This window comes from Heloderma suspectum, chromosome 1 (assembly GCF_057233095.1).
Source record: "Heloderma suspectum isolate Gila_16-S chromosome 1, 16-S_ref, whole genome shotgun sequence".
NCBI lineage: Eukaryota > Metazoa > Chordata > Lepidosauria > Squamata > Helodermatidae > Heloderma > Heloderma suspectum.
The window spans coordinates 173,171,617-173,243,705 of NC_139458.1; the positions used below are offsets into that span (position 1 = coordinate 173,171,617).

Below are 72,089 nucleotides of genomic sequence, written 5' to 3' on the forward strand. Positions count from 1 at the left end.
AGTTTTTCTAGAATGCTGTAATAACTGAAACTGAGACTTTTAAAGCATGCAGTTATACTACGTATTTTCCTTTCTTTTGATCCTCCCCCCCTTTTTTCCCTCCTTTTACTCTTTTTTGTTTGTTTTGGTTCTGTTGAAATTCACAATAAAAAAATAATTTTAAAAATGCACAGTGCATTACAGTAATCGAGACAGAAGGTTACTGGAGCACTGCAGTCAGATTATCCACTTCCAGATAGGGTTATAGCTGGAATACTGGCCTAAGATGGTAAAAGGCACTCAGCCACTTCAGCCTCTAACAAGAGTGACGGATCTGAAAGCCAGCCCCAGGCACCATACTTAAGGCCACTGAAGTCAATGGGGATGACAGTACTAAGTAGACATACATAGGAATGCAGGGTAAAGCTGCAATCCTGTGCTCATTTACCTGAGAGTAAGCCCTATTGCACAAAATTAATTTACTTCTGAGTAAACCTAGCTAGGATTGGGCTGCCCATGTGCTCAGGTTTGCCCACTTTAGAACTGGGGTTGAAAAGTTATGCCTTGGATATGTTAATACAATAGAAACCATCATCTATAGGACCTGTTTTTACACGTCACTTCTTAAGAATATCATTTGATGGTGTTTTTCTATTCCTGACTGAAATTAATTATACACTTTGCACAGTGGATGAGAGAAGGGGTGAAATAATCCAATGTGTCCACAGACAATTAAGCCTTAAGCCAGGAACTAAGACTGTCTCATACATCATTTCATCCTTTGAATATATCATAACATGCATTTCATATCCTCTTTCTTTTCTCCAGCCACCCATTGACTACTAATGGCTTGGAAGAATGCTGCATGACTAATGGAGGCCGGTGACTATGGGAAGCCGAATTAGGTGATAAATGAGGGGCACCTGATGGTGTGTGCTACTTATACCTCACACGGAGCCAGGAGACTAGAGCTGTTTCATATTTGTGCTGATAAAGTATGGAATTCATCCCCAGCATGGTCGGAATCATTGGATCATTTGTCTAGTATCCATCAAAAAGTAATCAACCCCCTGTTAGGAGGCAAGATCTCCATCAGTCTCCCACAGGTTAAACCTGGAAGAATTGCTCTACTGTAGGGGGAAAAAAAAAAAACTCCTATGGTATGAATTGTGTGTGTGTGTGCGCGTGTGTGTGTGTGTGTGTATATATATATATATATATATATATATATATATGACTTTCATGCCATTTAATGTATTTCATACTTTTTATTTTTATATATGTATATATCCAGATAGATAGGCGTTTCTTTATTGCATTCTCAGACATCAATACATTTTCGGACATATATGAAAATCCTTGACAGTGATTATTTTATTTATTTATTAATTAAATGTCTTAATTGCCTATCTGGCCGATCACCTGGCCACTCTGGGTGATGTTCAACAGTACAGTTTAAAACAGTAAAATTACACATTAAAACATCATCTAAAAATACCCTAACCCACCCCAAGTCAAGTGCCTGCCTGAACAACCAAGTTTTCAGTGTGTGGTGGAAGCTCATTAAAGATTAAACTCATGGCATGTGATACAGGTCGTAATCACCAGTGTCACTGGGTTCCAATGGGGACTTTTTTCTTCTTGTTACCTCCCCCCCCCCCCATGGGTGGTGGTGAAATTTTGGGTCCCGATCTGAACCGGGGCTTGTGCTTACACTCAACTAAGTAAGCCAATCACTTCTTGGTTACTTAGCGATTAGCAGAATGTTTCGTTTGGCCTTCACCAGTTTGCCTTCTGAGAAATGAGTGTGACATGATAGGAATTTTGTGACGTGACAGCCATGTAATGAATGAGCAGCCTCTTTCCCACACACGGCAGCCTTTTGTGAGAGACACACTCTCAACGCTGCAAATGTGCCCACCTATCCAACACTGGCAACTACTACTTGGATTATATGTCAGTGTCAGCAAACCCAGACTAGTCAGTGCTGGGCTTTTCTGAGGACCAAACTAGATGTGACATTAATGTAATGCATGAATGCAATTGATGTGCATTTTGTTGTTGTGTAGATAGCAGCCACAGGGCAATCTGAGCAGCCTTGTTACTGCAGGAGGTGGGGAGGGAGAGTTTAATCCTTCCCTGCCCCCCCCCACAGTGGTCTGAATGAAAATCACCCCCACTGCAGCTATTTGCATCAGGAAGGAATGTCCTCCCAATGCAAATAGCAGCTGTGGGTCAGGGGTGATATTCATCATGTCTACTTAACATCATGTCTAGTTTGGCCTTCAGCCCCTGTGTTTCAGCTTTCAGCATGTCCCTGTCTAATGCAAGTTTTAGACCAACTGGTGACCTGATTTGGAATGGCTAAACCAGGGATCCCCAATTTTAGGGGTTCTGTGGGCACATTTTGAATATTGAGAGTGTGTCTTCCACAAAATGGTTGCCATGTGGAGGGAGGCTTGCTCATTCATAAAATGGTTGCCTTGTTGGGCATGGTGGGTCACACAACACATTCATTTTCCAGAAAGCAAACTGGTGTGAATAAAAGAAAAAGTAACTTGCCCAAGAACCTAAGTGTACAAGGCAGACGTGGGGTCTGAGCTCCAAAACACAAACATGCTCTTTTGAACCCAAATAAAGATGGTACTGGAGGGTGGCACTTTGCTTTATAGCATGGCAACCTCCCAGTTAAATAATAATAAATTTTAAAAATCTTAAGAAATAAAATAAAACTCAAGGGCAGGGATTCTTGGGGGGGAGAGAGAGATTATGACCTGGTACATAACAACACTGTGATTTGGCCTGAAACCCCAAATATTCTTGCCAAAGACATAACAAATGAGAGAAGGGGTGGACCAGAGCATCTCAGCACTGCCTGAATCTAAAAGAATGCTTATTTAGCAACACAAAAGGAGATTATTTTCGGCCAAAGCTAGTGTATAAAAACCTTCCTGCACTACAGCTCCCATCATTTCTGCTGGCTGGGGTTGATGGGAGCTGTCATATAACACCATCTAGAGGGCCATAGGTTCCCACCCATGCTGTAACCAGTCAGTGAGGGGGAAAATGCACTTTCTACCTCCTTGGAATTGTTCATCTGTATTTTCATTATGTATTCTTCTAGAGAGCATTGGAACATTGGCATTGGAAAATTAAGTCCCACTCATGATACCTTGTCTGGTCTGATTTTGAAGCATGGGGTCAGTGCCAGCTCCATGTTTTTGATGGCCCTTGGGCAAAACACCCTCCCCCAGTGAGTCTACCTTCTCACCGTCATTGTCACCAGCTGTTCTTGTTCCTCCTCCTCTCTCTCTCATCATTGCTGCCACTTGCTTGCTTGACAGGCAGAGAGCCAATGAGCAAGTGGGCAGTTGCAATGGTGAAGAGGCGGAGCAACTCCAGGGGCCTCTCATCAATGGGCCCCTGTTGGGGTATGGACCTTTGGCAGGTGCCCAACCATGCCTATCCTTGACGCCAGCCCTGCATGGGGTTTTGACCCGCAGGGCTCCACGGCAACAGCAACAAGAGGCCTCAAGAGAGGCCCTAGTGCTGATTCTTCCTTTGTCTTGAGGCATGTGTGCTCTGCATGGGCTGGTAAGCAGCAATGGTGTAGCAAGGGCTCTGAAAGTTGTTTTGCCAGGACTAGGAGGGTGCAGAGTGTTGCATGGTTTCTTTCCATTGCTCCTGTGGCCCTTACTCCCCCATCCATTGAGCTTGCATGCTAGAATCTTTAAGCCTATTTTATAAATTACATAGTGGTCCACTTTTTTAAAAGACAAATTAATGCAGACAAATGCTGTAGTCCTATGTACTTACTGGAGCAAGTCCTCTTGAACGCAGTAGGACTTCCATCGCAGTAAACTTGCATAGATCACTGGCTACCACCTGTGATAGCCAAGGTGTGGATAATGTCATTATGTGCTTAGTCACTAGATGGCACTGGACTTAGTTGTATCAGGGTGGAGTCAGGAGTAGGGATGTACGAACCCCCAACTGTCCGGTCGGGAGGGGGTCTGTTGCAGGGCAATTCAGGCCACTTGGCACCCTGCAAAGTCCTCCAGAGCCCTGCTGTGTCCACCAGAGTTGGCAGAGCGGCTCTCCAGCTTCCTATAAAACGTGATACGCTAATGGTGGCTGCCATTCACCTAATGCGGGAAACTTACAGCCATAAATGGTGTATTTTATGTCAGTTGCGGCCATAAAACACTTACTTTTACCTAAGTTACAGCTTTTTACTGCTGTATTTAGGTAAAATTAAGTGCTTTACAGCCGCATATGGCATACAATACGCCATTTCTGGCTGTAACTTTCCTCCAATAAGCTTATGGCAGCCGCCATTAGCATATTGCGTTTTATAGGAAGCTGGAGAGCTGCCTCGCGGGAACTCCTCCAGACCCGGAGGTGAGTGCGGCCAGTCCACCACGGACTCCGGCGGTCGGATTCTTTGGAATCCAGCCTCAGTTGAGTCTGTGGCATCCCTAATCAGATTTCTCCAGCATCCCTAATCAGGAGTTTCCTGTTCTGTTGTTAGGGAGAGACAATAAAGTTCTTGTCTAAGCCTTCCATGGCAGCTAAATAGAAAATTAATGTACCTCTGTCCTCACTTGAGAGTACAGCCCCAACTAATTTTATGGGAGAGGTACTTAGAGGAAGGGGTTGGCAAGTCAAGTCTTCCTTCTCCTGAATCGTACCACCAGCTCCTGTTGCCTCAGGAAACACTCCCTCTTCTTGCCTCTGGATTGGCAATTGGAGGATTAGCAGGTGAGGAGTTGGATTAGGCCCTTTGTGAATGGGTACTATAGTTCCAGTTACCAGATAGGACACAAGGAACAAACACCAGGGGATGACTATCTACATCAGATGTGTTGGACTACAACTCCCATCATTCCACCAAGCATGCTGGTGGGGATGGTGGGAGTTGTAATCCAGAGGCTACCAGGTTGGGAAATGCTGCAATAAAGGAAAAATGATGGGTGGGTGTGAAAGGAGGAAGTGTTCTAAAGACAATTGTCTTCCCTAGCATTAGAAAATAAGAGTAGAAAAATAAAGTCTTTACAGTACCCTCAAGACTAAAGACTGCAGTGGGAATTCTGTCTGTCCAAACAATTTTCCAAGTTCTTACAAGGGCCTAAGCCATTTTCCTGGATTGCACAAGAATCCTGGAAGCAGCCAAGGTTCCCACTTTGAAAATAAAGATGTTCTGCCAAGGGTTTCTTTTCAGTCTTCTAAAAATAGATTTTTTGAGAAATAAGCCAGGCAGTCCAGCTGGAGGAAAAAAACAAACGTTTGCAACTTTAAATACAGAAAAAACTGCTACTATCATAGTTGCTAGATAAGCCTGGTAGTAGAGAACTCAAAAAATAGAGCCGAGATATACTGGCCTTTCTTCATTCGCCATCTGCATTTGTGTGATTCAAGAAATTCATGCAGGCCTCTGGTTTTTCAGCTATTAGTTACTGCCGTGAGCTTCAGACCAATCAGCAACATCAGAAAAGAGTTTGATTATTTCAGAAAGTTTAATTTTTTGTTTAATATTGTTATTATCATAATACTCTTTTTTTGTTTATAACCAGCATGTATCTTTCTGCAAAAAAATCAATAAAATAAGTTTTTAAAATAACTTGGACCAAAACATTTGAACAACGTGAGATTTACAGCCTGTTCCTACTATGCATGTTTACAATGTATAGATTCGATGGGACTATTATTGTTATCTTCATCTCCACATTAACAGATATCGGAATTGTGTACAATAAATTAAAACAAAATACAAAAAGTGACAGACAGTATAAACAAATAGGTCAATAAGACAGTGCCTGGAATTTGGTCATCAGTCAAGAAACGCTTTCCTGAAAAGTCTTCAGCAAACACTGAAAACAAAGTAGCGTAGATGCGTGTCTGATCTCAGTTGCAAGGGCATTCTATATAATCTAAAGCAAAAGGATTGCAAGTTTAAAACCTCTGTGCAAATTCTTCTGCTTCTCTACATACTTCCCTGCTGACATGATCCAACACCAGCCTTCAAGCCTTCTACATCCTCCTGTTAGTTTTCACATATGCCCTGTTTTTAAATCTCTTCCCCCTCCAGCACAATCTCACCCCTCATGACCTTCATTCTTCACCATTTGGCTTATGTCTTGTTTTCAGTGACTGAAACTGGCTCCTTACGTGGAAAGCAAGCTGGCTTTTTACAGGAGGGTAGTTCTTGTTTGTTATAAAGTATGCTGCTATACAGTGGCCTTTCTGCCCATCCCGGCTTTGGCCTGTGCCTGGGTGGAAATGTATTTATATTTATATATTTTATCTATTATTACATTTATATCCTACCTTTTTCCAAGAAAGCTAAGGTAGCTTACATGATCTTCCTCCTTCTCTCTATTTTATTCTCACAACAGCCCTGTGAGGTAAGTTAGGGTGAGAGTCAATGACTGGCCCAAAGTCATCCAGTGAGCTTCATGGCCTAGTGGGGACTAGAACCCAGACCTCCTGAGTCCCAAACCGACACTCCAACCACAACACCACACTGGCTATCAACTATCAATGTATTAATCTCAAATATCAATTTATTTTCAGCATCACAGAAGTATTATTTCACACAGTATTGTAATCCATTTTCCTGTAGGGCATCTTTCTAGTGGGAACTATACCTGTGCCTTAATAGGTGCTACTGTATATGCTTTAGGGCACTATCCTATGCATGTTTAGACAGAAAAGTCTTACAACTCCCAGCTTTCCCCAGCCAGCATGGCTGGCTGGGGAATGCTGGGAGCTGTAAGACTTTTCTGTCTAAACATGCATAGGATTGCGCCCTTAACATGCTTGGGAAGATGCCTTAATGTGCTACTTTAAATGACATGCTGTGCATGTTTACTCAGAAGTAAGTAAAGGTTACTTCTGAGTAAGTGGGTTTAGGATTGTAGCCAGAATGCCTCAAATGTGATTTATTTATTTTCAAAGAGGAAGGAGCTTATGTTTGGGAGAAAGTTGGCTAATAACTGGAAAGTGGCAATGTTTGGCTCCAAAGCCCAAAACAGGATTTGAGAGGAACGCTTTCCAAAACACTTTCCACCATTTGATCAAATAGATACTTCTAGGAGTGATGTGTTCTGTGCTGATTTAGCTAGAGGCATCCTATGATTAGTAAGTGAAGTAATGTCTGACCAGCTGTGATTACCTGTCAGCCGCAATCCCATTATAAATGGCTACTATTAATTTGGTACCATGCAGCTGCTCTACCTGATACTACATCTGGCAGTGGTGGCTGTTACTGTTGTAACAGTGCCAACCCACAATACCGTATTGGCATGACAGTCTGGCAAAGCACTACCTGTTATCCTAGGCTTTTGTTTGTTTGACAGGGCTGCACCCAGAGGAATTAGGTTGTAGAATTCTGATACCCTGGAAATAAATTTCACTGAAATCAATGGAAATTGATCCTAACAGTTAATTGCAAAATGCAAAGCCGTTGAATTAAAAGATGGAAGTTGGAAAGTCTTTTTTAAGGCTAGCTAAAGAAAAAAACAAATTAAGGGTGCAATCCTGTGCATGTTTAGACAGCAAAAGTCCTGCACCTCCCATGCTGGCTGGGGAATGCTGGGAGTTGTAGGACCTTTTCTGTCTAAACATGCATAGGATTGCGGCCTTACTTGCTGTGATTGGTAAAATAGTGTGTAAAGCAACCCAGCTGGTCATATACATGAGCAATCTTTTCTTTTCCAATGGAACGGCAAGATTGTGACAGGGGCATTTTTATTTCATAATTCAGAAATACTAAACAGAAGAATAGCACACTATTCACTCCATTAGCAATTTTAGCTTTTTAAAAAGTAAACGATGAGCATGGGGGAGGGGCAATCTAGAGCAGAACTGCAGCGGGACCAAAGGGTTAAAGCTCCACTACCCTCATGCCAAGCACCCAGTCTGGGTCATACCTCCCACACCTGCCACTTACTTCTTAAAGTCTTTCCCATGATGACTAATTGCATGAATGGTCTCATACCTCTAAGGTCAAGCTACATGTTATGGTAATTGCCTATTCTGTAGCTGAGCCTGTTCTTATCTTTGCTTTAGTGTAAGTGTGAGTGGTCCCAATTTGGATCAGGACCAGCACGCATTGGGAGGGGAGGAGTAAACCTCCCCCTACCCTGTTTCTTCGCCAAAATTCCATCCCATCACACAAAGATTTTTTTTTACAGGATGGCGGGGCGGGGGGAGCCTCCACTGACCCCAATTCACACTTCTTTTTTTAATTGCCATGTATGTCTGGAATTTGGGCAAGCAAATGGGTGGGAAGTTTAAGTTTCCCCTCCCAGTACATGCTGGTCCCAATCCAAATTGGAGCCACTCACACTTACACTAACCTAAATTAAAATAGAAGAATAGGCTCACGCTACCCAAGTAAGATGTAGCTTGAACCTGAGGCTCAACTCAAGGTCACCCTTTGAGCTAAGCAGACACGCTCAGTACATTTTAATTGCTAACAGGTCTTGGGAAGCTAGACACAAGGGAAAGGGAAGAGGAAATGGATAAGCAGCATGTCTGAATATATGGAGGTACCTTACAGAGAGTCAGGTCACTCCTCTATCTAGACTGGTATTGTCTCCTCTCAATGGCAGTGATTCACTAGGGTCACAACCTGGGATCTTTTACTCCTGTGCTACCTGCTCCATTCAACTGGAGACTGAGACTGGGGCTTTCTGCATGGAAAACATCTGCTCTACCACTGACCTATGGCCCCTCTCATGCAGCACCCTCATAATAGGATACAGAAGAAGCGGCTCAAATGAGAGATTAGCAGCTTTCTCCTCCACTCTGTTGAAGGAACCAGAGTGGACAAGCATATATACATGTTTCAGCTTCTGCCCTCATCAGTAGCTGTGATGTTAAATACATACCAAGAATGGCAGGCAGTTTGGAATGCTAGGAAGTCAAATTTCCTAAGAAGAAGAAAAAAGAGAGGTACAATTAGTATAAAGCTCATGAATTGTCCTCCAGATTAAGGCCACATGGACTAAGAGTTCTCAGTCTGTAGATCCAGAAGTTTTCCCTTTTGTCAAGCATGTCAGTGTCCATTGATTGTTCAGTTGGAAGTAATTGTAGATCTAAGACACTATGTGCAGGTGAGTTAAAATGACTTGCAACATGCTAGGGATGTACGGAATACTCACCCCATTCTGTCCAGGTGTCCGCGGGGGGCGGGAGGCGATCTGTCCCTCCCGCCGGAATCTTGCCTGATTGGCTCCGCTCCGTGGAGAGTCCGCAGAGCCGCCGGCCAGGGCTGCCTGCAGCCAGACTTCTGTCCCCTGCCGGGCTGCGGCCACAAATGGCATCCGGCGTAGGGGACGCCATTTGCGTCCCTGCCCTTGAACGTGATCGGCTACATAAATATTTAGGTAGCCTATCATGGCAAAGAGCAGTGACGCAAATGGTGTAGCAGACGCCATTTGCGTCCCTGCTCTTTTTGTGATTTGCTACGTAAATCTTTACGTAGCCAATCACAGCAAGGGGCAGGGACGCGAATGGCATCTGCTATGCCATTTGCGTCACTGCTCTTTGCCATGATAGGCTATGTAAAGATTTACGTAGCCAATCACGGCCAAGGGCAGGGACGCAAATGGCATCCCCTATGCCAGATACCATTTTGTTCCACATTCCAGCAGCAGATGGCTGCGGAATGAAGACGATGACCCGGACCAGACGCCGCCAGGTTGAGTCTGTCCTGGGAGGATTTCGGGGGGTGGCGGGGGGATAGTCCATTCCACCACGGACTCCGGGGGGGCGGATTCTAAAGAATCTGGCCTCATTTGAGTCCGTGGCAGATTTCTCCGCCATTCCTACAACATGCTGCTTTAGGTTTTTGGTAAGAATCACAGATTTCTGGTTATGGAATCTTGTTCTTCGATCCTAGGGATGTCGGAGAATTTCTCAACGAATCTCCGGGAGGCCGAATGCCAACGCATTCGGCCCCCCGAAATTGGTGGAGAAACGGTCCGCCCCCCCGCCCCCCCCAGGATGGGACTTACCTTTGTCGAATAAACTGGTGGCGGCGGCTCCCGGCGATGGTTTGGCGGCGGTTTGGCGGTGGCCGGTCTTCTGACCGGCTGCCGCCACCACCATTTCCAAGTAAAAAACCCCCAACAAACGTGATAGACTACGTAAAGATTTACATAGCCTATCATGGCTAGATTTTCAAAAAACACCGTGATAGGCTATGTAAATGTTTATGTAGCCTATCACGGCTGACTTTGGGGGGGAAAAAAAAAGCGCGTACGCAAATGGCGGCGCCCATGGGTGCCGCCATTTGCGTTCCTTATTTGGGCACGTTTAGTCTACATAAACATTTACGTAGACTACGGCGAAAATAAGGGCAACGCTACTTTTTTTCCCCCCAAAGTCAGCTATGATAGGCTACATAAACATTTTCATAGCCTATCACGGCTGACTGCAGGGACGCAAACGGCGGCGGCTATGGCCGCCGCCATTTGTGTCCCGGCTGGCAAGGAGGATTAGCAGCCGGAGGGACAGGGCACCTCCCCCCCGGCCAGAATTTCGGCGGGGAGGGATGGGGCGCCTCCCCCCGACCGTGAAGCAAGCTGCGGGACCAGGTAAGGGACTTTCGTCCATCCCTATATTGGTCCATTGTAGTTTTCCCTACCTATTGCATATGGCATCCACTTTTTCTGACATTTAAGGGAGGGAGGAATCCTATGGCTGCTAATCCGTGGCTAGACGGCCATAGGATATGTGGCTTTTGGGGAACCGACCTTGGAGCCCGTGCTCCGAGGTTGATTCTCGGGGAACTGACCTTCCCTCCCTCCCACGCTGCCTCGCAGGCAGCGGAGAACAGCCCCATGCTCCACACTCGGAAGGGGAGCACGGAGCAGCCAAAATGGGGCGTTCCGGGGGGGGAAGGCGAAAATTTGGGGTGGGTTAGGGTATTTTAGAAAATGTTTTTATTGTAGAATTTTATTGTTTTAAACTGTTTTATTATATGTTGTACATCGCCTAGAGTGGCTGGGTGACCAGCCAGATGGGCGATTAATAAATTTAATTAATAAATTAAAATCCCCTGCTCCGCCCTTCCATGGCTAGACAGCCGAAATCAGCTGTCTAGCCGCAAATGCGGAGCAGGAGAAGTGCCGAGGGAATGATCCCCTCCGTGCTTCTCCTGCCCTGCATTGGATAGGGGGTCGCCTCTGAGTTTGGAGGCAGCCGCCTATCACTATAGGATTGTGCCCTAAATCTCATTAGTGGAAGTACATGTTACTGATTGTCTAAAGCAGTAAGTTTTGTTAGTAACTGTGTTCCCGAAAGAAGTGGTTTCTTGGAGGTAAATGCAGGTAATACGACATGCAGATTTATACCGGTGTGATCCTAGGTTGAAAATATCTTGTTTAAGTGCTGCTTTAACTAACAATTTATGTAATGTTGCTTATATATTTTAACTTAAGACTGCATCCATAGTGGATCCAGAGCCTTCTTTTTGTTTTGCTGTTGTGCCGCTTTACACCAACCAGCCTCTCTCCCTCCCTCTATATATTTTATACACACACACACACACACACTTTGCAGGTAATCTGGCTGGCACTCATATGTTCAAGCCCTGTTGCTACAATCTCTCACCAATTCTTGGCTTCAGTGCCAGGTTTCGAGTACCCAGGCCAACATACGGGTAGCAGTGTCTCAGCTCCTCTTCCAGTGATGGGGAAGTGTCCTTTGTTTTTTTTTTATATATTCCAAACATTTAGAGTAGAATGGAAGATGGTAAAGGCAGGACAGGTACTAATCCCAGAACCATCTCTCCTACATCATAACTCCTAAAAGACTATTAACTTCCAATGGAGAATTGTAAAGTTCAGCTGTGGTTCACTGAAAAGATATCTGAGCCCATTCTTGAGTTTCCAGACTCATTGAAGCCAGAAGACTCAAAAGTTTTCCTCCAGGATGGAACCTTTTCAATGGCATCTATTTAAAATATCCTGCTGAAATGAAGGCAGGCACAAGTGCATGACATTTAAAATTTAAAATGCTTCTTACATCTTTCAGTTATGTAATAATCTACACCTTTGCACCTCCCAACAAACCATAACTTTTGGAAGTTCAACTTTGATAACTGACCCAAGCTATTTACTTATTTTCACAGAGAATGGATTGGGTCCAATTGTGACCTTTTGTTCATGGAGGACTTTGACCCTACTGGAAGCTCCTGTAAATGGAAGATGGGAATTTTTGCAAATTTCTCCCTTTTTCTTGTGACCTCATGACAGACATTTTCTGCGGCAGCGGGGAGTGGAGAAGGGAGCATCCATAACTGGATCTCCTCCTCCTTTGTGCTCATACTCTGATCCGCAGCTTCCTATAGTACCCCAGATGCTGTCTAGGGGCCATACAGAAAATCTCCAAGCAGCCAAAGGATTCACCCATCTTTTTGCCCATAAAGTAAAGGGGATGGGGAGGATTTTAAATGTATTACCCTCTGCCAACAACTAGACTTAAACTTGATGTAATTTTCTTTTGTTTGTTTTTGTCTTTGGAAAATTAAGAAAATCTTATTTTTAAAAAGTAGTAATGTGTGAAGCCATCACTACCTGGAGCTTGGGTGTGGATGTAAGCCAAAATACATCTAAGCTTACTCAGGATACCAATCCACAAGCATGTTTACTCAGATGTCCCGCTGTTTTCAATAGGGCTTGCAACCTGAGAAACACAATCAGTGGACAATGTAGAACAGCACACAAGTAGAGATTTAATCAACGACTAAACTTTTTTTATTTAAAAGAAAAAAAATAAATACTGCAGAAACAATAACCAAACATACAAAGTGACTGACATGTGTTAAAAAGTGATGGATGTTCTGTTGAAACAGTTAACTTATTTTTCTTTGTACAATACTTAAATACAGAAAGCACTTGCCAGCTATTTTTTTTAATAATACTGCCGTAAGCATACCATTGCATCAGTCAAAAAGCATATTATGGTGGCAATATATCTGGAATCTTTGTGGAAATAATACTTCAAAAATGAAGCATTTCAGAAAATGCTTGCATTCAAACAAGCTGGAGAGACACTCTCAAGGCAGAGTTCTGCTGTGTCCTCTAGAGCATAACAACATCTGCAAACTATTTTCAAGATTGGCTTAGTGGATGTAACAATAGTCATCAGTCAGTGAAAAGGAATTTGACAGAATCTGGGTCACATAAGTAATGTTTAATGATCACTGTCTGGATATGCTTGCATTAGACCTTTAGGATTAATGCAATATCCAGTTTCCACTTGGGACCCCTTAAAGGCTCCGCTGTTCTTCAGGCTCCTCCTCCCCCGTTTCCTCAGAGTGCTCATTACAAGTAAACAGAAATGTGTAACAGGAGATGGTCATCCATATGCAGCCATTACAGAGATGCATCATAATGGAGATAATTGGGTATGTTGGCTCATGTGCTAACTTTAAAAAAACAAAAAACCACCCAGTATAGAATCGTAGAAAAGTCACATAGCAGATCAGCACTTATTCCTTACACAGTGCTGAGGCTTAATTTCTTCCTTCTCTAGTCATCTCAACAAAATTATCTTTTAAAAACTCTTTACACAGCACTTTCGTCTGGATGGCCTCCTTCACACCAAAGGAGCCATTAAAGAGGGCAGTAAGACTAAAACTCTTTTCTAATTAAGGGCCTTTTATAACTAGAACCTAGCACCATTTGTTAGGCTTTGCAATTCAACCTAGGACGTCCATATAGTATACAATTTCCCTTTGAAGAAGCCATCAAAATAATTTAGCTTTCAGACCATTATCAATTTTTTCATTACAGTCGCAATGGTGAAGATGGAGATTCTGTGTTTGAGAACTACTCATAAACATGTATTTTTCAGCCCCTCCCCATCCTCTTCTGGGTTTATATAATGAGAAGCTTCTGGAGGCTTGTTTCATTACTGCCTGGTTTAATTTCTTCCTTCTCTAGTCATCTCTTTCCTATTTTAAGGATAAGCTGAAAGGAAATGCAATCATATTCTTTAGAAAAACCAAACTGTATCATAAGGGCAAGCTTCACAATGAAGAGAGTAAGAATAACTTGAATTTATTTTTTAAAGCAGTATTTCAGCATGTAATCAAAATCAAAGTCGGTATTCAAAAATAGATTTAAGAATAAGCATCCTCCAGGACATCATTTCTTCAGGTGCTACCAGTCCTTTCACTTCTTTCCCACATTCAAAGAGCTTCCTTTGTATTTGGTATTTCATCCAAGTAATATTGACATCCCTTCAGAATACATCTCTTCCCAATGCTTCCTCTACATACCGACTCCCCAGGTTCAGTTTCTTGCCTACTGAGTGTGAAGCACAGCCTTTAAGCATTGACACGCCCAAACAATAGACCATTTTCAGTGGGCACTTCTTGCTGAGTCTTCACCTATCCCACCCAAACACATTGTCCTTGTCATCTCCATTGAGGAAAAAGAAGCCTTCACATCACCGTACAGCTCTTAGCTTTGTCCTTCCGCAGATCTGTGGTGACTGTCGAAAGTTCTGGCCGGCCTGGCATGTGTGAAATTCGTTTTGTTGCCCTCTGCGACTTGTTCCGCTTAACATTTTTATTTGTTTTGTTCACGCAGGCCAGGGTAGCAACGTGAAAAATGTCTCTTACGCTGTTCTCCGACTGCAAAGCTGAGCATTCAATATAAGTGGCTGCTCCAATCTGTTTGGCCATATTTGCACCCTGTGGAAGGAGGGAGAGGAAATCCACAGGTAAGTCATTAACAAAAGCCCATACAAAGCTAAAGCAAGTCATGCAATGACTTTGGGGCACTGCTTTTATACATCATGCTTTGAAAAAATGCAACAGGAAAGCAAGACAAGCAACAAATGATAATTGTTTTTCCTCCACTGCCTCATAAATACCAATTGTAATTTAGAACCTAGGTTCATTACAACCCTTTTCTTCACACAATTTGGAGACTGGCATCTTTACGGTGAACGTTGTCCACATCTGCCTATAAGGTAGCCATACAAGGGAAGAACAGAGTACAAGCATAGTTGCAAATTAAACAAACAAACAAACAAAAAAGGCTGACTTATTTATGAAAGTCTTCTGGCCTGGAATAACTGGAAAAGCACTTATGATAGAGTGGCATGCATGGCATGGTTCTAAGCACAGCAGTTTCTAAATTCTTCAAGTCAGGAGTCAGAAGTCCTGTCCTATCAGCATTCCTACAATGGTGCTCCTGCTAGCCCTTTTCACTAGCAGATCTCATGGAAGGGCTTATGCACCTCTGGCAGCCAACCCTTATACAACCCTGGAGCCATGTTCTTTGGCATAATGATGCATTCTGAGTGTGGATCTGTGACCTGGCCAAGTAATATTACAAGGATCCAGCACACCTGTATATATGTACTTTACTTGTTGCCTTAACTATTGTTCCGCTGTTTCGGAAGCAGCTAGAGCAGGCTCTGAGCCATCTACTATTTCTAACTACAGGTTTAATGTGCTTAAGAGTTTGAAAACTTGGAAAAAAACCCTAGCTTTTAAAAAAAAGAGTGAGAGAGGAAGAAATGGTGATGTAAAATTTCCAGAAATTTTGAAGCCATGGAAAAAATGTTTTTTTTTTTCTGTTTTTTCGTTAAAAAAAACACACAGAGAAATTTTGGGGAAAATGGAAAAATAATATTTATTTTTTAGGCACTCTTTACAGATCTAAAATAAATCTGTTGCTTTAGGACAACCTTCCCCAAACTGGTGCACTCCAGAAATTTTGGACTTCAGCTCCTATCAGCCTCAGGCAGGAAGGCCAATGGTCAAGAATGGGGCCACTGTAGTCCAAAACATCTGTAGGACACCAGGATGAGGAAGCAGCCTTTATGTTCCTAAAGTTACATTATGTATAACATAGTTTGCTCATAAAATTATAATTACATTTTAAAACTTTAAAAGTGAACTCAGTAAATGTGTTATTCGTATCTGAATAAACTATACTTAAAAAATTAATATACTAAACATAATTAATTTTGTGAGCAAACCAAGTTATACATAACATATTTTAGCTTCCTAGTTTATGTCTGTCCAGAGGGCACTTCAGCAAGTAGTCCCCGAAACATCTGAATCATCTTAGAAGCCAGAAGAAGCAGGAAGAACTGGAGGCAGAGGCAGACAAGTCCAGAAACACAGGAGTCTGTAGAACAAAACCCAGACTGTCAAGAATGTACATTTTCTTCCATATGATGATTCTATTCCCATGTTGGGAAACCGAGCATGACTTGGAGCATCCCAAAATATCAATCAGTAAAAGATACAAAGAAATGGAAGAAATAACTACGCTGAGAATCTTACAGAGAGGGTTAAAAAACATTTTCCCCAGGGCTTCATTATTTCCAGACATCTTTCTGTAAAGCCTTCTTATTACATAGTTTTTAGAAATCATTTGGGTGGAGTAAAGGCTTGGTAACAATATATAAACACATGGTCTTAAATTCTGAAAGAAAATATTTCATAATCATTTTTCAAATGTTCAGTTTTTCAGAAAAAAAAGGTCCTTGAGGAAAAAACTGAGTTTTTCCCCTAATTTTTCCAGTTTTTTTCTGGGCCTTCACATCTCTAGGAAGAAATCCAGCCAAATGTGGTTAGATGAATTCACCCTTTCTGTCTCCAAGTCAGGGGTTGGCAATTTGTGGTCCTCCAGATATTTTGGCCTACAACTTCCATCTCCCCTAATCAGCATGTCCAATGGTTAGGGATCATTGGAGTTGTAGGTCAAAACACCTAGAGGGTCAAATGTTGCCCACCTCTGCTCTATGTTCTTCTAAAGTACCAAGACTGCAGCTATTCAAAAATCAGAAGCTTGCACTAGCTACAGGGTTTCAGACATCAAGTGGCATCTGTTCCATCTCTAAAGCAAGACTAGGCCAAAGTGAGAGGCAAACACACACACACACACAAATACACACATGGAAGATTGATCTTGTTTCAAAGAGGCAGATCTGGGTTTCGAAGAGGAAGAGGAACTAGAGATCAAATCGCCAACATTCGCTGGATCATGGAGAAAGCAAGAGAATTCCAGAAAAACGTCTAATTCTGCTTCATTGACTATGCTAAAGCCTTTGATTGTGTGGATCACAACAAACTGTGGCAAATTCTTAAAGAGATGGGAGTACCAGACCACCTTACCTGTCTCCTGAGAAACCTGTATGAGGGTCAAGAAGCAACAGTAAGAACTGGACATGGAACAACTGATTGGTTCAAAATTGGGAAAGGAGTGCAACAAGGCTGCATATTGTCGCCCTGCTTATTTAACTTATATGCAGAGTACATCATGAGAAATGCCGGGGTGGATGAATCACAGGTCGGAATTAAGATTGCTGGGAGAATTATCAACAACCTCAGATACGCAGATGATACCACCCTAATGTCAGAAAGCGAAGAGGATCTAAAGAGCCTCTTGCTGAGGGTGAAAGTGGAGAATGCAAAAGCTGGTTTGAAACTCAACATTAAAAAAACTAAGATCATGGCATCTGCCCCATCACTTCCTGGCATACAGAAGGGGAAGAAATGGAAGCAGTGACAGATTTTACTTTCTTGGGCTCCAAGATCACCGCAGACGGTGAGTGTAGCCATGAAATTAAAAGACGCTTGCTCCTTGGGAGGAAAGCTATGGCAAACCTACACAGCATAGTAAGAAGCAGAGACATCACCTTGCCAACAAAGGTCCGTCTAATCAAAGCTATGGTCTTCCCAGTAGTAATGTATGGCTGTGAGAAATGGACTATAAGGAAGGCTGAGCGCCGAAGAATTAATGCTTTCGAACTGTGGTGCTGGAGAAGACTCTTACGAGTCCCCTGGACTGCAAGGAGGTCGAATCAGTCAATCCTACAGGAAATCAACCCTGACTGCTCATTGGAAGGACAGATACTGAAGCTGAAGCTCAAATATTTTGGCCAGCTAATGCGAAGAAAAAACTCCCTGGAAAAGACCCTGATGCTGGAAAAGATTGAAGGCAAAAGGAGAAGGGGACGGCAGAGGATGAGATGGCTAGATAGCATCACCGATGCAGTGAATATGAACTTGAGCACACTCCGGGAGAGAGCGGAGGACAGGAAGGCCTGGCGTGCTATGGTCCATGGGGTCACGAAGAGTCGGACACGACTTAACGACTGAACAACAAGACTGATCTTGAAATCAACAGGATTTACTTCCCAATAAACATGGCTAAAATTATACTGTGTGACTAGAGTGACATAGATAGATCAAGAGAAAAAAATATTTCTCAACCAAACTTTTCAACTCTTTCACTAAATCAATAGGGTTAATCCTGAAGAATACCTGTTTGCCAACCAAATACATAATTTTAGTCCCAGGGAGCCATTCACTGCTGACAAAATAACCAAAGGATGCTTTGAAGCAGAGATAATGGATGCCTGCTGTGTTTCTGGACACAGGCCTCTTAAAGCTGGAGAAAAACAAATGGCTATTTGGCTTTTCTGTCGCAGCACCAGCCCTTATTGGCTCAGATTTGAGGTGGGAAATGTTGCCCGACTAGAACTTAGAAGGCAGTCTATGCAATCGGGTTGTACAAACACAAATTTTGCCAATGTCATTAGGAAACACCTCATGTACTTTATCACTGTAGAACATCCTGTCTAACTGAAATGATCTGGAAAGCATCCAGAAACCATAGGTTACTGGATGTTCAGATAAGCAGAGTTGGAGTTCTGAGCTGGTTTAACGACAGGAACAATACTGAGACAACAGCTTTTTGCAAACTTAGTATTTGTAAATTAAAAACCAAAAACCAAGAATCCCTTAGTCAACATGGAGAAACGTAGCTGGTCCCAAAACATGTCCCAATCAAAACACTGGGCTTCATGAGATCTTTAAAATTCAGTTGTTGTTGTTTTAAACGTACAGGTTGAAAATGGAATATTTCAGTTATTTTCACAAAAATCTGAACTAATGAAGATTTAGTATTGAGGAGTCCTATGGGATATTCCTATGCCTTCTGGAAAAAGAGATTTTGTTTGAAAGGTTAAAAAGAGAGAGAGAGAGAGAGAGAGAGAGAACAAACAAAAACCATGTATAGCCTTGATTGTCTGCTGTTAGTTGTGTGTCCCTAACAACCACCTCTGAGGTTCCATTTTCCTTTTCTCCTTCCCCTCCCATGCACTGAGAATTTCTGCCTCGGGGAGAAAAAATGGACAAACAGTGCCTTGTTGCTATATGCAGTGTGACTCCTGACTGAACCTTTGTCCCCAGATCCTTTGCAAAATGCATCAAGAACAAAATCGGGAAAGTGATTCTGCTTCCATACAAGGTGTGTGGCCTCTTTTCAAGCAAACTCGCTGCTTTTTCTTGCCACTGCAGCAAATCTGGCAGCAGCAGGGAGCAGTGCGGGCCACAAAAAAGGCCATGGGGGCCATGTGTTGCCCAACCCTGCTATACATTTTAGGCTGCAAGTATATGCCCCTACTTAAAATAAGTCCCACTGAACTCAACGGGACTTATCTTTGAGAAGACATGTATATACAGTCAACATTTCTACTTCAGGGGAGGGAGAAATCAGTGTCTCAGCTGGCAGCAGAGTTATGCAGAGGCTCCTCTGAAATAATTCTGTAGCTCAAAATATTTGCATGCATGCAATTCAAGTAGCACAAGTTCCTTGGATGCCAATTATTAGCAATAAAATGGCCAGGCTTTGTCTTGGCTCAGCTCTGAAAGGGGGATAAAGAAGCAACACTGACTGCATAAACTCAGTTCAGTTCCCCCTTTGTATCAAATTGCTTGCCAAGTTCCAATGGACAAAAATACACTGAAAACTGAAGCACTCAACGTTAAGTGTCTAATCTTTGTAATATGCAAAAAAGAAAAAAAAACCCTCGCATTATAGAACTAGGCAAGCCTATTAAAAACTGTGATTGTGTACTGAAGACACAGGACACTCAAGCCCAAAATAAACTGTTGATCGTGCAGCCCAATCATAGCCACGTTTACTTGGAAGTAAACCTGTTTTCAATAGAATTCTCTCCCAAGTAAGTTAGCATGGGCAATTTGACTGTGGCTCTTCCATTGGATTTATGTTTATGCAGCCTTACAATTTGAAAATATACTATGCAGTCTTCATGTTACAATCCCATGGGGAGAGGAAGAATTGCAATTAGTTTCACATAAACGTCCAATTCCCAGTTTAAGAGATATTACTGTATCGACTTACTGTTGTTGTTTTAAAAAGAAAAATAGCAGTTCTCTGTTTTATTATTGTGTGTTGCTTGGATTTAATTTTTGTGAACCACCCAGAGAGCTTCGGCTATTGGGCGGTATAGAAATGAAATGAATGAATGAATGAATGAATAAATAAATAAATATTACTTAGCACTAAAAGGGAAACACAGTTTGGTCTCTCCCTCCCCACAAAGAGAGACAAAGAGGCGACCATGTTAAAAATCAGACAGACCTGTGCCCAATTTAGTTATACAGTTTGAACAGCATAGAAAGGAGTGGGAAGAATATCAGCCTTGCAGACAGGGATCGAGTATAAACTACAGGTATTGCTTGAGAGTAATTTGTGCCTGATTAGGTGTCTTGTATGCACAGTCCTGTCAGCCTACAGATTTTACTTATTTATATTTATTATTACGCTTATATCCCACCATTTTACCTCTTGCAAGGAACCCAAGGTTGGTCCTTACATGGTCCTCCTCCTCTCCATTTTAGCCTCACAACGACCATGTCAGGTAAGTTAGGCTGACAGTCAGTGACTGGACCAAAGTCACCCAGTGAGTTTCATGGCTGAGTGGGGACTAGAACCTGCATCTCTCCACTCCCAGTCCAACACTCTCACCACTATACCACACTGGCTCTCTTCTTCACCTTATTTGAGCCTCCTGAGACCCTAGGTATGAACTTAGTCTATGCAACAACTGTTCATGCAAGACATTGAACAGCGCACAATTCCCCTGCCATGGCTAACAGCCCAATCTGTGAGCTGTAGTGCTGAGTCATAGCACCATAGGAAGCTGCCTTATGCAGAGTCGTACCATTGGTCCATCTACCCTGACTGGCTGTGACTCAGCAGGGTTCCAGACTGGAGGCTCTCTCAGCCCTGTCTAGAGAGACTAGGGATTGAACCTGGAACCTTCTGCATGCAAAGCACACATTCTGGCCCAGTAAGTCAGCGGCTTATAGGATTTGGCATAAAAGGTCCAGGCCCTAACTGCTGAACACTGGAAGTGACGAACATATAATATATCTGATACTCCTTGCTACACACTGAACTCAAGAAGCAACTGAATGAATCCATTCAGAAGTGTGCATCATTCATTCACTAACAATGAAAATAAGACATACCACTTACCTGATCATATGATACTGGTGTTTGCCTGTGATTGGACAGCTCTACTAGTGTACTAACATCTGTGCGCAGGTCAGACTTGCAACCGACCAGAAGCATTTTGGTGTTGGGACAGAACTCCTGGATTTCACCTTTCCACTGTAAAAATATTACATGGTTAGTGCCCTGGTGCCCCAGAAACATTGAGATGAGTGTCCATCTCACTGAAATATTTTAAAGGGTTATGCTCCATCGTTGTTAGCTGTAGTATTTCAATAGATAGCAAGGTTAGGCAACCGTTTTGGGTCGTGGGCACATTTGGCAATTTGAAAAACTGCCTGTGACACCACCACAAAATGGCTGCCATGGGAGGCATGGCAAAGGACGAGTAAACTGCCCAAAAGACCGAGTACAAGCCAGAGGTGAGGTCTGAACCCCAACACACTAAACTCCTTTGTACCCACAGTTTTCAGGACCAACCTATTTCATAGTAATTCCAGCTGCCGGTAAGGAAATGTGTAAATTTTATTAAAATAGCAGGAGGGGAGGGGCATCTTGGTGGGCACTAAGAAAAGTGTCTGTAATACACTGATTGCCTGCCCCTGTATTACAGTGTAGTACTGGAACTGAATGTTTAGTATTTTCCAACCTCCTGAACATTACCTGTGTATTTTTTTAAGAATCACACTACTTTCTATTTTATTATTATTATTATTATTATTATTATTATTATTATTATTATTATTTTAATTCTGCCTCAATAAAGGCACTCAAGGCTGTTCTCAGAAGATCAAAAACAATCTTTAGGAGAAAGGGAATTGTTTGCCCGTCCCAACATGTCTCAAATTTCTATACTAGCACTATTTTGACTCAAAGCGTCGAAATATTAAGCCTTTTCTACCCCCAAAAGGCTGAGAAAGAGCCGGTGAAGACACAAAGCTTAGCATCCCCTACAGATAGGCCAGCTGCCATGGCATAAGTTACACTCTCCCTACCTATGACTCATTGACTCAACTGACAGAACAGATAGAATTAAGGGAGTTTCTGAAAGCAAGTTGAAACGGCTTCCCAAATTACAATCAGAAGTATGTAATTAGATTGAAACATGGTCTTAACCTATGTCACGCACATGGTATAGTCTGCATGGTGTGAAACTTAGCTTGCATTTCAATGCAAAACGGAAACCCTGAACACAACATTCTAACTGTATAGTCCGTCCAGTCAGAGAACTCATATGTGATCATCACATTTACCCAAGTGTCTCATCAGCAACAATTCTAGAACTGGATACATTACAGAATGTGTTTTAGCAGTGGGATGTGAAAAATGAATGTAATCCAGCACCATTAATCACAACTAACCCATTAAAAACAATGAAATTAAAGTACGTACAAGCCGCATGCCAGCGGTGGGCAACCTGTGCCCCTCCTGATGTTTAGGCCTACCACTCCCATGTTCCCTCATCACTGGCTCAGGCTGACTGGAATAGTAGCCACTAGTTCCCAACCCCTGTCCTATGCAGATATTCTTTCAATGCATGCATAAGATCATGTATGCAGACTCCCACTTCTGACCCCCAGTTGAAGGTCAGTATTGCCTAAGCAAATACGACTTACATGTGCAATTCATCATTTCCCAGGGTTCCTGGCTGTACAGAAAAGAACATCTGCACAGGGCTGCTGATATTTAAGCCCCACTGAATTCATTCACTTCTGAAAACACCTTCTGTGTATATCACAGCCTTCAACCAATGGGCTGCAACTCACAACTGGGTCATGCTCAGCCCACTGCCACAAACATCTTTTGGAAAGAGATGAGAAAGACAGACGCAACAGAAGCATAACGGCAAGTATAGGTAACAATCTAAAGTTAAATATGGACTCCATATTGGAGCTAAAAGTGTATTTGGAGACCAGAGTCATGGAAGGCCACTGATATACCCCAGCTTAATCAACAATAGTAGTACTGACTGTTGTGTTCTACAGCAGTTAATCAGTACAATATGCTTGTAAGGTAGATAGGAACTCAAGCTGAGAGAGAGGGGGTTGTCCAGGCTTCTCTGCAAGTCAGTTTGTTATAGAATCTGAATTTGTCTCTCCTCTCGTTATACTACTGGGTCAACCTCAGTAGGTCATATTAGGTCTTCAATACATAGAAACAATAATTTCAAAGTTCTGTTAATGTTGTTGGTGATAGCTATTAGCAGGACATGAGCAATGTTTGTTTTAGCATAATTTAACTCGGTGGCAGGAAGTAAAGCTGGAAAGGGGATTAGTAGATGGCCTATTTAATTATCTCTCCTGGAGGAGAGAAAGTTTGACATCTCTCCCTTCCCAAGAAGTTGCCACGGCAAAAGGGCAACAGGAAGGGCTCTGATGTTCCCAAGGACATCTCCACAAGGTATTAGAACTAGGATCGCCATCAGTACACCAGGTAGGATTTGAACTCATAATCCTAGTAGAGGATTCAAAGTGAAACCAGCACATCTAACATCCTAAGCCAGATTTACCTGGGATAGTATCATTTTTAAACTTTCAACTGGTCTGCATAATACCTGGAATCCTTCAATAGTCAATCAGCCTGGATTTTACTTTTAAACATCACATACATGGATGAAAAGAGTGACTTTTTCATGGCTCTACATATCCTTCCATAGTTCTTCTTAAATGCTTACCTTTTTCAAGACACTGTCAAGTGTTTCTGGACGGCTAATGTCAAAACAAATTAAGACGGCATCAGAATCTGGATAGGAAAGTGGGCGGACATTATCATAGTATGGAGACCCTGTTAAAATAAGGAAAAACTGTTGGGAAAAGGAACACAGTTTATATGCAGACAAATGAAGTGCCAGAAGAATTTCAGCCACAGGGCATGCCAATGCTCTGTCTTCTTGTGATTTCTCCCTCCACTTTCCCACTCCACACACTTTCTAGGTCTTACTGCCCACTAGAATCCGGATAGTTCCATATCCTCCATTAAGTTCATTTAGGCCAGTTTCAAATGAAACTGTCATCATCTCTATGGTGATTACTGCACATGGTGAGCAACTTTTTGGGATGGTGGATCACTGCACAGCTCAAATTGTGGCCTCTGCATTGCGTTCTTGTGAGCGACCCTTTATAGCAGCAGTTGTTGCTCGGGAATGGCTCTCTCACACACGCAGTTCCATTGGAAGGACAAAAGAATCTGAATCCCATCTAATCTGTCCAGATGATTAAGGCTTCTGACCTTGGGTTAAAGCAGGGATGGGCAACCTGAGGCCCTAGGGCCATGTGGCCCTTGGCCTAATTTCAAAAGCCCTCTGTATGCAATCAATTCAGACCTCTGGCAAGTGATCTGTCCCTTCCCTGGCAGCCTGGTGCAGGCAAAACAAAAGGGAGACAGAGAAAAGGGGGTGGCAGAAAGAGAGAAGAGGTGGCCTGCCCATTTTTGTTTGTAGCCCTGCCCACCTCCAACATGTGGCCCTCGACAGATTACCCACATTTCTGCAGCTCTCGGGAGAAAAAAGGTTGCCAACCCTGGCTTAAAGTTAGGAGACTAGTAAATCTCTTTTGAAAAGAACATTCCCAGCTTTCTTGTAGGACTACTGCAGTTGTACAGGGCTACGTCTAATTTTTTTAATTCAGTAAACGTAAAGTTAAATTAGGTTCAGTCAGTTATCTCTTCACCTTTCAGGATGTGCTTGAGCTCTGGATCTGCACGTTTCATTAGGCTCATTCCAAGTCAGGACACACTGTTCCTATGCACACAATGGCTTTTAACGGTCACCAAGACCTGTAGCCTAACCTTTAGCAATACAAAGAGATGTACACAAGGAAAACAGGCTACATATTTGCTGTTCTTAAAGAGCCTAGCCTGTACCCATAACATTGGTTAACCTTGCCAAGGGTTAGTTATCTGAAGATCTAGACTATCAAGGTCCTCCATACTGCCCACGCAGATCCTTGCTGCTATTGCAAGGCAACAGGCCTGCCGATTGGTCATTCTGGACGAAAAGGGCCTCTCCCTGTTTTGGACAATTTGCAAAGTTCCATGAGTGTATAAGTCAGGTTGTGCCTCAAGAAGCTAAATATGTATGTTGGTTCAATAGACCTATGGGTGCTGCCTGCCTAGAACTAGAAAGGGCCTCTGAACCTGGAGGTTGCATATAGTCATCACGACTAGTAACCATTGGCAGACTTATTGGGCTCATTCAGCTTGGTGGGTTACACATTGTGCAGGCACAGTATAATTCAAAAGTGAGCAGCAAGGAGATCTCCAGATGTCTTGGACTTCAGCTCCCATAGCCCCTGCCAGCATGGTCAATGGCCAGGAATGCTGGGAGTTGAAGTTCAAAACATCTAGGAACATAGGAAGCGGCCTTATACTGAGGCAGACCATTGGTCCGTGTAGCCCAGTATTGTCGACACTGACTGGCATTATCTCTACAAGGTTTCAGGATGGATTCTTTCATAGCCCTACCTGGAGAAGCCAGGGATCGAACCTGTGACCTTCTGCATGCATAATACTGAGCTATGGCCCTTCCACAGGGCGGAGGGGGGACTAGGTGGGCAGCAGGAGATAGAGGCAGGTGGGTAGAGGCAGCAGGAGGCAGGTAAGCAGAGGCAGCTGATGGTGGAGGCTGGCAGAGTGAGGAGGGAGGTGGGGATCGCCTGACTGAGGAGAGCAGTATCCTGGAATGGGGGACAAGGATAGGAATATAGGAAGCTGCCTTACACTGAATCAGACCTTGGGTCCATCTAACCCAGTATTGTCAACACTGACTGGCAGCAGCTCTCCAGGGTTTCAGGCAGGAGCTTTTCCATCTCTACCTGGAGATGCCGGGGATCTAACCTGGGACCTTTTGCATGCAAAGCAGATGCTCTACCACTGAGCTACAGCCTCTCTTTAGGTCTACCTTCTGCCCACCCCTGGTATAAATAAACCAGCACCGTTAAGCAGTTATCTTCCCATGACCCCCATCATTCCTGTAAAGTCTGGCACAAACACAGGGCCGGACCCAGCACACACATATGTGTGTGTGTGTGTGTGTGTGTGTATATATATATATATATATATATATATATATAACCATGCATATCTTATATCAATACCATCATTTACATCAGATTTCAGTAACACACTTGCAGTACCCACAGTTTAAACAAATAGCTAGAATCTATCATAGCTCGTTACAGGGAAGTTTTCTTTCTAGCTCACTGTCTGTCATCTCACTGTCTCTTTGGCTGGTTCCGACAAAACCAAAACATTTGCTGAAGCAGACCAGCTCTTAAGGAACCCAGTGACCTAAGTACTTTTAGATGTCTGAGAACTCTCTCCCAAGAATGTGGTGCAACCTTAAGGGCACATTCGCTACTCCACACTGGCATGTGGGACCTGCAATAGTTGGCAATGTGGAATACTCATGTTCAGTGTTCCAGCCAGTTAGCCATGCTCTCTTCCAAGGTACTCGATTGCTTCCCTCCACCCTGTATTTTCTCTCTAGGTCAGCATTCACTGAGTATGGGCTGTTTTGGGGGAGGGGTCTCCTTAATTCCCCCCCCCAAGTTGTTTTGTATTTCTGCAAATATTGGGGTTCCCCTGAGCCTGATATGTTGTACATGGACAATGCAGTTTTGGCTACAAAAGGATTAACTGAGAATGAGTTAATGGTTAGTATATACGTTTGTTGTCCATGCACTAGATCCTAGAAGGTGTACTAGAAAAACACATGGGAAGATCAAACCCACTCATTAGCTTCAGGGGCTGGTTGCATTCAACATATCCAGGATTAAATGGATGAAATGAAAACAGTACATCTAAGGCTGTACAGAAATTACATTTTAATTGGATTAGAAAACACTCCATACAGAATATCCCCCATGCAAAAAGCTCCTGCTGTTTCAGCGTGTAATAAGGTAAACAGAAAAAGGAACTCATCTGAAAAGCAGTCCAGCTGGACAGCGAAAGACCTCATGGAAAGAATTTCAGGAATGTTGCTTTTGAAGGAAACAGGAACATAAGGACCGAAGCCTTGGCTAGGAGAACCTAGTCTGCTCAGTCAGAGATTTTCTTCCAAGTTCCCCACAACCTCTAATTATGCACCTATGTATTGTTTCAGGAAGGTTGCTACTATACATAAGCTACCATAATGCTCATCTCTCAGCACAAGAGGGAAATGAACAGCGGGCTATTTAAACCTCTACAGGAAAGTGACATTTCCTTGTTCCTAGCACAACATCTAGGTTCAAGCAGGCACGTGTAATGGCCGGGAGAGATGCCATAAGGCTCTGGTTTGAAATCGCCACTAACTAGTGTTAGAGTTGGGAACTGAGAGTGTACATTTGGAAAGAGAAACCTCTACTAAGTCAGGCATCTCCTGCACAAAATTCTGCAGAACGGGTCTACACACTGGTAACATCACACCTAACCTTTCCAGGGAAATGCCAGGGCTGTGCTCAGTGGCGGCTTCATGGGCTTCTGATGGGAAATGGCAGTACTGCCAAGTGTCCTGCTGCGAGGGAGTCTTGCAAAAAGGTGCAGAAGCCAAGCTGCCTACACACACCTATGGTAGCCAGTTGCATTGTAGCTGTGGACAAGACCCATGAAGACAAGAGAAGTGTCCTTATAACAACTGAGATATTTGTCCATCTAGCCTAGGTGTGTAGAACCGCAGGCCTGGAGGCCAAATCCAACCCTCCTAGGATCCCAAACTGGCCCTCTGGGGTTCCCCATATGGTCACGCCCCCTTCCCCTGTGCCATCCCCCTGACCACCGATCATTTGGTGGTTTCCTGGCTTTTCTGCAGTGTTTCCCTCATTCTAAAAGGTTGAAAGCAAAGGCTCAGTTAGCGGCAGTAAGAGCTTTAAGCTAAAGCATGTGGTTATTTTTGGCCCTGCCCCTTTTTCCTTCAGCCCCACCTACCACTGGCATGTGGCTCCCGAGAGCTTCTCCAAAACGGAATTTGGCCCTCAGACTGAAAGAGGTTCAACATCCCTGCTCTACTGTAGCCCCACATTCTCTAGTCTGGCTGACAGCAGCTCTCCAGGTCTCAGCCTGGTTGGCCTGATGTCGCTTACGTTCTTATGGCTTGCCTAAAGTCAACCAAACAACTTGGAGGTTGGACTCGATGGCCTTGTAGGCCCCTTCCAACCCTACTATTCTATGATTCATGGTGAGCAGGGATTTTAAGCCTCGCCTCCCATCCCCGGTATTCGACTTACTGTACCACATTGGCCACAACGCAGCATTGTTCTATAGTGTGTAATGCTGTTCTCTGAAGACTGTCCTGGACCAACTTCAGAGAATCAGGCAGGTGTATATCATATTGCCGTTCCCACCCACTGCAATCACATAGCTTTAGGCATGTGCCACCTTCCCTTCTCAACAGGAGATTCTTGAGACAGGTATGGGCTGGCTAAGCCCTTTGATTGAAAGGATCATTAAAAGTTTGGACTGAGACATTGCTTACTCAAGAGAAGAGTAAAACGCCTCGCCCAGAAAAAATAATTCCTTAGACACATACCTAAGTGCTCAGTCACCACGCCTCAACAGATCCAACGCACCATATATGTACATGCATACTATGGTGTGCTTATATACCAGAGTCAGATTGGAGACTGCATTTGCCGAGCCAAACTATGGAGAAAAATGTCCTGCTATTACCATGCTGCATGCTAAGACAAGTATATGCAGGTTTCACATAAACAAGACAAGCTGGCATTCTTCTCTGGGAAAGAATGTGAGGGAATGAATGAGAGACTCTAAGTGCATCCTTTAAGAGCACATCGAAAAGAGCATGCTTCACAAGAAATGCGTGTGCTGGTTTCTTTCAAACAGCAATAGTGGCATCCTTTATCACTGCCCAAAGAGAGTAACTGGAAACAAAAGCTGAGAGATAGAATTCAATAGGGCATTTCATCATCACCCATCTCCTTACCAGAACAAAATCCTTGGAACCCGAGGAATCTTTGGAATGCGCATCAAGTCTAAACAGACCCTTTTCAATGCAGCTCAATAGCACTCTATTCAATCCCTTTCCCCAAGATGGTTTAAGAAAATTTGAAACCATGCCCAAAGCTTGGAAAATGCACAGATTGAATGCACAGATTGATTTAATCACCGTAAGTCCAACAAAGCTTCAGATCCAGATTTTTTTTGAGGGGGGGGGGTGCATGCAAAAGAGAGAGAGAGAGAGAGAGAGAGAGAGAGAGAAAGCAATATATTTCACAGATATTGTGAATGTTATTGTATTCACAGCCAATATGGAGCTTTGATTCCAAAGTACGTTTCTAAGCAGCATCCTTCTGTAGTAAGCTTGCTTCACTTATATATTTACATTAGCCTGATCCAATTTGGCTATTCAAACCACGCTAAACACTCAGAGAACATAGCTTATAATCAGATAGACAAGGTATGAGATGATCAAAACTACAGGCTGGATCCAGACTTAGTCATACTTAGAGTAGGCCCATTAAAACCAATGGGACTAATGCTAGTCATGATTACCCCAAATCCCACTGACTTCAATGGGTATACTCTAAGCATACCTAGTCTGGATCCAACCATGTCATTATACTTTGCACTGGAGTTGCCGGAACGCCACTAGGCACCATCACAGAATTACATGGTACTCTGTTAAACTGGAGTTTCTGAAGTGAATATCCATTATGCTTGGTGATTGGTTGCAATACTACGTGCTGACTGACTCAATATAATCTAAAGTACTAATTTAGGGACATGTGTCTTTTCATTCAGGAATTCTATTGCAAATAAACTCCTACATCTGTTAAAGCAGAGGCTTAATTTCCCCCTCTCCAGCTACCCTATGAACTATAGTTTTAGGAGAGGGACTAAGAACCCCATAACACTTCTTAGCATTTGTAAACCACATTTCCTAGGATTGGGGGAAGGGGGAAGCTATGTCCTTAGGCTGCTATTTTTGTACTGTTGTTCGGCCACTATTATTTATGCATATTATTATATGTATAAAAATAGATGGGACTTTAAGCAAACATGTCTGCCATCATGGTCCATGATGGTGTCGATGATGCCAGTTGTAACACAATTGGCATATGTGCCTCTGTCCACACTCTTGCAGGAGAGTCCAAACAGACAGAGCTCCTTTCTTCCCAATGTTGGTTTAGGCTTGTCTACTGACATGCAATAGGAGTGCATCATTAATCAGAGCATAGAAAATGTCCCTGCTTCCATTTGTTATAGACTAGTGTCAGATAGTACTGTAACGAGAGACAGTAATAACTTGTGGTCGCTCTTTGAGTCAGATAGATGCCAGTGACCTCAGGGTGAAAGGCTGTCTCATTGTTCCCATTACCAATTCCCCAAGCTGACCAGTTATCACTTTACATGTTCATTTCCAAGGTTTCAGGAGTTAGAGTGCTTCTTAAATCCAATTAAGCTTTGGTGACCGGCTTTTAAATCAACTATTTTGGCATTCAGAAAGTCAACAGTATTGATTATTAATGTAGAGGAATCAGACGACTTTTAACATTTGCTGGATACAGGAAGAGTTATAAGATCTTCAGTCTATTGATATCACAGTGGGCTCTTGTTCAGATATTGGAAAGCACCTCTATCCAATAATTATTGTTATGAAATGCATTTCTTAGATAACTTTCAAGACTGCCGTGTTCCCAAGTTGGCTTACAAGATAAATTGGATAATTCTTAAGGAAGTAAATCTTCTTGGATCCAATGACAATTGTAAAGACTGACAGTCCCAATGTTTTCCAGAATATTAGATGTAGGGAACTGAGTGACCAATTGTTGAAGACTACAAATGGAAGAATGAGATTTGGATTACAATAAAATCTAACTTCTGACTCATTCTCCAATTATAAGCACCAATTCTGGAGCTTCCACAGACTGCTTTAGGGGCAAAACAGCTTGTCTAATCCAAGGGTGGAGAACCTGCACCATCCAGATGTTGTTGGACTACAACTCCCATCACTCTTGACAGTTAGCCGTGCTGCCTGGGGCTGACAGGAACTGGAATCCAGCAACAACTGGAAGGCAACAGGTTTCCCACCCCTGATCTAACTTAATGTATGATCTGTTTCACATGGAATGAAAGCCACACAGTCAACATTAGAATCACAGCAGTGTCAATTTGTCTCCAAGTTATAAAAGCCTTCTGGTTTTAATTACAGGTCAATCCATGCCACTGTAAGTATCCTTGTTGTCAATATTAAGCCCAAATCTAGGTTTTTCGCCTGCCTCAGTGTTCTGCAGTTCACAAAGCATATAGGATATAGTTTAGACCACAGATGGTCTCTGCTGCTACATAGGTTTACTGTGCAACTGTGAATTTTTACTGCTTAAAAAGTCAGTTTTAATGAGAGAATAGAAAACACGTGCTTCAGCATTGATAGGATATTCAACAGAAGATGGAAACAAGTAAATGGTCTTTATGGCTTCCATTAGATAGAACCTGAAGGTGCTTTTCGAGTTCCAAATGAAATATGACTCTGAAGTGATCTTCCTAAAAATGAACTCATTTACTGCTACAGCTTCCATAACATATGACTACAGAATTATATATCATCTACAGCAAATTGTTCTGCAGCTACTGCAGCTGGGGATGGGGCGGGGGGTCGGACACTTGGTCCTACCCAACTGCATTAATGCACAACTCTTTTTCCATCTACAGAAATGAAGTTAAAATCCAACAGGGGCTTCCTGCACACGTTCAAATCTTGCTCACAGTGCATCTGTTTATGGGGAGAAGCCACAGCTCAGGGGCTAGGTTCAATCCCTGGCATCTCTAAGCAGCACTGGAGAAACCCTCGCCTGAAACCCTAGAGAGCCACTGCCAGTCAGTGTCGACAATACTGGGCTAGATGTACCGATGGTCTGACTCAGTATAAGGCAGCTTCCTATGTTCCTAAGATTTTTGACAAAATACCAAAATACCCTCCCTGGGAAACTTGCATCTACCTCTAGAGTGTGGGGTGAAAACCTTACGCACACCCATTTTTACATCTTATCATTATCTTTCTTACACCATAAGTGGCATAGGTGTCACAAGGACATGGGCAGCAGGAGTCTGTAGGACACCTAGACTGGAACAAGAGCAGGAGTCATCCTAGGCCTGGCTATGGCACAGAGGCAGGCCTGTACTCATTCTTCGCTTTCCCATGCTGCAATTCTGTCTGCTCCCCATCTTAATAGACTAGAGGTAAAATCAACTGCAATTGCAATGCACACGGAAGTAGCACTCTCTCAGAACTTGCGCCATACTTGTTAAAGAGGCTGGCCACCATTGCTATAAACTATTCAACATATTGTAGCATGCAGCTCCACTAGTGCCAGATTAATATGCTGGGATAGGCGCAAAAGGATGTGTCAGCTTCCAGGGGACTGACTCTAGACAAGACTTCCCAGCCTGGGACCCTTCAAATGTTTGGGACTACAACTCCCAGCATTCTTGACCATTAGCCATGCAGTCCAAAACATCTGGAGGGTGCCAGGTTGGGGAGTTGACAGATTGAAAGCACTTGAATGGCGGTCTAGTCAGGTTTGGGTACAGATTACACTATAAAAAGATTCTGACCTTTACTGCTTTATCTATGGACCTTTGCTGTTGCCCTCAGTTACAATAGGAGCAGAATGTTACCCACTAATGCACGAACCTAAACGGCAATTTGCTTCAGTTAATGGAGAACACTACTCACCCAGGAATTTTCATACAATGTGTGATTTTTAAACAGTGACACTCATTTGATAGGAGCATTGGAGACCAATAAAGTCCTGTTGAAATGTCTTGGGAATGTCACTATCAAATTCAACTAGCATCTTAAAAAAAAAAAAGTAGCATCTCCCAAGTGGTATCATTAAATGTGGGCAAGTACTTCCTGGTGTGATTTTCCATTATAGTGCACAATACAGCCCTCCCCAACCTGGTTACCTCTGAATGTTTTGGACTTCAACTCCCATCAGCCCCTGTCAGCAGGGCCAATGGGCAGGTGAGCTGGGAGTCTGAAACATCTAGAGTGCAACAAGTTGGGGACAGCTGACACAGTAGATCTGTTCTGATAGTTACTCAACTGCAGGAATTCCAGTAATAATATAATCTTGCATGTGTTCCTATCATCTTGCTTTATTTCATACTCTAAAAACTGCAATAGTGCTGCCAAAAAAATAAAAAAATTAAAATCAAGATCACATCCTTCCAGACAATCCGAAGGAAGATGCTCTTGCTGAGTTCAGGCATTTCCAGATGGCATAGGGTGGTTTTGTTATTTTTACCCTGGTTTGCTGTTCTACTCTGGTTGCCTCTAACTGCAGTCAATAGCCAGGTAAGGACTGACCACCTTATTACGCCTTGGGTCACTGTTGATCTTTATTGCCAGCTCACTTGTTGCAGTTGTGACTGATTTAAGCAGTGATACCTCAGTGCAAAATCTTTGCAAATGAAGTCAGGCCCACATCTGGACTCAGACTAATAGAGACAGGCTTTAATCCTACACTTACCTGGAAGTACTACCCATTGAACTTAATGGATATTACTCCTTAGAAAACATGTATAGGATTGTGCTGCCAGTCATAAAATGGGTTGAGAAGCGACCGTGCTAGAGCAAAGTCACTTTACTCATATCTGGAGTTGACCCTGTAATAATCCCAAATTTGTGTTGATTTTCAGAGTTAGCATATAGCTCATCCTTACCTAGAACCAAATAAGAACACCAGATAAGAAGAACTGAGACCCAGATGACCAACAGGTGTCAATTAGATATTTTGGGAAATCAGTGTGGAATCATAGATAATTAAGAAGAGTTTTAAAAGTTCTGAACTAATGTCCTGAAAACCTGTTTGAAGTCATGTTCAGATCCTGCCTGGAAATGTGAGGCTACGCTTCAATCCATGTCAAGACCAAGAAGTAATATCTCTACCATGTTTGTAACATATTGGAGAATCCGCTGTAGCTCCCAGTAGTTAATTTCAACAGGAATGAGTGGCTTGCCAGCTGCAGCCTAATCCCAAACACGTTTACTCAAAAGAAGCCCTGCAGAGTTCAATGGGTTTTTGTTCCTGGTCATTATGCACAATTTTAAAAAGCATATCTTTTCGTAACTACCCTCAAAGTAGCCTATGGCCTTTTAAGGCTTATGCTTTAAAAAAAGAAGTATTTCAGATGCTATGAAATGTTTTCTATCCATTTCTTTCCTCTCCATGTCATGCTCATTCTCCTACTATAGTAATGGGGAAGAGGAGGAGAGCTTAATTTAGTTTTTTATCACAGTAGAGTAAGAAAGGCATCAAGCATTCCTGTGTAGCGGGGGGGCAGGGGAGGGAAAAGAAACCAGAACTGCTGGCCTCACAGCTGTCATCCACATCTGGAAGCACACATTCCAATGATGCCAACAGCAGTGATGTGCTGCTAAGACTGCTAAGGCAGAAAGAACTTAATTGTGGTTTCTTCAAAAGATCTGTGCAAGTGTTGCCAGATTTACAAGACAAGCAGAGACTTGCCACTTCAGTCTTTTTACCGCCTTTAACTTCCCGTCCCCACAGGACAGCCCTTTGTGCCACAAAGCAGATTGCGTGCTTTTGGCTCTGGAGAATGGCAGGCAAAAATCCTCCCCGACTCCCAAAGTTACTGCAAAGCCATAAAGGAGTCGACTGTACTTTCCGTGTGCTATTGTCGAGCGAGCGTCTCTTCTTCAGCTCTATTTTGCTTCACTGTGCCTCTGGATGGATGGATGCCTGCCACGCTGGGTGGTCTCCTCCCTTCCTGCCTTTGCAGTCCTTGGGTGATGAAAGCCAGCCCACATTCCCCTGCTGGTTGCTCTCACCACCCTGCACATTCCTTTGTCTCCATCTCCTTGGGAGCACTCTGGGCGCTCTTCCACACAGCCTCTTTTAAGATGCCATAAACACCAGTGAGTGGATTTTAACTCTTCCCCATTAAGCATAGAATTTTATAGCCCTCATCTCTGTCAATGGATTTTCTCTGCAGGAGCTTAAAAAAACCCTTTAAGCATCTCCATCACATACATACATACTATATCTCAACTGGCACAAAATGGAAAGTTAAATCCTTTATGGCCTCAAGAGAGGCCTCTGAAGATGAACCTAATACACTGTCCAAATTTCTCTTTCCCCAGTTACATTCTTTAAAGTAAGGGTTAGGCAACCCAGTGGGCTCCAGATGTTTTGGGCCACAAGTCCCATAATCCTCAACCACTGAATACACTGGCCAATGGGAGTTGTAGTCCAAAACATCTGGAGGGCACAAAACATCTGGAGGACGCAGCCTTTCATGCCATCTCGATTAACTCACCCACACGTTCATTCCCACCAGTAACCTACCACAACACAGAACTGGCATCCAATAGAACAGGGATGGCCACCTGGCATCCTATATATGGGCCCTAATGCAATTTTAGTCAGGTTCCTGGCGGTGCAATCAAAACCATTTTCAAGTTGCAAGCCACAGATTTCGATCACAATTCCCTTTTGAATATGCTGTGTAACGCTATGCTTGAATGGATACACGCACTCTACTAATGCTGAAGCCCTTACTGCTAAATTGTGCCAACTTTATGGTCACAACTGGCCTCTGGACCACCTGTCTGTCTGGGGACTAGAATGCCTCCTGAGTTTACAAAACATAACCACCCCTGTCCTAGAAGGGAATTTGCATCTTTCCCAGTCTCTCAACCATGTCTTCACTGATCCAAGTTGTGCCTTTCCATTGATTTCTCCCACCATCTTATGGCTACTGCCACAGGCCAGCGCATGATTCTAGAAGACAGCAGCCATGATTTTAACATTACATCACAGTGCCTCCTACGGGAAAGTCCTGAGGGCGATATATAGGGAAGACAATCAGTTTGGAAGAATACTAGAGAGCGCAGTGCTGGAAGAGTAGAAGGGAAAGTGCAGCAGTCATGTCCATTGCTGTACTCCAAGAAGGTGGCAGGAAGGGGAATCTAAGGGCCGTGGCTTAGTGGTACAGCATATGCTTTGCATGCATCATTGGCATCTCCAGGTGAGGCTGAGCAAGACTCTTGCTGAAACCCTGCTGCCTGTCAGTGTAGTCCATACAGAGTTAGATGAATGAATGAATGGGCTGATCTGGTATAAGCACATTCATATGTTCCTAGTCTTCCATGGCAAACACGGACAGACCTCAAGTTTGTACGATCTGCTTTCATTACTTGGACCCTGAGACCTGTCAACCAGAGTCAGGTGCAAAATGGTGGCTTAGCCGGGAGGCAGAGCCAGTCACTTACTGCACCGCATAAGCCCTATCCTGGGATGGCCTCAATATGACTTCTGCAAGTAATAACAGTTTCAAGTTATACAGAATTAGTTCAGTTCAGGGATTAAGCCTAATTTAGTGCAGGGGGAAGCCTTTTTGTTGCTGCTGCCACCACGGAGAACCAGAAACTTTTGCTGATCAATTGCAAGCTATTTGATGGTATATTGATAAATTCAGATCGACCTTCTTCCTACTCCTGTTCTGATCTAGCCGTCCCTACAACTGTGCATAGATTATGTTGCCCATCACAACCACTACAAAAATCTAGCTTCCTTTTTTCAGTTTCAAAAGCATTGCCACCCCCTGCTGGTTTTACACCCAAACCCTTCCAATGACTATGCACATGAGTAACTTCACGCCCATGCCTAGGCCCACTAAAATTAATTACATTTAGCTAAAGGTTTCCTAAACATGCATTTTGGTCATTTGATGAAACACTGGAACAAACCCTTAATAAAGCAGAAAAATCAGTCAGAAAAAGTCCTCTAACATACTTCAGCATGCGCATAGCTACTACTCTTCTTGTTACCAAAAGGAGGACACATGCTGGTTTTCACAGCAGTGGTGACAAATAATAAAATGAAAGGCTCATGATAGGCCGTAATAACCCTCTTCCATCTGTTCAGCTAATTATCACAAGAACCTTTACAGGGTTAATATGACGAAGAGTAAATATGATCGCCTTAATCTCATCTATGCTGGTGAAATAGTTACATTTTTAAAATAAAAAAATAAAGTTAAAGAAGTCAAAGAGCTCTATGAGGAAGTCCTTTTTTTTAAAGCACTTTAGAAGGAAAATGGTTACCTCATCTGCAGGGTGTTAACAGAGGTTTTAGCAGTGGCTTATAATTATTGCACAAACCAGTATGAGTCACCAGAATGGCATGGAAACAGAATAGACATTCCTGCTACGCAGCAAGTCCCTTACCAGAAGTATCCCAGAGACTGAGTTCTATCCTTTGTGTGTCTATTTCAAAACTGGCCGTGTAATTCTCAAACACAGTGGGGACATAATTCTGGGCAAACAAAAGAGAGAAGCATAGTATTACTGTCTCTTGAAAGTTAGCACCGCATCAATTATAACATCTCTTTCATAGATTCAGTAAGTGAGGAGTTAATAAGGACAAACAACAACAGAGATTTCACCCTAAATTTGCCCCTCGCCCCTCTGAATGTATCAATGATTTTCTAGCCATTGAGTGAGACCGTTTTCACAACTCCTGATTAAACCCATTTTTACATTTCCCACATCTTGTAATTCAAATGAAAAACCTTCATTGGCCAAGCAAGATGCCCATTCCATTTAACACTGGGTCTTTTCCACTTTCTCTGTTCATGCGTAGGCACTCCATACTAAAAGGCATTCTTAGGGCATTGGTCACAAGTGCCACTAACAGCACAGATTCAATGCTAAAGATGTCTACTCAGACGCAAGTCCCACTGAGTTCAATGGGACTTACTCATACGTAAGAAGGTGTAGGTTTAAAGCCCACGAGTCCAGGGCACCTTCACCTTGCCAATGCAATTGTGCCTGTAGCAAACTTGGAACCGTAGCCCCACAGAAGTCTCGCGGAAATTAATACAGACTTGTGTTTTAACGTTAACTTATACGAGAGCAAGAGGCTTGTGAATTTCAGTGCAAGGCTGAAACCCAAGGGCTACATCGCCAGACCGAAGAGGCTTTTTCCACACGCGAGGCTTGAACGGGCATGTCCTCAGATCCTTCTGTAATATAGGCACGGAGGGTGAAAAATCGATTCCTCTTTCGCGTTCTATCCCGCATTAGCTGCGTCCCCGCGTGGCTCACCAGAGCACAAGAGGGGCGCTCTGGAGCGTCTCGCGTGGGGAAAAGTGTCCTAGGGTCTCCTCCGTGAAAACGGTCTCAACTGCTTTAAACTGGCTTATATTAACAGCTCGCGCGGAAAGCAAGTTAACTAAAATAGCAATGGGGTTTTCGGGTAGGTTTTTTTTTTTTTTTTTGGTATTATTTTAAACCTAAACAGCGCTTACTCTCCCCGCACATCAGATCAGCGAATCCACGCGTACCTCAGGGAAACAGTCCTTCGCAAAGACGTGAAGCAAAGCCGTCTTTCCACACTGGGTATCCCCAACCACCACTATTTTGCACTTCACATTCTGATTAGGATCCATGATCGATTTGCTGGATAATTTCTGGCTGGCTCTTCTCTCCTTCATTGAGCTGTCCTTCGCCCTTTGCTTGCTCTCGAATAAAGCCCGCGAACTCGCCAGTTAGGAGGGAAGGAAAAAGAAACCAAGAAACGGGAAGAAAACCGCACCGATCGCTGCCGGGCGCCGGCCGAGTCCTCCCTCGCTCGCCCCCTTCTCCTCGCGATCTCCCCGCTCCCTCCTCGCCAGGTCCGGCTCCGTGCACACTGCTTTGTTTCACTCCGCCCCGCCTGGATTTATATGCCTCGCCGCCTTCCAATCCGATGCTCCGGGAGAGGTAGTCCGCGATCCGCCTCTTGCCCTTTTATGGAGCGCATCAAACGCTGCCCGGCCCAGGCGCCGGCTGGGGCCGGCCGTGCCGCGCCCTCTAGGGGAGAAGCGGACGCCCGGGACGGCTCCGGAGCAGGGAGAGGGAGAGGCGGCGGAGCCCGCCGCTGCCGAGAAATCCGTGGCGAGGCGATGTCCGCCAAGAGGCCTCGCTCCATCCCCTCCCCGCCCGTCGCGTTTACTCGGAAGCAAGTGCCATTGATTTCAGTGGGACTCGCTTCCTCCAAGTAGATTTCGCGTTGGCAGCCGTGACTGTTGTGCTCGTTTCCCCGAGCTTAACTGATGGCATTTGGGGGCAAAGCAAGGCTCCACGCGGGCGGGCGGGGGCGTGCTTTTTCTTCGGCCGCAGGATCGAGGCCTGGAACGTGGGAAGCAGCCGGAAGGCAACGTGCCTCTGGCTGCGTGCAGAGTGCCTCGCCCCTCACCGGGGAGCAGCCGCAGACTTTTCTGCACCGTCTTCAGTGGGATTCCGGGGAAGGAGGTGGCGGGCTCCCCGAGCCCCAGCGTATTTTAAAGAGGAAATGGAAATTTCCCTGCCATAATCTGCCCCTACAATCGCGCGCACGCTTTCCCTCGGGCAGAAGCAGCGGCGTATGGAAGCGAAACGGGGTTTTCCCCTGGAATTCGGCCAGGCTTAGGAGCGAGGTGATGGGCGTGCGGGGTGGGGACACAAAAATGCTTTGGGAAGGTTCCTTGTGTACTGGATTGTGCGTGGCCGTCTGCGGCTCCCACTAGGTGGGAGGGAATACCGAGAAATGCTGGTGAACTAGGACTGGCCATTTACCGGGTTGAGTGAAGGCCCTTCACACACACACACACGCCTGCATAGACAGGCATCACGGGGTAGAACTGGACCAGTTTGATTTCTGCCTGTTACACAGCAATTAAAAGCACAGGAATCCTGTGGGGAAGGCTGCAGTTCAGGCTGCGGTTGTGTGTGTGTGTGTGTGGGGGGGGGGTGCGAATGTGTTTCAAATCAAGCAAGGGGACAGCCATAAAGGAACAGTTGTTATCTGATGAAGTGGACTCTAGGCCCCCAAAAGCCACAACACCTGAAAGGCTTTTTGTTGTTTAGGTTGCAACATGGCTACCTCCTAGGGATGTCAGAGAATTACGCCACGGACTCGGCCACCTGGAATCTGTGGCAGAACCGCCACCCCCGCCACCCCGTGGAATCCCCCCAGGACGGAGTGTACCCGGCGGCAGCTCCGGCTGGCTGCCGGGCTGCTGCAGCCGCAAATGGCAGCCATTGTAGCGGCCGCCATTTGCGTGGCTGCCTTTCTTCGTGATAGGCTACGTAAATACGTGGCCTGTCACAGCAGAGAGCAGAGGCACAAATGGTGGCCGCTACGCCGCTACGCATTGCTCTTTGCCGCAATGGGCTACATAAGTATTTACGTAGCCTATCACGGCTTGGCAGCCACGCAAATGGTGGCCGGCATAGTGGCTGCCATTTGCAGCCGCAGCAGCCGGAATTCCGGCTGCAGCTGGCCCCAGCCGGCAGCTCCGCGGAGTCGCCGCGGAGCAGCGCTGGCTGGGGAGGATTCCGGGGTGAGGGACAGAGTGCCTCCCCGCCACCGCTGATGCCCCAGAACGGAGCCAGGTAAGTGTTTCGTACATCACTATACCTCCCTGATCATCCCGTGACTGCCAGAGTCCCATTTTTGATGGGAAGGCTGTACAATCCAGGCTGTCAGGATGCTGTTTGGGAAAGGACCAGTGCCGCAGATGTATTTCAATCCAACCCCTTGGAGCCCCCTTCCCAAATTCTGCATCCTCAGATCCTGGATGTGGCGAGTGGCTACCAGGAAGAGGGCCTTTTCTGCTGTGGCACCGCGGCTGTGGAAGAGTTCCCTAGAGAAGTTCGCCTGGTGCCTATGTTGTACTCCTTCCGGGGCCATTTGAAGACCTTTTTATTCTCCCAGTATTTTAGCATTTTAGCTTCCTAGTCTTTTAGCTCTGGTGTTTTAAATCTGCATTTTAAATCTCTGCATTGCTGCTAGGTTTTATTCTGGTGGTACTGTTATTTTGTGTATGTAAAAGCTTTCACATTTTATATTGTTTTATGCTGCGCTTTGTGGTTTTAATTTTTGTGAACTGCCCAGAGTGCTTCAGCTATTGGGCGGTATAGAAATGAAATAAATAAACTGTTCCGGAACTGTCGCCAAGTGGGATGAAGGGGACACACATCTGGAAAAGAGGGTGGTGTGCAGAATTAGAGGCTCCCACAGTTGTTCCACTGAGGCTGGCTGGAGTGTGTGTGTGTGTGTGTGTGTGTGTGTGGCTGTGTACGTATGAAAGAAGAGAGAGAGAGGAAGAAAGGTGATGGATGATGGTTGCTGATGAAGACCTTTTGCCAAAGTGGTTAAATGCTATGGGGCTGTTAAATCTAGGAAGAGGGTTAGGATATGGGGGATACCTACTGCTAGATTTAACGGGTGAGCTACAATGGGTGGTTGACATCTCTTGGGAAGCTAAGGCAGCTGCAGGGAAAAGGGCAGATTCCAGGTTGGGCATAATGAAAAACAAATTGACACTGGCCATTTTAGTTTCATAGTGATGGCCACCAACTTGGATGGATTTAAAAGCGGGTTTAGACAAACCCTTGGAAGTTATGGCTATCAGTGGCTTCTACCCATGATAGCTACACAGCACGTCTAGTACCAGGAGCGCTATGCCTGCGTGCACCAGTTGCTGGGGGACATGAGTGGGAGGGCGCTGTTGCACGCAGGTGCTGCGTGTGGGTTTCCCACTGCTTAGCCACTGTGCGGACAGAATACTAGACTAGATGGACCCTTGGGGTAAAATCCAACATAAATCCTACTTAGAGTGAATCCATTAAAATGAATGGGACTAACTTAAGCTGTGTTCATTTCAGTAGGTCTGCTCTAAATAGGAGTTATATCGGATTTTAGCTTTGGCCTGATGCAAACGGGCTCTTCTTATGTCCTTAAGGTGGTCAGGGCGATGTGCCATGCAGCTCATGCGTGATTTCATGCGTGAGTGTTTTTCATGCGTGAAAAACACTGCATTGATGCTGATGGGCTGCGGCTGCTGCTGCTTTGAGTTGAATGGACTTTTCTAATCTATGTGCACATTTACCATTGAATTCAGTGGGATTTACTTCTAAATAAGCCTGTAGATAAAGGATTGCTCCATTAATTTTGAATTGAACTTCACTGTCACAGAGGAATGAAGTTTGATTATGGGGAAAGTGTGTGGGCGAGGAAGCTTTGAAACACAGACAACATATATTCTGTATAAGCTGAAGAAAGGAAAGAACAATCTCATTGAACCAAAACAACGCCTATGTAATTTCTCTACATTAAAGAAAAAACCCGCAGTCCTGCCATTGTGCAGCCTTTCTGTATTTACCCCGGGCTCCCAGATGGCAACCAAATGATTGCTGAGAGGGGAAGTTTTTAATTTTCAGCGTTCCATAGAGCTCAACGAACAGTGCCATCTAGTGGCTGTTTAATAGCACAACAATGAATGTACACAGGAGGGAAAATCCAAGATATTTATATACCTCATTATCTCAGGATCTTTTTAACATGGAATAACGGGGAAATACGGCTGGGTGCGCCCTGGAGGTTGACGACACCGTGAAAAGGATCCACAAACTTCCGTGAGTGACCCACCGTGAGTGCACGATAAAAGCCTCATGTGATGGCGCCCCTAAGATGGAAAAACTCATGCTGCTTAAACAACAAAGAGTCTTGTGACACCTTAAGGGCTAACAAATTTATTGTGGCTTAAGCGTTTGTAGGCTATAGCCCACTTCATAGCATTACAGACAGTTTCAGGCTAATTGGTTTACCTTGTGCTGAGATGTTTGCGTTATCCACAACAGCTGCGCTGTGAATGACTACTGTTAATAATGTGATTGTCACTTTTTGCATTTAATTTCCTTCTGACCTCACTGTTTACAATTATCCCCACCCCCTAATTTATCTGCACATGCACACGCACTCACCATATGTACTGTATATAAACCTGAAACTCTCCATAATTCTCCACATATTTAATAAAATGGGCTATAGTCCACGGAAGCTTATGCCAGAATAAATGTGTTAGTCTTTAAGGTGTCACAAGATTTTTTTTTTCTTCTGCAACAGACTAACATAGCTATCCTCTGGAAATTGTTACTGTGGCTTGTTTCCCAAGTTGGGGATAATGTGTGAACTCATTGCTCTTTTGCTATTTACAATTAAAAACATATTTTGTTGGCATAACAATATATATAACAAGTGTTGCCAAAGTAAATGAGGAGAACAAACCTTCCTTATGATAAGGAAAGCTGGATAGGCCTGACCCCAGCCAGGAATTGCCTCTTGTGCCCATGTTGTCACTGCTATTCAGGCTAGATCTGATGACACCAAGCTCACAGAGCCTAGTGCAAACGGTGCTGTCGCTTCCTCCTCATGCTCGAGCATAAATCTTTCCAAAACGGAGGCCACACACGTTCTTTGATGAGTCATTTTAAAGTATCTGCTTGCCACTGGTTCATCATGGGGAAGCATCTGACTTGCCTAGTGATTTCAGGTAGCCATCCTGCATTCTGAATCAGCCCTGCTTGAAAAGTGCAACCTTGCCTGAGTCTTTCCCACATTGTGCCGGCTGCAGTCCCTAGGTGTGGAGTGAATGATGCACCTCCCCTTTTGCCTGCTAGTTTATGGTCAGCGTCGCTCATTTCAAGTGTGGTGACAAGCTGCACAAACTGTATTGGGGTAAGTTCAGACTGACAAGCGCCCTTGCTCCAGGCTGCAGGGCTCACAAGACCATATGGAAGCATGATTTATATGGAGATACCAGTTTATGCCATAGGTCGTTCTCCCTCAACCTGGTGCCCTCCAGAGGTTTTGGACTACAACTCCCAGCCAGCATGACCAATGGTCAGGAGGTTTGGGAGTTGTAGTCCAAACTATCTGGAAGGCACCAGGTTGAAGTAGGCTGCCATAGGTATTTCCACATGATTTGGGCTGGGCCACAAGTGCACTGAAAATCCTGCTTGCTCCAGAGGTGATCTGGGGTGGGGTGGGGCTGCTGGCAATACAACCCTCGCCTTTGTCTTGCCCACTGAACTGCGTCAGTCACATCTCTTGTCTTGCTACACTGAACTCACATTACCTATGTGATTGTTCATCTCTTAGCTGGGTGGCTGGTTCATTGCTGTGGGTCACTTCTAGTGGTACTACGATGCTGTTTCCTCTATCTTGTATTCTGGTTTTTTGCTTGGTGCCTTCTGTGCTACCCAATGTGTTATATTCAATGACCTTTCCCCATTCCCCAAGCATTTAATGAATAGTGATATCCAACTCCTGAATCCTCAACATAGGATAGGACCTTATGCTTAACTCATTTCATATTGCGAATCTGTTTCTTTGTGAAAATTCTCCTGCCTTGGTATTAACAACAAACAACAGAGCATCCCACTGTAATATTAATCCAATTAAGGGGATTGCTACTCATTAGGGTTAATATATGATGGCAGATGTGTTTCAGTCAATTCTAACCTTATATTTTCTTGGTTTTGGTCCTGTTACAACATTGGTCAAATACTTCATCATGAATGAATACGTTATCTCAGCCATGTATGGTTTTGTGTTAATGAATCATTTATAAGCAGATGAATATGCTTGTTGCTTATACATAACCATTCACTATATAGTTTGAACAAACATTTTATTTATTGTTTTATTTATTTATTTATTACACTTGTATTCCACCTTTCTTCCATTGTGGAACTCAAGGTGGCTACATGGGGTTCCCAGGGGGTCTCTCCTCCAAGCCCTGACCAGACCCAGACCTGCTTAGCTTCAGCAAGGTGGCTGCCTCATGTGCTTTCAGACCATGTCTTGGGACCATCTCACAATGAGATTTTCCATCTCATTGCTGTCCATGTGTGTAGCATATAGTCAGACAGTCACCATACCGGCATCATATATTGTTTTGCTTCCTGGTTGGATGATTGAAGTATTTCAAGTGGAGAATAGCAAAACAACTGTTTCATAGGTTCTTATTGTAGGGCAAATACCACACTGCATACATTTTGTGTACAAAATGGTATATAGTAAACAACATATGAACAATACATTATCAGTCACAGAATTACCAAAGCTCACGATCATGCTGAAGAGAATGTGCATTGCTCCTGAAAATTCAGTACATGCTCAAGGTTTTCAAAGATGCCATTATTTAATTTGTTTTAATTTTATGCACATATTATTTTAATTGCCTCAGGAGCTGTGTAAACATTAAAAATGTGTCAGTTGCTATATTGACAAGGCAAGGTCCAAAAATGATGTGGCAGTATTCTATTCATTACATTATTTTTATCCCAACCTTACTTCAGGGCACTCAGAGTAGCACACATCATTCTCCCCTCCCTATTTTACCCTCACAACAACCCTGTGAGGTAACGAGGGCTGAGAGGTAGTGACTGGCCCAAGGTCCCCCCAGTGAACTTCATGACTGAGTGGAGAGTTGAACCCAGGTCTCTTGAGTTCTACTCTGACACTCTAACCACTACACCACACTGCCTCTATACAGTGTGGTCAGTATTGCTGGTGCAGTATAGTGGATAAGGATGAGCTGTGAACCAGGAAGGTCCGAATGCAAATCTTCCCTTGGCAATGAACTTAACTTGTGGTCTTAGACAAGCCACTGTTCTCTCAGCTTCAACTCCCTATCTGCAATTTGAGTATAATAATACTGACCTATCACAGTGGGTTGTAGCAGGCATTACTGAGATAATTCTGTAAAAGTGCTTTGAATGCTCTCAAGAGCATGATGAGCATGATTATTAATGCAGAGGTCGTTTGAAGGAACACAGTGGTTAGGACTGAGAGAGCTTCTGGACAGAGAGCTCCTTGAGCCGCCAGTCAAAAGGAGTGGCGCAGCACCATCTATTCTGTCTCCTCCTCCTTAGCAGTTTTTTTGTGGAAAGAAAAAAGACTGAAGAAGCAGTGGGAAATGGGAGAATTACATATTGAAGACAGTGTTGTAAGAACATAAGAAGAGCCCTGCTGGATCAGACCAAGGGTCCATCTAGTCCAGCATTCTGTTCACACAGTGGCCAATGTTATCTGGACCTCTTGTAGAATTTTGTGAATGAGGCAGGGCAGTTGCACCCTAAATAGCTCATTTGGAAGCACCCTAAGCAACCCATTCTGCTTTCCTTGGAAAGTCAGGCTCATAATGCAAATTGTTCCGGAGCTTTTTACTGTCTAGGTTGCAGATGGTGGTGGTGGTGGTAAAACCCTGTTTATTCACAGATCAAAGAGCTAACTGAAGATTTCCGTTTGTCTTTTCGGTCTCACTTCATTCACTTCAACATCAAGACTCCAGAGATCACTTCCAGCATATCTCAAGTGCAGGGCGTGTTCGTCTTTCAGGGCATAAGGAATGTACACACAGGTAGGGGGAAGGATATGCAATCAAATATTTGATTTGGCAGGTATCCATTCCTTGGACTCAGTTCAGTTTTCCATTCTCGAATGAGCGGAGCCCGGGCAAGTATGAACTGTGAAGGAAAGAATCTCCAGGTATTGCATTACCACATCTGCCTGGTGATTATTTTTTTGAATTATGTAAACTGCACGACAAAAATGTTGGCATTAGATTATGCTAAGGAATGCGTAAAGTTTAATGTATATAGATACGGCACCTTATATTTCCTAGCTTGAATTTAAAGGTAAAAAACTTACGAAGTATTCAAAGGTTAAGAGGAAGAGCTACTTAATCATAATTGCATCCTTATTGATACGATTTGACAAAGCACGTCTTTTTGCGTTGTGTTGGAAAGCACAAAGTGTTGTGTTTGTGTTGCTTTGTGTACCTTTTTTTACAACTGTATGCACATAGATATTCCCTCTGCCTTCATCTCTTCCAGTGTGTGTGTGTGTGTGTGTGTGTGTACAGACCAGGGCTGGCCCTACTATTAGGCAAAGAGGCAGTTGCTTCAGGCAGCAGAGGTTGGGAGGCAGCAACAAGGGGTTGGGGGAGAGACCTGTGTGCCACATGGCCTGCCCTGCACCCCTAGCCTAGCCTAGCCTAGCCTGTAGTCTTCAGGTGCAGTGGAGGATTTTGTCCCATCATCCGTGTTGAAGAAAGATTCAACTGCCAGTCCAGTTGGGTTTTGTACACAGAATGGGAGAGGGGCGCTTAGTCTTAGCCTTCGCCTCAACAGTAGTCTTTTAGGACACAGTCGTATACTGAAGAGCCACCATCTGAAGTCCTATGGCAGCCTTCCCCAACCTGGCTCCCTCCAGATGTGATGGACTGCCCTTGGCCATGCTGGCTGGGGATAGGAGAGTTGCAGTCCAACCCATCTGGAGAGTGCCCAGTTGGGGAAGGTTGGGCTGCAGGGTTTGACCTGGAAGGGTGCTTGGGGACTGGCTATAGCAGGGTCATTGTTGGCCGTGCCACTGGGAGCGCTGCTGCATCACCTTGTGTGTGCTGATGCAGGGGGTGTGCTGGGGCGGGTGTGCAGGGGGTGTGCTCTGTTGAGCATTTTGCAAGTCCAAGGCATAAAACTAGCAGAGTGATAGAAGATATTCTTGGGCATACTTTCACGGGGTCTTCTTGGCTCACTTCAGCTCACTTCAGGGAGGCCACTGCATGAGGAAACTGCACATCAGAGTGTTCCTCTGGACATTTTTGTGAAGTGACATCATTTTGGCATAAGACCTGGTTTGCGTGTGGATCTCCTGCTTACTTTTCACTTCAGAAAACTTCCTCTTTCTCTTTATCTCCACTGGAGAAAAACCTGCCAGAAAGTAAGACTGGCAGAAAGTAAAACCTGCCACTTCCATATGGGAATCTGGGTGGCTTTTTGTTTGTTTGGGGATGGCTGTGTTCCCCCACCCCAAGTATTGTCCAGTGAGTTGAAGTGAAGGTAACTTGGAGCTGGAGTGAGGTTTAAGCTGGGAACCCAGTAGAAAGCCGTTATCCCAGCAAAGATGGGCTCTCAGGTAGCTCTTACCCCTTGCTGGTCGTATGCTGATCCCAATGCACATTTAGTCCTACCTCCTCCTGAGTAGAACCCTGAGGGCGAACTCCCTGGCTTCCAGATGAGCTTTCCTCTGCCAGCTCTGCACTTCTTGCTAGCCCAGTGAAAACTCAGCTCCAGGTGGGGGTGTGGAAGCAGTGTGGGGTTGCTCAGGGAGCCAGGTGAGGTGTTCCTGGGGTTCCTTCCTTCCTTCCTTCCTTCCTTCCTTCCTCAAAAGCCAAGAAGATTCTCCCCCCAGCGCACACATTCTTCTACTTTGTTGCAATACTGTGTAATTAAAAAAAAATTGCATGGTCTCCTCCTTTCACTTTTACTTCATCCTCCAAGGGATCATGTCATTCTGGCTTAAGCTTGCAGTTTATCACGTATTGTCAATCATCTGGCAGGTACCCTGAAAAGGAGTTCAACCATCAGTGCTAAATGACTAAACATGACCTCTCTGTGCTAAAACATAAATCTGGATTTCCATAGCTTTCTGACGGCTAGGCATTTTTCCATACAATCTGCTACAGAATGTAGCGAGAGGAATGAGTGTGTGTGTGTAGTTTGCACTACATTCTATTTCATTTATTTTTAAAAGATTTTATATTCCACCTTTCTGCCTGACAACTGTCAGGGTTGGATCGGAGTCCAGAGAGCCCCAAAGCAGTTCTGATTCTGAGGAAGAGATAGAAACCACAGGAGAGGAATCCATGCGCTGTTCAGAGGAGCAGCCAGGGGGAGAGCCCCTCCTGGTACACATTCCTGAGAGTGATAGTGACCCTGGCAGGGAGAGGGAGGCACAACAGCAGTTTCTGGACGCTAGGCGCCAGTGCAGCATCAAGCGGGAGATGGCGGGCACTGAGAGGAGGTGCTCAGCCTGCTTGGCACGACAGCAACAGCCCCACGGGAAAAGGGTGGACTCTCTCCTCCTAGCCCATAAGTACAGAGGTTTCCTGCCTTCCCCTCCAAACAGAGATCAACTGATTCCTAAAGCTAGAATCCCTGAGTAGGCAGCTCTCTTAAGTCTCACTCGTAGGATCAAGCAATTAGTATCTGTAAGTGTCATTAGGTTGAATGGGAATAAAGCCTTGGAAAAGAGCCCTATTTGAGTGTTGATTTTAGCTACCTGAGGATTTCAGAAGGCAGCAGGGGCGACCTCCCAACAACAACAAGCTTCCAAGGTGACTGACAGTAAGAGGAAATCAAAGTGCAATATACATATGATTTTTTTTCTATTTATATTACACCTTTCATTAAAAAGAAAAGCCCAGGTCGGGTAACAACGATTTTAAAACCACAACAATAAAACCACATTAAAATACAGTAAATAAACGTATAAGAAAACCAATAAAACAAGCAGCAGCAAGATTGATTGCAGCAGCAACTAACCCACACAAACGCCCAGGTAAACAGATGTCAATAAAGTTGGGAGAGGGCATTCCAAAGTCAGGAGGCCACCACAGAGAAGGCCGTGTCTTATGTCACCACATGATGTACTTCCCTTAATGGGATGAGACGAGCCTCCTTCCCAGATCTAAGACCACTGACAGGCTGGTACAGAGAGAAACATTCCTTTAAAAGGCAGTAGTGATTTGGGGGACAATGATGTAAGAGGTCCATCCCCAGTCCTTAAGTTCTCTGACCTGCCTCTGCTTACAATCCACTTCCCAGTTTTCTCACACGAAGCCAGCTACCTCATGAAAAAGGTGAAACCATAACTGACAAAAGTCTCACATTAGTTGTTCCCTCTGTTCCCTTCATGGCTAGAGCCATTCTTTCCTACTGCACAGGTCCAATATGTTTCTGTGCTCAGACTGCACCTGGGCAAATTATCCTCCCCAGAGGTCCTTACAATATAAGCATCTCACCTTCATTGCATGCACACACACCCCTGTCACAATGATGGGCACTTATTTGTTAATAGTAAATAGTGAGAACACAGTGAGGGGAGCTAAAAGGAATACTCTGAGAAGAGCTTGTTTCTGTTCAATATGTTTGGAAAATTAGTTTTAAAAAAATCATTAGAAGTTTATTCTTGCAAAATTCTCATACGATGTATGGTTGGTGGAATGATGGATAATGAACAGAGTCATAGGTCCCCCCACCTCCCCAGAAACTCACTTCATTTTAAATGAAGAGCTAACTCTGTTTTGTTCATCTCCATGCACTCAATTTTTTGCCCTTCATTTTTAATCTCCTTTTATACAGCCATCCGTGAGACCCCCATTGTGTGGGGGAAGTAATCTGCATCGATGTCTGCCTATTTGTACAGCAGTCTGTAAGACCCAGTTTCCCCTCTACCCCCTCACTGCCCGGCAATTTGTGTGAAGATTTCTTGTAGGTCTAATAAATTCACTGATAATGGTGCCAGTAGTATGAGGCTGCCTGTCTCTTGATTTGCATCTGAAATTAGCATAATCAGTTCTGCCTCTATCCACCCAGTGCCAATCACAAAAGCATTCCAGTGGAAAGTAAGAGGAAAAAAAATCCCCATTGCATTTGCTCATTATTACATTTATTTCTTTCTGTATCATTTAAGTTAAATAATGAAGGGATTGTGGTTGTTCCCAAGAAAAAATACCACTGGGGTGTCATTGTAAAACTAATTTTAGTTGTCCTGAAATCTGCAAACAAAGGACTATCAGTCTTGTGCCTTCTCATAAAGCTGTATTTATAAAGCTAATGAGCACAATCCACCAGGAATTTCTGGTGGAAGAAGAATTAAAACTATTTTCTTGAGAAAGAATTGGCTATATAGGGGATCCTGATGGGGTACGAAACCATTGTTTTTGTCTCAAAATCCTATGAAAAATAATAATAGAACTATTACATGTTAAATGTAGTTCTCCCAAACATCTGTTCAAAGGAATAATTTTTTTAAGTACAGTCTCCAGATTGTCCTCATTTCACTTTTGTTTTTGTTAAATACAGTTATTCATTTAAACTTAATTAAAAGAATGGTGTGACCTGGAGAGCCATTTACTGAAAACATCCAAAGCTATAGTCCCATTAAGTTTACAAAAACTTCTCTTTTGTGGAGCATTGGGTTGTACAAAGAGCCACTCACAATAAAAGAACTGTGTTATGTGCCAGTCAAGAATTCTTCCTTCAGGGTGGTTAGCAGGGAAGTGGAATCAGGTGTCCTTCACATCTTTGCCTAGTGTTTTTCCTCATGTTTTTCCTTTCCTTTTTCCTCAAGGCGGCTCGCATGGTCGTCCTCCTCTCCATTTTATCCTCACAACAGCCCTGTTGTTGTGATTAGGCTGAGAGTCAGCGACTGGCCCAAAGTCACCCAGTGAGCTTTATGGTCAAGTGGGGGCTAGAACCCGGATCTCCTGAGTCTTGGTCCAACAATCCAACTGCTACATCATGGGATCACATCATGCTGAAAGCAGATCCTGGACACATATGTGATGGAGGTATCCTCAGTCTGCATCCTTTCAGAGTTAGGCAAGTTCCATTGGCCAGGTGGGGTCAAAGTCCAAAAGTCAAACAGAAGAGTAAGGAGTGGCTAAGGGCAAGATCTAGGACTGGGGAAAAGAAAATAGGGAGATTCCTAGCTGTAGTCACCAGCAGAAAACAAAATTGGAGAGAAAGGCTTGAAGCTCAGTAGTGACTAGCCTCATCCACCAGTTATTTACTTGTATGAATCGGATACCTGTGGACAGTGGAGCCTCACATTTAGCCCTGCTCCCAAAGCCACACTCTTCCTATCATCTCACCGTTGCTGTGCTCCATAAGGTCCGCAGCGGGGAGCCTCCTGTAGCTGCCGAAGCTCTTCCCATGATTTAGGACTGTGATTACTGACTTACACTTCCTGTGTTTATGCTTCTTTCTCAAAACCCAGGCCAGGGCAGTCACATATCTGAAATACATGTGCTGCCCATATGCAGTGCTGGGTCCAGATTTTTGGGGCCAGTCAGGCAAGACACCCCTAATGGCCTCCTCTTAACCCAGAAGAGGTGGGGCACTGCAATCTGAGAAGTATGTCATGATCCCTCTGAACTTCCTGAATGTCCCATTCAAAACAAGTATGGCAGTCGGTGGAAGCCTTACGGCCCTAGTAAAATGCATGTGGCCACGTAAGGATAATAATAATCTCCCCAGTGGGAGATAGGCATAACCCAGTCGCAGACTTACCAAAGAAGCACAAAAACAGAACATTCATGTTGTTTGACATGTACGTCATCATGTCAGAGTACGGATGAATCGAGCTGACCTTACCTGGGGGTGTCTCCACCAGTGATGTACTCTGAGCTGGCTGCGTTTGGAGGTTGTTAGGGATACATGATGTTGTGGCCATCCAGCAGCCATCCCGGAGCTTATCAGGGAAAAAACCAGATTTCCTGAGACTGCTTAAAGTCCGATTCTTTTCCTCAAGTCGGGCTCTCCCCAGTACAGTTGCTATGTGCCCTGACCCCCCACATTTAGCTCGGGTATGCTAGCCCTGCCCAGGGGTGTGCCTTTCACCATGACACCGATCAAGGGGCATTTCCTATCCCCTATGTTTCCCAGCATAAGCCAGTTAGTGTCTACTTAGAAGTAACTCCCATCATACTCAATGGGGCTTGTCTCCTGAATGCACACATCAGAATTTACAGAGATCCCCCTCAATGGAAATAGCAGATTTTAAAGCACCAATTCCCTAAGGCTGTAAAGCACTTTACCAAAGCTGCAATTCTCCAGTGTTTGATTTATTGCCTTTGGAAGTAACCAATTCACACCTTTGTTACAGAGATCCTGCGCACCATCGGGTTAAAATGGAAGCTGGTTTCCCCATCTCCCTGTGTTTCCTGTCCCTTCCCAGCTCAAACCAATTAGTGTCTACTCAGAAGTAACTCCCATTGTGCTCAATGAAGCTTGTTCCCAAAATGCACTCCCAGAGTTACTAAGATTCCCATGAATCGAAATAATACATTTAGAAGCTTTAATGTCAAAACTGTGAAGCGACAAAGCTTTGACTGATCGCAGCAGAGCAGGGAGCATACTGTGTCCTTATGATTGCTGTTTTAAGAAAGTAAGTACTGCGAGGGGTGGGGAGAAGGAGAGTGATTTTTGACACGGGTAAGATTTTATCAAAAGAGAAAGGTGGGGACAGCCTGGAGGGAGGAAGCCTCTCTTATTGGTTGAGCAGCCCCTGCCAGTTAGATGACGTCCACTCCAACCCTCTCCCCCCCGCCCGATGTATGTTTTGAGAAGTGACTTAGAATGGACCGATGAACTCATTCGTGGAGCCCTGCCCAGACCAAAACCGGCTCCTTGAAAAATGCGGGTAAGCCAGTCCTTCCTCTTCCTTCTGTTGTCATGGAGACATGGTCCTGGTTAGCCCCTGTTTGGGTGCATAAACAAATTGCAACGGAGAATGATACCTTATGACATGTGAACTACCTCTGGGGATGCCTCTCAGAACTCCCTTCAAAACAATAACATTTCAAAAGACTTTGGCTTAACTAATGTGCCTACACTGTTTACTTTGAATCAAGATCTTTCATTCTTATTATAAACAACTTCTTAACTAAGCTTTCATTTCCTTCATGGGTTTTCCCTGGTCCACATCACCAGTGTACACGTGCATAGTGATAAAACACTGCAAAACAAAAAAACCAGTCCTGATGTGATCGTACATTGCATCAAGATTCTTTGTGTGGCTTTTTGCTGGTGCACACATGTGTTCCTGCCCATTGGTTAAACATAGGGTGGCCAGATGTCCTCTTTTACAGAAGACAGCCTTCTATTTCAAAGTGTCCTCTATTTGAAGGGCTGTCCGGTCCAATTCCAGTTTAAAAATAATGAACCATAGGAAATGTTGCCCATCAACAGTTAGCAGGCTGAACAAGCAGGCACATGGGTCACCTGGTCACAGTCTTCCAAAGTATGGTGAGGTGTACTATATTTCTATTTAAATTATAATAATTATTTCTAAATTTGCATCTAAACATATACATTAGCATATGCAAATGTTATGCAATTCACCATCCCCTTTTGTCCTCTTTTTTGATGATTCATAAGTGGCTGTCCTAGTTAAACACCACACAAAAATAATCTTAGTACAGCCTATAAATATTGCTTTTTTGCAGTGTTATCCTTGCCCCAAAGTGCACATGCGCACTTATAAAACACAAAAAGAATCTTCTGGATGCAGTCATGGATACGATCACATAAAGATTGCATTTTTGTGTAATGTTTTATCAATGCACATATGCAGTGTGTGTGTGTGAGGGGGGGGGGGAGAGAGGGGGGGAATGATGAATGAACTGAATAAATTCCAGAACTGATTTTAGAAGTTTTCCTAGTTAAACCAAAATTCAAAAGGAGGACTGGTTTTGGTACACAGTGCGCCCAGGGAACAATAAAGGAATAGAACAGAGGAAAGTTTGCATGGGTTTTCATGCAGAAAGAAAAAAAACAAAGCTCACAATCTGATATGGCCTTGAGTCGGAACAAGCTTCCAGATGCGATTCGGAAGACTTCGCTGAGCTTGAGTTTTGCTGATCCACACATCCCTATCACCAGGCTACCATAGAGTGCTACCGCTGCTACGACTCTGATCTCAGTTGAAGATGGCTGCTTGCAATCCAATGGGCTATTCTACTGTGGGAGTAATTCTAGTACTAAAGTTTTAAACCATTTAAGCTGGCTTTCCTTGTGACCTCACAGGGAGTGCCAGGGTACAGTGAAGGGCAAGGAATCTCTCAGGGGCCCCCAGGGTACGTCACAGTGAAATATATGAAATGTTGGCAAATGCAAGCAACCCCTTTTGTGTGTTGCTAATGTATGTGTTGCTGACATGTGTGCACAAATTGTTGGGTTGTTGTTTTCGTTGTTAAATCATGAACCCTCATTCTGGTTCCTAAAAACATTTGGTCAATATTCTATTGGCACCCAGCTCTATTCTCAATCTGAAGTGGGAACTATGGTCTTGGGTCTTAATCAGTGCAAAGAGGCTATAGCTGGCTGAATGAAGGTCAACAGTCTGAAACAGATTCCAGACAAGATGAAAGTTACTATTCACAGATAGCACTGCTGCAGCAGTCCCAGGAACACTTTTAATCCAATTTAGGAAAAAATATGGACACCGTAATAAAACAAAGCATCTCATTTGAAAGCTGTAGCCCTTCCTGAAGAATATTGATCTAGAAACCATTGTTTGTGCTTTTGTAAGCTTCACTGTTGGAATGTACTTTAGGTGGGGCTGCCCTTGAGAAATATCTATGACAGCCTTCCTCAACCTGGTCCCCTCCAGATGTTTTGGGCTTCAACTCCCATCTGTCCTAGCAAATATGACCAATAGGCATTCTGGGAGATGAAGTCAAAAACATCTGGAGGGCACCAGGTTGGGAAAGGCTAATATATGGACTGAGCAGCAAGAACATATCTCTCACGTGATCTATACTGGCTTTCAATTTGCCACCAAACTCAGTCCAAGGTGTTGGTTCACCAATAAAGCCTTAAATGGCTTGAATCCAGCATATTTTGGGAAGTACCTCTGCCAGTATGAGTTCATTTTTCCTCTTCAGGACCCTTCCTGGTTATTATTCTTAGGTCACTTACATGGAGGAAACTCCCACTGAAATTAATGGAGTTAGTTTCCATGTTAATTTACATGAATAAAGGTGATGTGACCATTTGACCATTCAATCTTTCAACCAAACAAGTTATGATCTGTTCAAATGATGCTGTTAGTGAAACACCGTGTGGTATTTATCAAAAATAAATTAAGTTATCCCCAAGAGAAATACAATTAAATGGTCTTGCTTGAGCCTGCTGTTAAGGCTTTACTTTTACATTATGTATGACCCACCACTGCTGATAGGAAGAACACATTATATGTTCATAGTATTCTACCATCTGTAGAATCACACCCATTTTAAGGCTATTTCTAGTTTTCGGAAGCAACCCATGTCTTTCTAATGTGAAGGGAAATATCCCTCAGCGACAAGAAGATGCTCAAAACAAGCGCTACTGATATTGATGAAAATTGTATAATTTATCTAAAGCCCCAGGGCTGTATCTCATGAGATATCTCACTCTTGTCCCATGATTCACACCCAATGTGTATTAAATAATTCCCAAGACACTCTCCAAGGTTTGTAGAGCGCATAGCAAGTTTTTGATTTAATAAAAATGGATAAGGGTATTGTTTTTGAGCATTTAATCCATGTAGCTAGGATAAACAGAATAATAACCTTGTCCAGAAACTACAGCTGGGAGTGAGAACATACCCATTTTTTTCTTTTAGTATGGGAGTATCCAAAATGTATTATAGTATGCATGCTGCTACAACCTCAGATGCATTTGAAGACATGAATGATACACTTCAAAGACTCTTTCCTATATAGTAATCCAACTTTCAGGAAACTAAACCATTTTTTGTATTCAAACATTTTTTACTCAGGCAATTCATTAATATTGTAATACGTATGCTTTTTTGTTTTGTTTCTTAAATGTACATCTTCTTACTTCACATTCAGAGTTACTGAAGGGGCATTAGCAGAATTTTATGTTACAAGGCACCTAACATAAATGGAGATATTCTAGGACTAAAAGATTGATCTGAGCCAGAAAGATGTTGACATCTCCAATAAGAAGTTTTTCCCACACTGTAACATTGTTGTTCTACCCTGTATTCCACTTCTCTCAAATTTCAGAAGAATTTCTAAATTTAAATTTCTAAAGTTAAGTTTACCATACCTTTCATTGTCTTTAGTTTCTTCAGTTTACCATACCTTTCAGTTTCTTTCTGTCCTCCACAATACAAATACACAGACATGCACTGCTCAAACACTGCAAAAAGCCAGCTGTGATGTGATCATGCATACAAGTGTACCAAGATGATTTTGTGTGTGCACGCAGTGATTTACTGCACACCATGGGGCAATATCCTGTTCGACACTACAGGTAACATGAATTATGTTCCAATAGCATAAGTGACCTCTAGCACAATGCCAATAACATATGCCATTGCTATGGGTTTTCCGGGGAAAACTGTCACACCAGCAGATGCTATTGGTGTCGTGCTAGAAGTCACTAACTTGAGTGTAACATAATTTACATTAGCCCTAGCATCAAGTACAATACTGCCCCATGGAAACAGGATTTTGATACAACAGTATTAATTATCATATTAAAGTTAGTTGTAGTAGTTTTGCAGTGTTTTATCAATCTGCACATGTGCATAGAAAATGTAGAGGGGTGAAAAAGCATGGAGGAAGTGGAAAAACTGAAAGCTGGAACAAACTGTACCAACTTTGGTGGTGTGTGTGTGGGGGGGGGGGACACAGATGGAAACAATGCACAATTCCTAATGTATTGGTTCCATCCTGGAAACAAAAACTAAGTAATTGGGAACTCCAAAATCAACTGAGAATTTTGGAAGCATCCTTAGTTATTATGCAGAGAACCAAGTTCCATGGGTTTAGTACTTTAGTGTCAGATGTGTGTTCCCTATGAATTCAGCATTCCACAAGTAGAGTTGAGGACAGGCCATACAATGCAATCTTGTATATGTCACTTCTCTTCTTAAGTTTATTTTGTGAAGTTCCATCTGTATCTAAGCCTGGTCTCTTGTAGCCCTCTTTCTTCTACTGAACCTTATTTCATACTCCCTGGGACTCCTTCAGAAGAGCTTTCTGATTGAAATCAAGACCTTGAACAAGGATGTTACATAATAACATGAATCTTGTATTTTCCTAAGCTTCCTCTCAGGAAACACTTTAGCATAAATGTATTTACATTGTAAAGCCTTCAGACTGAAGTGTACTGTGGTTGTCATAGCAATCCAGCTCTTCAAATGAAAGAAGGAAAAAGGAGATGACATTTCCTACTCTGGCTTCTGTCCCATATCATCAATTGCAAGATCAGATAAAAGGGGGGGGGAGAGAAGGTGTGAACAGTTGTAGATTACACAAAATCTGAATCTCCTGATGGATGGCTAATTAAGTAAGTCATAGGGTTCAGCAGATAAGCATACACTTTTACACCTGTGAGTTCCAAAAAGAAAAGAAGTCTGAATTCATTTGTTGAAGACTGAATTATTGTATTTGTATAGTAATCTTCCAGTGACCAGTATTTTGAACATTCCGGCATGTATGCAGATCATGACCTGCCATTTTTTGGAAACCTTTGAAATGTAAGTTGAGCTAGGAAAAAGGTGAGCTGAGACCTGGTCATGTTTGAAAAAGGGATAGCACTTCAATCTCATCTAAATTAGATTTATGTGGTGGAGATATGACCAATTCCAAACAGTGTATCAGAGCTAAACTACATACTATGTTAAATGTGTAGTGTGTAGCTGATCCTAACCTTTTTCTGTACTTGAGTGTAAGTGTGTAGGGCCCCAATCTGGATTGGGACTACTGTTCATGGGAGGGGGTTAAACCTTTCTACCAAGTTGCTTCCCTCCCTAAATTCTCTTCCTCCCCCCTCCTCAATAGAGGGGCTAAAGAAAAAGAAAAAAAACTAGTGGCACCATTTTTCTTTCTTTCTTTAGACCCCACAGGGTGTGTGTGTGTGAATTTAATGAGGGGAAAGTGGTTGGATGGGAAGGCTTAATGGTGGTCCTGATCCAGAACAGGGAGGCACACATTTTTAGCCCTCAGACTGAGGACTTGGTAGAATTAATCAGCAGGTTGAAAAGGTCTGAATAATTTCCCAGACTGCACTAGCTCTCACTGTGTATACACAGAGCCTTCCAATGAATTGTGCATGGTAGCACTCCAGACCTATTCTGGGACCCAAGAGAGCTATTCTAGAATCTGTAATGGATTTCCCAGCCTAAACTGGAAGCATCGTACTTAATTCAGACTGGCTGAACCTCATACACATATGCAGTGGAACCAAATGGCTGTATTTTATTGCAGCATTTACCTTGCCATGCTAAATAGCTTGAGGTGGCTTCACCATGGATATCTGAACCATCTCCAAGATAAAACCTTCAAATGCCCCCTTTAAAAAACACACTTGACTACAAACACCAGGACTTTGTAAATTTTTCATAAAGCAAAGATCAATAACATTATTCAGTGTCACATATCAACTTGCCATATCAACTTGCCACATGGTGTTACAGTACTGCGTGGGCTGTATATATAAGCAAAATGGTGCATTATGAATGTTATGAATTTAGTACAACCAACTCTACAGATGACTATTTTTGTAAATTAGTGGCAATCTGATTTCTGAGTCAAATCACACTCTTTTTTGTTTAGGTATAATGTGGAAACTTGTTTTAGCTATATTTTTGGAGATAATTCTTTTTTTAAAAAAACTTGCTATATTTATTATTTAATTTATTAATCGCCCATCTGGCTGGTCACCCAGCCACTCTGGGCGATGTACAACATACAATAAAACAATAACATTATACAATAAAAACATTTTCTAAAATACCCTAACCCACCCCAAATGCCTGCCTGAACAGCCACGTTTTTAACGCACGACGGAAGCTCATTAAAGAGGATAAGCATATTTCAACTATTAAATTACACAAGGTACCTAATAAGAGTATTATCATTGTCATAAAAAAAACCCAAAGTTATATCAAATGCTAAATCTTTAAGGGTGCAATCCTATGCATGTTTAGACAGAAAAAAAAGTCCTACAACTCCCAGCATTCCCCAACCAATCATGCTGGCTGGGGAATGCTGGGAACTGTAGGGCTTTTTTCTATCCAAACATGCATAGGATCGTGCCCTTAGTCTGTCAAACCTGTGGCCTGTTTTATGAGGTCTAGCCATATTCCAATCAAGGCCAGAAATGAGATGGTCAGTTAGAGAAGGGAAGACCTTGGTGAAGTGTTGGCATTCCACACTTGGAATGGAAACCAGCAGAGACTCTGACTTACCCAAGAGGTCCAAAAAGAAGAAAAATAATGACAGTAAGAAAAATAAAAGAAGGAACTATCAGAGTACAATGGCATACCCACATGATGCAGTTATGGAACTACTTTGGCATTTGTGGGATTTCTGACAAGTGGCTGTATTCCTGAAAGGTAAGTTGTCTAGGGAATGAGAGGGCATTGCTTGTTGTCTCTTCCACATAGGATTCCACAACGTTTATTTAACTTTCCTCATCCCGTGCATTTCATATATGTGACTGCTAGGTGAGTTTGAAAAGAGAAGGTGCTGTCGGCCTACTTACAAAACACACCTGTACCTCTCCTTTTCATCTGCCTACTCATAATTAATATGGCAGTCTGTAGTCGTATGTTTGTAAATACACGGACTTGGAAGTAAGTGTTTGAAAATGGTGGGACTTGCCCTGGAAGATTTAGTGGCACACCAAGCAGGAATAAGAGCTTTATTATCTCTCAAATAAGCACAGAACAGTCCACTGCTACCTCCTGACTATCCACACAGGACTTATTTTGAGGTAACTTCATTTAAGATAAGCTTGCTCATTTGGCAGTAACTAAGATGGAAAAGTTATTTCTGAAATAACAGAGTTAAAATTTGCCTTCAGTTTGCAAGCCTATTGATTAGATATCTGATATGGAATATAGAATTTCCAAGGAAAATCAAAACATGTATCAATAATGCACAAGAACTCACTTTTTTACTTCATAGAGCATATGAACAAAACCTCTGAGGATGCCACCCATCAGAGTGGGAAAGAATGTTACTTCCTCCCATATTCATTCTTGTTTGCTATCATAGACCTTGTCACAGCTTTCTCTTTCTTTGTCAGACTTGTCTGATGAAATTCCTGGCATGACCTTGTAATTAATCATAACTATAGAAAAGCCCATTACACTACAGTGGTAGGGCCTAGTTCCCTAGGCAATTACAATTTCATAGTGATAAAGAACTCAATACTCCCTTTTGAACATTTTGCCAGGCAGATCCTAATGACTGAAAACAATCTCTGGCATCATAAGGAAAATATATATTTGTGCTCAGCCTCCCTTATTATTGGGAGACAATATGGAAAAAAGTTTACTTCTCCAGCTCATGCTGACTTTCATTTTGTCCATGTTCTAATATATACTACTAATACTTTGCCTATTCTTCACATAATACAGTTGTAGCCTTCCCTGATTATTACCAATGTTTTTGAACCCAAATATTAGTATGAGAGATGAACAAGCTCTTGCAAGTTCACCTTGGATTAATTTGGAAGTTATCGGTTGCACCTAACTTTGTCTGGATTATGCCTACAGTCACTCTATCCCAAAACTCAAAATCTTGTCAAGACATGAATTTACCTGCCCCAGACTTACAAGGGAAAATAATTTCATATGCAAAAGAGACTAGACATATTATTGAATTCACTTTCTCTATAGGCACTTTGCATGCTAACAACTGTTGCTCATTTGGCATATAAAGATAAATACATACATACATACATACATACATACATACAATTGTCTGTTTTATCAAGATTAACTAGTTTTGGGTTGAGGGGGGTGTTTTCTTCTCTTGCTTTGAAGGTCTTTCGTTATTCAGAGCTGTGATTGTATATATTTACAACATTTTCCAAATTAAATTTAGTGAATTGTGGTGGTTATTGATTATTATAGGTAATTTGAAATGTTTATATTGTTTTTTGTGTATGCTGCTTTGTATGTATTGTATTACATTTTGATCAAAGCCTAAGACCTCTCAGAAATACCCCTCTCCAACATGCTGCCTTTTTATATTTTAAAAATAATAACTGTTGGCAAGCCATTTTTTTTAATGATACATGAAATAACAAGCTAGAGTAGTGTAGAATGGGTAGATGTCTTAGATTTCATTTCAAGTGCCCTTTTTATCTACATAGTACATGGCAAAATTGTGTGTATCTCCCTTTGGGTAACCATGGGGACCATAAGTCTTATGTAAATAAATGTGTGGAAGGTGTAAACCTGGATTTCCTTCTAAGGGATGATTTGAATTTCTCTGTGAACATGATTCACAGGGTGGTACATTCTGTCAAGAATCCTACAAATTCATAAGATGTTACGTCAATATATGCCTGAGATGGAGTGTTGCATAAGGACTGGAATATATCCAATCCTTTTAAAACCTGGATGTGTTTTCAAACAGCAAATGGGATTTGTTCTTACTAGACACCTCTGATAGCCTAGTCTCCTTCCACTTTCTTATGTCCAACATTTGGAAAGCCTCCATTATTGTGCAGAACATGAGCATAAGACTTGGAATGGACAAAGGTCAGATACACCGTGGCTGCGATCCTATTGATACTTACCTGGGAGTAAAACCCATTGAACATACTTCTGAGTAAAAATACATAGGATTGAGCATTTTAATTTTCATTTACTTATTTATTTATTATTACATTTATATCCTGCTTTTTTTCCTCTTTGAGGAACCCAAGGTGGCATACATAATCCTCCTCTCCATTTTAGCCTCACAACAACAACCCTGTGAGGTAGGTTGGGCTGAGAGTCTGTGACTGGCCCAAAGTCACCCAGTGAGCTTCCACAGCCGAGTGGGGACTAGAACCCAGATCTCCCGACTCCCAGACTAACACTCTAGCCACCACACCACACTGGCTCCTTGCCTGAACCATAGCAACTCAAATCCCAGGTTGCAGCCTAGTGTTTTGACCTGAGTGGGATAGTGTTTGTATGTGTTCATTCTACCCATGGCTGACCCAGATAGACATGTTGCCCCTTGCTGATATGGAAACAGCCAATAACAGAGAACATCAATTCAGAACTGGTCATCTGCATTCCAGTGAAAACCAAACCTGGCTGGAAGGTAATCAGCAAAGAGCTTAATTATTGTGTGTATTTCCATCTAGTGTTTCCTTCTGCTATGCTTAGATTTGTCCCAGTGACTCTCCAGCTATGTGCATTTTGGAGTCACTGGCTATTGAATGCCCGTTTCAGTTTAAAGGACAGAAAACCACTTTTGTCTTTCCACCATCAGATTCTTTTTCAAAATCTACTGTAGTTATATATACCTTTATAGTTTTACCATAGAAAACAGAGTCAGACTTGAAAAGCATTTGAAGAATTGTTCATACCCTTAAAATAACAACTTTCTTAAGAGAAGAAAAATTAGGTGGCAGGAAGAAACAGGCACTATCAAGTGTGTTGAGCCTTGTGTTGTCTTTGATATGTTCTTAAACCACATGGGGATAAAAAAAAAAAAATCCAGCCACTTCTTGGAAATCTCTAAGAAAGGTGAGTCATCTATTTCTTAGGTAACTTGTCCCATCGCCCAACTGCTTTTGTTTAACTAATAAATAGTTAATATAAGCCAAATGTTAGTGCACTGGAATGTCTGGAAGAGGTGTTCCTTAGAGGCCTACAAAGAAGCCAGAAACCCTAGGTTCAAAGTAGAGATAGATGATCTCTGACCCCAGTGCTATGCATTCTGCAGGAGACAGGACTGGTCTTCCAGCACATCCAGAGAGCTGTGTGTTAGCCTTGGGCTTTTGGTTAAGGCACACCCTAGGTAGGGAATGGGGGTGCAGACCACGGGAGGAAACCCCAGGTTTGAATAGCTCCACCAATATTATGTGATTGTTAGGTGGGCAGTCTTCTACTCTGGGGAATTCCTTTGTATATTCTTTCTTATTAACTTTCATATACTGCCTCCACAACACAGCCATTTAAAACAATAAAACAATAACACTAAGAACATTAAAAATAGTAAAACATTAGAACATGAAAATAACTAATTTAAAAGGCTAGATTAAAAAAATGCATCTTTGCATTCTTCCTAAAAGCCAAGAGAGCGGGGCAACAATTGTAGTTCAGCTCAAGGGTCAAATAACTAGTTAGTAATCAAACTGGCCAGATAGAAAAAAATCGCTAGATACCAGAGCACCATGAAAAAAAGAAAGGAAACTAAGCAATTTTGTTCTTTCTTCTTCTTCTTTCTTTCTTTCTTTCTTTCTTTCTTTCTTTCTGGCCAGTCACTAGAGGTGCCCCCCCTTTCCACTATCCCTGGACCTGTAGGAAAAATGCTGCGTTTGTTTGGTTAAAGCATTTATATATTGCTTTTCAACAACAAAAACAGTTTTCAAAGTGGTTTATATAGTCAAAAGGTAGCTTGCAAACATGTTTGAAATAAACCAGTTTATAGTCTCAGCAAGGGTAGGAAAGGTTCCTCCTGTGCAAGCACCGGGTCATTACTCACCCCTAGAGGGACACCGCTTGCGCTGGCGTTTTCATGGCAGACTATAGCGGGGTGGTTTGCCATTGCCTTCCCCAGTCATGACTACCTTTCCCCCAGCAAGCTGGATACTCATTTTACCAACCGCAGAAGGATGGAAGGCTGAGTCGACCTGAGCTGGCTACCCAAGACCCGGCTTCCGCTGGGATTGAACTCAGGTTGTGGGGAGAGTTTCGGTTCTTTCACATATAGATCGTCCACCTTCAAACAAAGGAAGAGACTCTGGGGGGTGGGGGATGATGTTCAGATGATCATGGCAGTAAAAGAAGCCATTATGGCTTCTTCCCTCACCCCTGCATGTGACTGTGATTTGCATAATTACCCACAATGCAACACTGCTTGCTTTGTTGGCTGAACCTGGCACAGTGTGTGGCAGGGGTGGCTTCCTACCAATGCCACAATCCCTGCTACAAGCCATTTCAGAAGATGTGGCAACCCTCACTGCATCGTGGGTAATCATGCCAATCATGGTCGCATGTGCAGCACATGCGGGGGCAGGGGGAGAAGCCATGATGGCTTCTTTTACCCCCATGATCATCTGAACCCAGTGTCCCTCACCTTATGCCTGATTGTCTGTGCAGCTTCTGGCTGTCTTGGAGAGCAGCATCTCCGCAGAAGCACCCATCTCCCTTTACCCCCTTCCCCCAAAACCAAATATGGGAACAGATCAGATAATGCCCAGGCCAGGAAGACAGGGCTGTTCCTGCCACATGGTTCTTTCCTCAGACAGGTGACTTGATGGCAGTTGGAATCCTCACTGGAGAGTGCTTGATGGAGCTTCCCTCTTCCCTTGGCATGGTCAGTGGTAGTTTTGCTCCTAGACCTGGCAAAATGTGCTGGGCACACCCCCAAGTCCCTGCTTCCTGGCACCCCACTGAATCTGCTTAGCACTGTGCTCCCTAACCCAGGTACTATATATTTTTTAAGAGGGCTCCACCCAGGTACTATATATTTTTTAAGAGGGCTCCACCCAGGTACTATATATTTTTTAAATCAGTTCCAGAGTTGGCAACTCTGTGCCTGACCTTCTGAGTCAAGCTCCAAGTCACAGGAGCTTTCTAACCCCAGGCGCGGTGCATAACACGAAACAAGAACAGGAATGATCATATAAATGGGGATGACATTTGGCAGAAGTATTTCAAGCTAAAAGTAGCAACCATCATAAATAGTTTGGGTTTTAATTTTCGGGTACCTTTTCTTTGGAATGACGTACATCCATGACAATCAACAGACAACACAACAAAGAGGCAAATATTAATCACCACTTTGGGTGATGTTACAATGTGTATTTGTCTCTTATCCTCGTATTTCTAAAGTGAGTCACAGTTTTATAGGTCATTCAGCTGCCTGCTTTGTGGACAGCGTTAAAAATACCGCACAGGATGGACATGTTATTCTGCCAGAACACTTCAGCAACCCACACTTTAAGACAACAAGACTGTTGAACAGTGCAGAGTACCAGCATCGACAGTGGAAGTTTCCAACCATCATTTCCCTGAGTTACAATCACCATTGCCGAACTGTAAAAAAATTTCTCATTCAGCTTTAGTTTGTAAGTACAATCAAATGGATTTGATATCATCACATTTGTTTTTCATTGATACTGCACAAGTATTTGATTCTTTTGATACAAGCGTCTGTCTCTTGAAAAAATTAGTGTGCTCTGTATCGTTTTTCTCTCTCCTCTAACTGATTTGTACATCCATCCCCCCCATCCCCCTAGTATGATACATTTTGTCTCCTACATGACTCATACATTAAGGGTGCAATCCTATGCCTGTTTAGACAGAAATAAGTCCTTATTTCTGTCTAAACAGGCATAGGATTGAACCCCTAGGCTGCAGAGTGGTAGCTTCCCTCATGTAGTCTAGCTGGCCATACATTGCCATAGAGGAACCACATGGAATGAGTGAGTGGTGTGGTTACTTCCTGTACCACCTCTTCTGGCCCACTGGAAGGAAACATGATGGCGTATGATGTAACTTTCTAATTCCACGAACCAATGTGGTTGTATTTACAGTCATTACTAGTGCAGTATGGGACTGGACCCCACAGAAAAGGCTCCTGTACTGCAATAGTAACATCTGAGTAAGGTGGTCTTTCTTTCTTTAACTTAAACAACAACAACAACAACAACACAGGATAGCCTTAAGAAGGTCATGAACACTCTTTTGATTCAAATGCCTATTGCATTCATGTATAAAGTGTGTGTGTGTGTGTATGTGTGCGTAATTTTTGCATCAAAAGGAATGTATAAGTAACACGAGTTGAATCCTCCACTCGCCTGTCTAGAACATAGAAAAGTGTCTTATACCAAATCAGGTGATTAATCCACATAGCTCAATATTGTTTGCGCTGACTGGCAGCTGCTCTCCAGAGTTTCAGACAGGTCTACTTGGAGATGCCAGAACCTGAACCCGGGACCCTTTTCATGCAAAGCATGTACTCTGTCACTGTGCTATGGCCCTTCCCATTTCTGTGCCCTTCCTACTGAGCCAAACAGCAGATTAAGGCCATAACCTAATGGCCGCTAAACAGCGGCTAGACAGCCATAGGATTGTTCAGTTTCCAGGAACTGACCTCGGAGCCTGCAGTCTCCTCCCGCTCCCCCACCACCTCGTAGGTGGTGTGGATTGGCCCTGGGCTCCATCGTCAGATGAGGAGCATGGAGCAGGGCAAAAGGGGGCGTTCCCTGGGATGGGGAGGGGCAGGGAGAAAGGAACTGCCCGTACAACACTTCCTGTGTGTCGTCTGGCCTCCCCCCCCCGCTCCAAAGCCCTGCAGCTAGACAGCCAAAATCAGCCATCTATCTGGGAATGCAGGGCAGCCGGAGCAGAGAGGAGAAGCTCCTCTCCATGCTCCGCCCACCCTGCATTGGATAGGCAGCTGCCTATCCCAATAGGATAGCTCCCTCGGAGTTCCAGAGTTTTGTGTGTAGGGATGTACGAAAGTCACTTACCTGTTCACGGATTATGCTGATGCTGAGGGGGAGGCGCTCCATCCCTCCCCCCGAAATTCTGGCCGGGGGGGAGGCGCTCCGTCCCTCCCCCCCCCCGAATCCTGGCTGGCCGGCTCCGCTCTGCAGGGATTCTGCGGAGCTGCCGGCTGGCTCTGCCAGCGGCCGGACATCCGGCCGCTGGCTAGCAGGGACGCAAATGGCGGCGGCCGTAGCCGCCGCCGTTTGCGTCCCTGCAGTCAGCTGTGATAGGCTACGTAAATGTTTATGTAGCCTATCACGGCTGATTAAAACAAAAACCAAAAAAACGCACCTATGCAAATGGCGGCGCCCATGGGCACCGCCATTTGTGTTCCTTATTTTGGCACGTCTTAGTCTACGTAAACATTTACGTAGACTACGGCGAAAATAAGGGGAACGCAAATAGCGTAGCATCTACACTATTTGCGTTCCCCTTATTTTTGCCGTGGTCTACGTAAATGTTTATGTAGACTAAGACGTGCCAAAATAAGGAATGCAAATGGCGGCGCCCATGGGCGCCGCCATTTGCGTACGCACATTTTTGTTTCTTTTTTTTAATCAGCCGTGATAGGCTACGTAAACATTTACGTAGCCTATCACGGTGTTTTTAAAAATTTAGCCATGATAGGCTACGTAAATCTTTACGTAGCCTATCACTTTTTTTTTTTTAAACTTGGAAATGGCGGCGGCGGCAGCCGGTCGGAAGACCGGCCGCTGTGGCCGCCACTGCCAAACCGCCGCCGGAGCCGCTGCCGGAGCCGCTGCCGCCAGGAAGATCCGCCCCAGGTAAGTCCCGTCCCAGGGGGGCGGGGGGCCGTTCCGCCATGATTTCGGGGGGTCAAATGCGCTGGCATTCAGCCTCCCTGAGGTCCGTGGTGGAACTTTCGTACATCGCTATTTGTGTGTGTTTCTAAAAAGCTACACATGTGCAGAGTCATTAGCAGTGTCGTCCATACCCCATTTTAGATTATTGTCCCTTCGCAGAGGTGAAAATGAGACAGCAGAGTTTCAGTCTGCCACAGCCATTTGCATATATCTCAGTAATCTAGTTTAACTGGGTTGTGGGTTTAAAATGTGTACACTCAAGAACATAGGCAAGCAATTCAATGTCTGTGCAGCCTCAAGGCACTTACGTTGCTGTTGGAAAATCCACTGATTTCAGTGGAACATCTGCCAGCCCAAGTAGTTTTGGAATAGACAGAGTGTACCAGTGATATTGGCCCAGGATCTCTCCACGGTAAAAAAAGAAAAAAATGATTAACATTTCTTTTAAGTGGCCTTCTTTCTTTGTTGCTATGGAGGCAGAATTATTGCTGATGTATCACATCATCAAGTGTTGTGAAAATTGAAGAAAATGGCTTTAGGCTTGGAGTATGGCTTCCTGCCCCACACCCATTTGAGGGCTGGTTTGTACCTGTACCTTTGTCACAGCCTCTTCCATGCATTGAAAGAATGAACAAGGGGAGACTGGGGCCACATGAGAACTAGCCTGTCCTACTACAGACAACTCCCTCCAGACGTTCTAGACTTCAGCTCCTACTAGCCTCAGGCAGCATGGCCAATGGTCAGGAATGCTAGGAGTTGTAGTCCAAAACATCTAAAGGGCACTAGGTTGGGGGAGGCTGATCTAAACCATAATGTGCCAAAGTCTTGAGAGCAGGTGAATCTTTTACCAGTAGTTCCAGGTAGTGATGTTCTAATGTCTTGGACTAGCTAAGCCAGACATTACAAGGGAAGGAAGTAATGCAAAAGTAAATGCAAACCAAACTGCATCGAGCCCTCCAGGTTCACTCCTGATCTCTGACCTGAAAAATTCTTCCTAAGCCCAAATGTGACAATCATCATTTGATGCCAGCATGCACCGAGCAGTGGGATCCGAACATTCCTGCAGCTTCACAAATTGCGCAAATTCCAGCTAGCCAGACCGAAAGGGGTCAGAGACCAGCTAGCAAACTCCATCCACACAATTACCAGCTAAAGTTAAGTTAGTTATCAAAGACTCAGGAACCCAGCAATAGGTCAGTCCTAAAGAATCAGTCAGAGAATTGTGGCATCTCCCAAAAAAGAAATGAGATTGTGTATGCATATTAACCCATTGGTCTTCAACTGGTGGGTTGAGACTGTGACCTACAGTAGGATGGTGATTTGATTTAAGGCACACATGTAATGCCATGGGAGGGGGGAGAGGGAGGGAGGGGGAGAAAGAAGCAGAGCATATTTTTGCTGCAAACTTTGTAAATGATACAAACAGGAAACTGCTGTTTGAATAAAACATCTCAACTTCAACCATGCATCTCTTTATCATATTTAAAATGGATGGTGCACTAGGTGTCTCTTCCTTACTCTGTGTTCTTTAGAACTGGTTCACGAGCTATGACAGCTTGGGAAATGCTTTGGTTCCTGCAACAAGTCATAAATTAGAGAAAACCTACATGTTATATTAAATGTGTATTCTCATTTACATGCATACGTGTGCTGGTGTTGTTTTTTAAATTTCCCTTACACTGCAGCCCTCATGAAAACCATGCCCAGCTGCTATTTGCCACAGGAAGAAATCTGCTCTTGATGTCAATAGCTGCTTCTGTCGAAGAGCAAATAGTAGCTTCAGGGAACGGGGACAATTTTTGTCAGAACTACTGGGGAAAAAGGATTGGCTATCAGCTACGGAGTGCTAGTCATGCACCCCAGTCATAAAGCTGCTTCTCAGAAGGAAGTTTCCCTGCATTCAATGGAGCTTAACTCCCTGGAAAGTATATGTCAGTCAGATTTCAGGCCATATCCCCAGGCACTATTATTGGAAAACAGAAGATACTTGAGAACATTTGAGCATTCTGATGTAGTTTATTAGCAAGTGTTAAATGAAAATAAATAAATAAATCCCTCCACCCTACCTCCAAAAGAAGCTTATGTAACAGGTCCTAAATATTAATACATTTGCTTGGTAATTGCTTTCACTTTAAAGTAAACAACCCCTATTTGGGTCTTATAGTTTGATCTTGGGTCTTCCCAAAGGCTTTCTTTTTAATTTGAGGAATTTATCACTGTAGACTTAAAAACATAGCCAGCATTCAAACTTGGGCAGGAGGGCCCATGTGGCACAGGCTAAGAAAATTTCATGTAGATTTGAATCCAACAGGGAGGGAACTTTCATGTTTGCAAATTGGATTTGGTCATTTGTATGCTTTAGCAAGCATTGGATTGGAAGTTTGCCCTACGTCTTTTACTGTGTTTGCTAAATGTCTTTACTTTGCAAGTTTGCAATAACAAAGTCCTAGCTTTGACCTTTAAAGTCCTTGATGGCTTCTGTACTTGAAGGACTGCCTGTCTCCATATGTACTTAGTCGGACATTAAGGTCTTCAATGCAGGGCCTCCTGCCAGTGATCCCACTTACCAAGGAGAGGTGGATGGATGCCGGAGACAAGGCCTTTTTGATGGTGGCATGCTGCCTTTGGAATGTCCTCCCAAGGGAGGCTTGCTTGTTGCTTACTCTTGTCTTTGGAACACTAAAGGTCTCTTTATCTTCCCAGTCCTTTTAAAACTATAATTGATCATTTAATTTAATTTTATTCTCTTGATTTCCTCTGCCCTGGTGTTTTGTTTTTACTTCTTCTTTTTAACACAGCTCTGCTTTAATTCTGTTTTGGGTGTTTTTTTTTTAATATATTATTTTGTTGTTTCAGAGAATAACCCTATGGTCACAGAACAGTCTCCCAGGGAGGCCCCCCTCCAAGGCTGTTGACACTGGTAATGCCATGGTAAGAGACTACTTTTTGATGAATACATTTGCAGTTCTCGGTTGGCTAGATTAGGGGTAGGCTTCCTTTTTGGGCCATGGGCATATATGGCCATTTGAAAGACTGTCCAGGGCACCACCAGAAAATGGCTGTCATGGGAGGCATGACAAAGGACAAGTAAGCTGCCCAAAAGACTGAGAACAAGTCAGAGATGGGGTTTGAGCCCCAACACATTAAACAATTTATTTGAACCCACAGTTTTCAGCACCAACAGAGACCTATTTCACAGCAATCCCTGCTGTTAGTAAGACAATGTGTTAATTTTATTTAACAAGTGAGAGGGGTAGGACACCTTGGCAGGCACCAAGAAAGGTATCCAGGCGCACATTCATGTCCAAGAGCACCACCTAGCCTATCCCTGGGCTAGATTATAGTTTGACACACCAAAATTCAACCCATTTCTAAAGTTTTACAATGATGTGGATTTATGCCCATTGTAGAATTCTCTTAAAAACTCTTCATCAGAGCTCATAGGATAAGGGGAATGTAGAGAGAAATGGGACAACATGGCCAATGACACCGTAAAGGGCTATACTTCATTGCTCAAAGATGCAGAGATACAAGTGAATGCCAAACCAACTCTTGTGTAAAACCAGGAGGTAAATATAATATAGCCCTTACTTAATCCTAAGCATTGGTTCATAGGCAATGCCCCCACAGGAAAATGGAAGCACTCGAAATATTTAATCACCATGCCAGACATTAAATGAAATCTCTTGTGAAAGCTGAGATTAAAAATAGACAGATGAAAGTAAATGGGATTGCTCCTCATTAGTGTCAACATTAGAGATCATTTAAGATGAAGGTACGAGTGGCCTTTCACAACACACTCCAAACAGAGAGATATCCCAGCAGTATAAAACATCTTCAGTTGCTTATCCCTACAGCTGTTATAACTTGTTCTATAGCATGAAGTCCTCAGAGATCAACAAGGAAAAATTCAGTCTCTGTAATTGTTCTATCATCCATCCATCCATCCATCCATCCATCCATCATCTATCTATTTTACTTATATCTTGCATTCCCACTAAAAATAGTTTTCAGGGTGGAAGAACATATCCTCGACTAAGGCCACTTTATATGAGATTTTTGTGTCCTGACACTCAAATACAAAACAGAGAGCATAGGCC

At 43.4% G+C, this 72,089-nt stretch overlaps 1 protein-coding gene across 1 annotated transcript; it reads right to left on the reverse strand.

Annotated features, from left to right (window-relative positions):
• Nucleotides 1-12,510: 12,510 nt before the first annotated feature.
• Nucleotides 12,511-38,951, reverse strand: RND3 (Rho family GTPase 3). Its single transcript, XM_084810554.1, has 5 exons — nt 38,598-38,951; nt 37,480-37,567; nt 23,962-24,071; nt 21,312-21,446; nt 12,511-14,692 (listed from the first exon to the last, which is right to left on the reverse strand). Exons 1-5 carry the CDS (start codon nt 38,745-38,747, stop codon nt 14,441-14,443), a joined length of 735 nt encoding a protein of 244 aa, XP_084666680.1. The 5' UTR covers nt 38,748-38,951; the 3' UTR covers nt 12,511-14,440.
• Between the last annotated feature and the right edge of the window lie 33,138 nt (nt 38,952-72,089).

Coding starts and splice junctions, on each gene's coding strand:
- RND3 (XM_084810554.1), bottom strand. CDS start 38,747: ATGAAGGAGAGAAGAGCCAGCCAGAAATTATCCAGCAAATCGATCATG. Junction 21,447..23,961: donor TTGACAGTGTCTTGAAAAAG/GTAAGCATTTAA, acceptor ATATTTTTACAG/TGGAAAGGTGAAATCCAGGA. Junction 14,693..21,311: donor CACCAGTATCATATGATCAG/GTAAGTGGTATG, acceptor CTCCTTCCACAG/GGTGCAAATATGGCCAAACA.